Raw genomic sequence first — 72,089 nt, forward strand, 5'->3', positions numbered from 1 at the left:
TTTTCTCATTTCATTGTGTGGAGATCCAAACTCCAAATATTTCAATGGATTCATCACAACTCTCAACTTCTTCTCCTAGGAAATATCCCTCTTTGCATGAGTTGCCTCTAGTGGAGGTTATAATTGAGATCCCCCTCGTGTCCTTGTTTTGAGGACTCAGATATCGTTGTTTCCTGGAAAACTATTCAAAGAAGGAAGAGAGGTCTTTCTAAATCTTTTTCATATTTGCATACATGAATCCACGGTGTGTAGATTTCTTGGTTGGATCAAGTGTTGTAAATATTGTTTCATTATTGTGTGTTTCAACATTGTGTTTTGTTATTTTGTTGTTTGTGAATGGAAATGGGGCTACTATACCAAATTGGTTTTTTCCATCCTATATCTTATGGTACTTGTTATGGTTTCCAATTGGTTGATTCATTATTAAAGCAAAACTTGTTTAATTTTTTATCAACTATGATAATTTATTAAGTGGCCTATGTTGAATATAAATTCAACCATCTATAACAAGGGATCAACCACTCCTAATTCATGTTTGCTCATCTCCTCCATCAATATGTTCACCTATTTAATATTTTTTATTGAGGAGCTAGTTATTAGAATCTATGTTCTCTAAGGGTTGTATTAGAGGTTCCAAATGAAATTGTATTTCTTAAAATCTCTTTGAAATTATAAGAACTTGTGAAACAAAATGGGATAGCATGGAAAAAAATAAAATGACCACTAAATCATTGGCCTACTCACATTGTTGCAAATTTAACAATCCCACTGCCATATTTTTGCTTTTTCCACTTACAATATATGTGGCATTCATCTTCCCTCTATCATAACACTCTTCAACTAATATATGGGAATACACATCAATAATTGGCAATGCCATGAATGAACATCTAGATTAAAAATAATTTTTGCATCACTTTCCCTAACCAATTTTGCCTTTCAACTCGTTCCAATATTATATCTTCACTAAACACATGTCCCCTTGTCTAATAAATGGTGTTACCATATAAAATAGTTTTGCAAAAATGACACAACCAATGCTTGTTGCCCATAGGTTTTTAGCTTGATTCTTGTTCAAAATCATGGCAAATTACAAGAAGCATCTTTTGTACGCTTTTAAAGATAGGATGAAGGGCATGCATAATGATTTTCTGATGTTACAAAATCACTTGTATTTTGAATTTCAATAAAACGAGAACCCTCAACACTCCATGCAACTTCCCTTAGGTTTACTTCTTCACCATCCATATCATTGCCTTCAATATTACTCATTTTACTTTTAAAGATGAAAGATCAAAGAAATTGTTTACAAGTTAATAATTTTGTAAAACTATAATTATCAAAAAGAAAACTAAAAAATATATTAAAATAACTACAAGATTAATGAAAATAAATTAAAATTGATTATTATGATTAAAAAAAAGAACACTCGCAATCTAGAGCTTACCTTGAATCGCTTCCTTATCTTCTAAATAATATGTACCTACTACTATATTCAACAAATGTGCTTATCTTCAAGCTACTACCATTGAGAAGAACAAAAACCTCACCAGCAGTAGACAAAACAATAGAAAAAATTATGTTTTTTTATTTTCAATGTTGAATAATTTAGGTTTGGGTAAGAGCTATGGAAAGGCCTCTGGGAACCAACCCATTCTGCTTTTACGACATCCAACCATCTTTTGTCATAGCATAAACATTCCCTTGCATTCCAAATCCTTTTGAGATGGTTTCACGTTGTTTTGGTAAGTGATGTCCCCTAACTTCTCCCATGTTAAAAACACTAAGTTGGACAAAGATGCCAATTTCAGGGCCAAGCAAGTATCTATGGAACATAAGAATATTTGACATTATCATGCTTCCCAGAAACTTATAAATCAATTTTATGGAACAAAAACCAAACCACTGTTATATCTATAATCGTAGTCGACGAGGAAAAGTATAATTGCAACACTCGTTGGTCATAATACTATAAAAGGTTGACACACATTACATAAAGTGGCTTCCAATCCTAATGAGCATTCAAATAAAATGCTCCAATGAGGTTTCTCTTTTTGCAAGCATAAAGTCACGTTGCAAATGACTCATCAATTACATTGATTTATGTTATTTGTAATTTTTTCAGATTTTTAACACACAGCTTTTAAAATTCCATAAAATAAGTTTGATTGAGTTTGTGGTAGAGATCTTCAAAAGGTCATGGTGCCTTGGTGGTGAAGGGACACACATTACAAAGTTTGATTCATCGACACAACTCCAGCATACATTTGGCAAGATTGTGGTGTTCACACCCCACAATGCTTTAAGGCCAATCATAACCTAGCTCAAGATTTGTCGTGTAGAAGAAAATCCCTTCGTAGTCTTGATGAACAGAGGGAGTATACGAATAGTCTGTCGCAACCAACAAATATCACATAAATAAAAATGAGAAAAGACAGTATGGTAGAACCTGAGCAATCATGTCATAAATCCTAATTGTAGAGTAGTCATAAACAGGAAGATGCAAGTATTTCAAGACCAACAATAGATAAAAGAAAAATATATTTATAATTTTATATATTTTACAATTATAGTAATCTTTAAGGGGTATCCTTCCGAATTTAAGATCTCAAATGGGTCCAGGTTTCTGAACCAAAGTATTACCTATAGCACTCACATAAACCCAGAGCAATTCTCAATAATAAGTTGCCTGCTAAAGGTCGTACAGTTTGCCTTGCTATGTGGGACATTGAATCAACGCAGACTATTATTTGAAGTTGACAAAGAACTCCAGCTATTTCACCAAACATATACCAGAAATCCAGACTGTTGTTAAACACATGGGTAGTTTTACTTGTAACTGTAAACCCACACAAACAGGAAATGGTGTCCATGATGAGCCACTAAAAATTTCATTTGACTTTTCAAACAAAATATAATAAAAAAATTGCATCCATAGAAGCAACAATCTTAGTATCAAATTGTAGATCATGAAGAGAACCACTAGCTCTGCTAGAAAGTTCTTTTAAGTTTTAAAAGATAAACTCATAATAGAATGAATGTCTTCTAGTATATGAAAAACTGCAATAAAATGCACAAATAAGCATTTATAATAAAAAAGAGAACATTAAACCCCACACCTATAGCCATCGGCATTCACAAGTACTATTCAAAATATCCAAGAAAATTTGGGCACCCAAAGCCATCATCAAAAAATCCAATAAGGAGACATAGGAGCAGTCAAGCGTCTTCTATAGAAAAGGCTTGTGCTACGAGCTGAACGTAACATGAAAATGGCCCAACCCGTGTTCATATTAAGAAAAACTGTTCATTTATCTGCCCATTTACCAAACCGGCAAGAGAAACTTTAAGATCAAGTAAATACTAAGTACTGCTTTTAAATTATCACTTTAATTTAATGAGAAATAGGATGAAATTAAATAACATTTTAGAATAAGATTGAAAAGGCAGCTGATTGTGAGAAAATGATATAAGAAAATTAGTACAATGCTCAAATAATACAAGTATTGTAGTAACATGCTAGAAGTTATTTGACACAGATAGTATCCACCTGAATGTGTGTGAGTGTGTGTATTGGGGAGGAGTGGGGAATGCGGAGAGAGAGAAAAGTATATGAAAGAATTTGTTAAGTATAATACGGTCTGAAAACCCCAACCAACTGCCAATCCCCAAAGTGGAACCAGAAAAGAACAAAATTATATTAGAAGGAGAAAGCAAGCCATCATATTCCTTGGAATTTAATTACTACTTGTGATTACCAACATGCAAGAGTTTTGATAAGAGATTGCAAAAAAGACAATGACAACATAAACAAAAAAATGTATTGCAATTGCACTAGATTACAGAAAATAGAGAATCTCCAAAATACAAAGATTTGATATCCCATCATCAGAATGAAATTTCTTCATGTCTTCTGCAAATGCATGTTCTACTGCATCATATATGGAGAAAATTACAATGCACACTAATAATATATATGGACATTTTTAGGATTTATTTAAAAATACCTTAGTGTCTAATGCATCTTGTTGTCTGATTTCATTCCAATTTGTTGATAAGGCTTCAGCACGGTCAGGAAGCACCTCTATTTGTTTCTTTGCCTCTAACACTTTTGTATCTACATTTCAATATCTTGAACCATGGCACAAACTGTCCAAGTTATTTTTTCCATGTTGGAAGTTGTCAATTGCCTCATAGTTCTTCAACTTTCAAATAAGAGCTTCTCTAAGAAGACACCCCAAAAGAAGTGTAGGTGTCTCAAAATGCAACTCAATGTGTCGATCTCTTAGACCTTTAGTAAAACCGATATAATTTGGCCTCCAGAAATGGACAATATGATCTTATTTTTGGTCTGCATTCAATCCATGGAATGTTGAATCACGCGTAAAATGAAATCAACTTTTTTAAAATATCAAATTGTGGGCCAATAACTCATAAATCACCCTAATCATAGAAACGTAGTTTTCACCTACACCTCTAGCTACACATGAAGTAAATAACTCGCGAATGAAAGCATTAAAAGTCAATAATTAATGAATGAAAATATTAAAAGTGACAGAAGGCAATAACCGTGTTATTAAAATGTTGAATTTGCAAATAAGGTGCATCCTAATAACATTGAACATCATCCTAATTTCAACAATCTAATTTTTGAAATTTAAATTAAAAATATAATACAAGTTTTATTTTTTTTTCAAATAGACTTTAATTTCAACTCACCTCATTTACTTAAAGAAAAAGACTATAAAGATTCAATCCATTAAACAAAATACATATAAATCATATTTTAATAGTCTAATTTTAATTCTTGAAATTATAACTATTTTAAATGTCATTGAATTCAACAATAATTAAAATAATATTGTATACAAAAATTAGATACTATTTATATTTTTAAAATTTATGAATTGATTTTATTGAAAGAGGTTATTTTAAAAGTGCACCATAATTGACCATTTTTTAAATAGATGAACTATCCTTGTATAAAGAATATGACAAATTTCCTACCCCATCAAATGGTTCACCACATCAACCAAAAGTATTCTTGTAATATAGGTGAAGTTGCACCATTTGGAAGAGAATTCAATATATTTCATAAGAAATTTAGGTCATATTTAGGCAAGTCTAAAAATAAGTGGATGGAAAAAATGAGTTGGAAATAGAATGTAATGTAAGTCATCATGGATATTCAATATTAAGTGGAAATGAGTATCCACGTTGTCCTAACTTTGTAATTGGATTTTTATTTGTTGTTGATAGTGTTATATTTCACATTTTTTTGTTTTAATAAAAGAAGTTGAGAATTCGCATTGTAGTTAGTCTATATAAAATACAACTTAAGAATTTAGTTCCGAAAAAGTAGTTCGAGAGGTCAGTATGATTGTAATTTTAGAATATTTTTAGTCTTTAATATTCTAAATAGGAAAAGCACTATCATTAATTAAGAAATTAGTTTTTATCAAATATTTAATGTCTATTCTATTTACTTATATTGTATTTATTGATTTTAAATAGATTAATTTAGAGTTATCACTTTTTTTTTATAGAATGTGTTATCAAAGTATTCAAAAATATTTTGGGTGATTTTGGGGTATATCATTATTTCTGTCTCAAAATGTTATTCAAAAAAGTTTTAAAATTTCTAAAATATATTAATTAGATATAGTTTTTATTACAAAAATCTGATCTAGTCAATTTAGTTTTAAAATGTTTTTAGATTTTTAAAATACATTTTGACTAATATGTAGGGGAAGAGCACCAGTAGTTGAGCATGTACCAATTGTTGTGAGGGTTGTTGATACCTTTTGTTCCAAAAATTGACCAAATAAAATCTATTGTTTGAAACAAAAAAAATATCAATTTTTATTAGGAAATGTACCAACAGTTGTTAGGAAATGTACCAATAGTTGTTAAGAAATGTACTAATATTGTAAAAAGTAACCAATCAAGTGATGCCATATCAGCTGCACAACTATTGCGGTCTCTTTTGCACCCCTATTGGTCTCACTTTTTTTTTGGGTTATTTTGGACACCTTGGCAAAAAGCATGCTGATGCGGCATCATATTTGATGATGTGGCCCTGAAACCTTAGTTATAAGCAGGGGACTTGCCAAGTAAGCTGCTGTAAAAAAATCGGAGTGATTTGAAATTTCCAAGTAAGATTTTGAGAAGCATGAAGTTAGGGTGCACAACTACTAGGTCTTTTCCCCTAAATATGTTTCAAACAATTCGATGAAAATGGTAAGTGACTTTAATGCTTGACATAGTCTAGATTTTGACCCCTTTCTCTCCCACAAATAACTTATAAGATCAATAAAATCAAAAGAATAAACTTTTCTAATTTTTAATATTTTTGCTACAATAAATTTAGATTTAGTTGCAAGCTGACTTTATTGAACCGTCAACCTATTCGATCAGCAATACTAATGCAGCGTATTTAATGAACCATTAACTCATCAGAACAGCAATAATAATACAGCGTCTGCACTAAGTGCAGCATCGCTGTCCAAAGCACGGAGGACAGGCTGGTTGGCCGGAAACATTGTTTTCACCATTAAAGGAGAAAGAAGTGAACCACTATTAGCCACGCCATACTCGGAGTTAAAGGCTGCAGATACAGCAGTTGAGTGATAGTTGGGATTATAATTCCTACAGCACACAGATCAGAAGACTTTGACTCCGTCACACACGTTAAGTACAGAGAAAAAATTGACTGACTTTTTGGAGTTTTAGCGCTATTTATACTACATAAACGAGGAACTCATTAAATATAAAAACTTCCAATCTGGAAATGGGAAGGAACGGTCTATTAGCATATATGATCTTCGCTCTTACAGTACTAATTGTAATTTACAAGTGTGATGGGTTGGATGCTGGTAAGAAAGATTCTCTTTCCGTGGGCGCCTCGCTTCTTGGAAATGAGACATTAACTTCAAAGAATGGCACGTTTGAATTGGGATTCTTCAGCCCGAATGGAAGCAACAACTGGTATATTGGCATCTGGTATGCCAAAATACAGGAGAAGATGGTCGTTTGGGTGGCTAATAGGGAGAGTCCGGCGAAAAACAGGCCTGGTGTTTTCAAGCTGTCAAAAGGAGGTCATCTGGGACTGTTTGATGCAGAGGGCACGTCTCTTTGGTCTGTTAACGTATCGAACAAGCCCTCGCGGGCCGTGTTATTAGATTCTGGCAATTTTCTAATGCTGAGCGATAGCAATAAATCTGAGACTGTTTGGCAGAGTTTCGACTATCCTGTAGACACTTGGTTGCCTGGGATGTGGTTCGGTGGACGGCAAAAGCTAGTCAGTTGGAAAAGCTCATTGGATCCCTCTCCTGGGCTTTTCTCCTTTCACTTTGATCCATCTGGAGCTAAACAGTTCGTGCTAACATGGAACAATTCTGTCCGGTATTGGGAGAGCGGAACTTGGGACGGCTCAATTTTCAGTGGAATTCCAGAAATGCCAAACGGAGCCCACTACAGTCTCAGCTTTAAAAATACTAGCTCTGGTTTGTATTTGAATTATAAACTGCTGGATGCGATCTCACGTTTTATCCAAGTTAAATCGGGAGGAATACAAGCATATGCTTCCTTTGATAGCACTAAGTGGAGCATCACGAAGACTCGCCCCAGAGATCAATGCGCTGTATATGGTCTTTGTGGCGCTTATGGAAGCTGCAACTCCAACAATCTTCAGTTCTGCACCTGTGTTGAAGGCTTCACCCCAGCAGACAATCGCGCGTTGGATTCGCAAGAGTGGTGGTCAAGTGGCTGTTTCCGGCAGAAGCCGTTAAACTGCGGTGCCAAAAATGGAAGCACTGACGAATTCATCGACCTTAGTGTGACGTTGCCTGATCATTCAGCTTTTCCATACCCTGCATCCACAAAGAAAGAATGCCAGAAATCCTGCCTCCGCAACTGCTCGTGCACTGGGTTTGCTTTCAATCCAGCTTCGGGAACCTGCCAAATCTGGTCAGGAGATTTGCTAAACATGCAAAAATCTCCACCAAAAAGCGGATGGAATGTCTCCATTCGAGTCGCTGCCTCTTCACTTCCAAAGTTTCATAGACCGTTCTCCACCAAACTGAAAGCCATAATTATTGTGAGTGCTCTCGCTGTTGCTTTTTGTATCTTAGCATTTTTAATATGGTGGAAGTATAGGCTACGATCGATGGAGAGGTATGCGGATTCCTCGAACTCTTTTCTCAGAGTGTTTAGTTACAATGAGTTGAAGATAGCAACAAGGAATTTTAAGTCTAGGTTGGGGAGCGGAGGATTCGGTTCAGTGTTCAAAGGATCTCTCACAGACGGCACGCTTGTGGCCGTAAAGAAATTGGAAGGTTCAAGACAGGGTGATAAGCAATTCCGAGCGGAAATCAGTTCCCTTGGAAACATACGACATGGGAATTTGGTAAGGCTTCGAGGATTTTGTGCAGAAGGATCCAGACGCTTACTGATTTATGATTACATGCCCAACGGCTCTCTAAATTCCCTACTGTTCACTAGTAACTCCGAAAGTAAAGGTAAGACACTCAACTGGAAAACCCGATTCGAGATCGCTTTAGGCACTGCACGAGGTTTAGTCTATCTCCACCAGGAATGCAGAGATTGCATCATTCACGGCGATATTAAGCCCGAGAACGTTCTTTTGGACAGTGATTTTTCACCAAAGTTGGCAGATTTTGGGTTTGCAAAGCTTGTGGGTAGAGATTTCAGCCACGTACTGACCACAACGAGAGGAACGAGAGGTTATTTGGCCCCCGAGTGGATCTCCGGTCTTCCCATCACTACCAAGGTTGATGTTTACAGTTTTGGTATCACGCTCTTGGAAATCATTTCAGGCCGAAGAACTTTGGATTTAAACGTGCAAGATCCAGACAAGTATTACCTTCCTGCGTGGGCTGCAGCTCAAATTTACCAGGGGAAGACTATTAATATTGTGGAGGAAGGTATTGCAGAGGAGGCAGATATTGAAGAAGTGAGAAGACCAGGCATTGTAGGGTTGTTATGCATAGAAAGGGAGGAAGAGATGAGGCCAAGCATGGAACAAGTGGTGCGGATGCTGGAAGGGACAATGGAGCCTCAAACTCCGCAGGTGACGACCTCTGCAGTCAAGGACAAACAAGCAGACCGAAGCGACACCGATAACGATAGGAGTGACAATGTTGTTAGCTAGATTAATCTAAGTGTTGGATAGTGATGCAAGGTGTGCAATTGGAAATATAATTAGTAATATGAAGAATGTAGTTGGAGTTGGGCACATATTCTAAATTATGTTTTAGTGTTTTTGATAAATATTTATAGATGGTGACTTATCATGTTTTAGAAGTTTCTTTGTTTGTAATACAGTGAACTGTTTTATTTTAGAGGCTTCAATCTCTATAAATTACTGTCTTGTATTGTTTATATATATCAAAATGTAACTTCTATATTGAAGTGAATCATGATGTAATAGATATTGAATAAATAAAAGTTTATTGTGTGTTAAATTGAATTTGTGTTTTGTGTTTTGTGTCTAATTTAAATCTACAAAGAGTATAGAGCTGGTCGAGGCCTAACTCCCTTATACGAGGGCCCATAATTATGAGTGTGATCTTCTCAGAATGTGTTGGGTGTGTTTGTACAATCAGATCATGGATTTATCTCATTTAGAGAAGTTATTTGTATGTTTGGAGAATGGAAGATCTTAGCCTCAAAAGAGTAAGGTTGTTGCTGAAATTAATTGTTGCACAAGTGGTTCATGTAAAGAGCTTGTGTGAATAGTTCATATCACAAAATTGTTGGAAGTATGAAGGATGAGAATAAGAAAGTGTGAAGAGTGTCAAGGAAAGGAATGCATTAGCCATGGTTTGGAGCCATGTCATCGATGTGTGCGAGACGTGATTGAAGACAAGGTGTTATGGGATGGCCTCGCCCACATTGGGAATATGGTCTGGGTATGGCAGAGGTCTATGTATGAGGTAGATAGTGTTGCAAGAAATGCAACATGAGATGAAACCCTTTCAGAAAATTAATTGCAACCGACAAAAAGATGGTTGTCAAGTTGAGATTGAAGCCCAAATATGTTTAACATTGGCATAAATTTCTCGATAGTGTGCAATGGTAGCCAACAAGAATAATTGTGTCCAAATGAAGTGTCATGAATTTTCACTTTGTTAGAGAAAATAGGGGAAAACCTTGTGATCTCTCATGAAGGAGAGAGATTGATATGAAAAATGTTACAAAATTTTGTGTAGAGAGGTAATAAACATTCTGCAATACCATTACACTAGTCTGCCTACCAAATCAAGATACCAAACAAACCTCTATGTTAGCCTCCTTTGCATCACTTTCTATAATGGCATTGAGGCCTTACCAAACCTCTACACTACATGAAAAGACCTCACTTGCATATTGAACAATGGCATGATTTGCCAAAAGATCCACCACCGAGTTTTCTTCACAATACACATGTGAGATGGAATAGTCTTTGAGTATGTCTAGATACTAACCAATTCTCTCAATTCATGCTCTTGATTTCTAACTTGGGGTTTCTCTAATAGTAAAGGCATTCACCACAACTAGTGAATCACCTTCTCTATCCACGCAGTTGATCTTCTTTTCTACACATCTTTTGAGGCCTTCATGGAGAGTGGAAAACTTTGCATTATTGTTTGTCCCCTCTTATAGCTTGATTGAACCAGCCCAAACTAAACCTCCCCTGTCATTATGAAGTAGAAAACTATCCCCAAGCAAACTAGGATTGCCCCATTATGCCTTGTTGATATTTAGTTAGTTTGCTAGATGGAGGCCAAACCTCTAGAGTGAATCCCAATGCGATTCGAATTTGGTTTGATAAGATCCCCTTTTTGCTTGATGATATGGGGCCAATGTGCTTCCATTCTATTGTCCTAGGTTGAGATGAGTTTGAATTTCCTTAACAACGCCTTTGTGTTCAAATGTTCACATACACTCACCTTGATTTTGTTCAAAAGAGACTTGAGAAACGTCTCGTTATCATTGAAGATCCTTTGTTTTAGCTCCATCCATAAATTCTAGATAATTTAAAATGGAACTTATGTCTGTAGACCACCCCACAATGCACCTTTGTCAAGTTGGACCAAGCTAAGAAAATGTACACCATATTGTTTTGAAGTGGGTCTTTCAAGTCTACTTTGTTAGAAAATTCTAACCCACTATTGGGTAACCTTGCACTGAAGAAGTAGATGATTAGTGGTTTACTCACATTCTTTGCAAATAACACACCAATTTGGTTCATCTAATCTAATCGAGTGTGAACCAAACATAGGAATAATAATGTTGTTAGCTAGACTAAGGACCTTTGTTGGGGTTGAAATGTGCTAACCAAAGTGGGAGAATTTCCATGGACATCATTGTAAAATAGTATTTTAACTCAAGACAAACTTTAGAAGATAGACACAAATGGCCAAAATTCGAGTGTGTTATTTGTAAAGAATGTGAGGAAACCATTAATCATCTCCTTCTTCAGCGCAAAGTGACCCAATAGTGTTGGTTACATTTTTGTAACAAACTAGACAAGAAAGGTTCACTTCAAAACAATTTGGTGGACATTTTCTTGGCTTGGTCCAACTTGACATTGGTGTATTGTGCGGTTGTCTATGGACATAAGTTCCTAATATGATAATTTGGAGTTTTTGGAAGGAGTTGATGAGGCCTTTATGAAGAGAAGAAGAATTTGCATCATTGTTTGTCCTCTCTTATAGCTTGACTGAACTACCCAAAACTAAATCTCCCCTATCATTTTGAAGTAGAAAATAGTTAGCCCTAGACAAACCAAGATTTCCTCATCGGGCCTTGTCAATATTTAGTTAGAGTCTGCTAGATGGAGGCCAAACCTAGTGAGCCCTAGTGGGAATCGACTTTGGTTTGATAAGATCCCATTTTGACTTGATGAGATGAGTCCAATGTGCTTCCATTATATTATCCCAAGTTGAGATGAGTTTGAATTTCCTTAACAACACCTTTGTGTTCAAATGTTCACATACACTCACCTTGATTTGTTTAAAAAAGACTTAAGAGACATCTCCTTATCATTGAATATTCTTTGATTCTACTCCTCTCATAAATTCCGGATGATCTAAGTGTAAGGAAGCAAAGGTGTGCGGAAACGCTTCCTACGCTAATCTTGAGAGGACGGTTATGCAACTTTCAACTTAAATATTACTAAGATATCAAGAAATGTACAATAAAGCATAAACAAAATAGCAATGAACACATAACACAGTGATTACCATGGGGAAACCCTTCTAGGAGAAAAACCCCACCCTCCAAAACTCGCACAATGTATTATCAAATCAAGTTGATTACAATACACTTGCAATGCAAGTTCTTACAGGAGTGCATCACCACAACTCAAACTCAGAGAGACTCCTTCTAGCATCCAGTCTTGCAAAAAACTCAATTATCAAACTCCTCCCCAAGCCCTCCTTTTATAGTGATTTTACAACCTGGAAACCACTTGTGGTTTAAAAAAACCATGGGCTTAACCACCATGCCACATGGTGCCCATTTTTGACATTTACATTTCCAAAATGGAAAAACAACCAGGTTAAAATAGTAATCCCGTCCATAATTTTTTCCCCTAGCTTAGACCCTCTTAAAAGTCACAAAATGAGTCATTAAGGCTCTAAAAATGGCCCACCTATATTCTACTATGGACAAGACTCATTTTTAACAACTCACTAACCATTTTCCAATGCATAAACATGTGGAAAACTACCTCAAACAAATTCTGGAATTTTCCAGAAAAAGACTGCAAGGTTGAGACACATGTTTCTCAACATTCTCCCACTTGTCGAACACCTTGCAAGAGTCAGGGGATACAAAATATCATGGACTTAATTGCTAGGGGCCGAGAGGCCCATAGACTCTGAACACCATCTGAATTTCTCTATGCTCACGAGCTTAGTTAATGCATCAGCAACATTCACCAAAGTTTCTACCTTTTCCAGCTTCACCTTGCCATCCTCAATCATATCTCTCACAAAATGATATTGTACATCAATGTGCTTGGTCCTGGCATGAAAAGTAGGGTTCTTCGCTAGGCAGATTTTACTCTAACTATCACTGTAAATTGTCACTGCACCCTGTTTGAACTCTATATCTGAACACAATCTCTTTAGCCAGATGACTTCCTTACAGGCATGAGTAGCTGCCATATATTCTGCCTCAGTAGTGGACAAAGCGACCACAACCTATCGCTTGCTCATCCAACTGATTGCACCACCGAATAATGTAAACACATATGCACTGGTGGATCTTCTTCTATCAACATCACTGGCCTAGTCTGAATCCACATAGCCTCGAATATCTAAGGAATGCTCATTTCCTGTTCCATGAAAACATATCAAGTACTCTAAAGTACCCCTCAAGTATCTGAAAACTCTTTTTACTGCATCCCAATGTGCTCTTCCTGGATTAGACATATAATGAGAAAGAACTCCCACTGCTTGGGCAATGTCTAGTCTTTTACAGACCATAACATACATCAAACTTCCAACAACACTCTGATGCGGTACTTGACTCATCTCTTCCATCTCCAATGGGGATGTAGGACACTGTGAACTAGAAAGCTTTGTTCCCATTGTAATAGGAACACTCAATGGTCTTGAATCCTGCATATTGAATCTTTTCAAAATAGTACCAACATACTTGCTCTGGCCTAGCCAAAGCTTTCTGTTTTGTCTATCTCTTACAATCTCCATTCCCAGAATGTGCCTAGCTGCACCAAGATCTTTCATTTCAAACTTTATCGAGAGCTGAGATTTTAACTCTGCAATCAAACCTTTTCCTTTGCCAATAAACAACATGTCATCGACATATAGGGCAATGACCAAGAAATGATCACCATTAGATTTAAAATATATACAGTGATTAGATTTAGATCACACAAATCCCAAACTCAACACATATGTATCAAACTTCTAGTACCACATCCTAGGACTCTGTTTTAAACCATACAAGGATTTCTTCAACTTACAGACCAAATGACTTTTACCTTTCATCACATAGTGCTCTGGCTGTGTCATGTAAATTTCTTCCTCCAAATCTCCATGAAGGAAAGTTGTTTTCACATCCATTTGCTCGATCTCTAGATCATAGGCTGCTACAATAGAAAGTAAAAATCTAATGGATGTCATTTTGGCTACTGGAGAAAAAATCTCACCATAATCTACTCCCTCAACCTAGGAGTAACCTTTTGCAACCAAACGTGCTTTATACTTCTCAATGCTTCCATCTGAACCCATCTTCTTCTTGAACACCCATTTACAACCAACAGGCTTTCGTCCTTCAGGCAATGGTACAAGGTCCCATGTTTCATTCCTCTTAAGAGCTGCCATTTCTTCATCCATGGCTATTTTCCAGGACTCTGAATCATTCATACCAAGAGCCTCTTCTACAAATCTCGGTTCATCAATGTTACTATTCAATGCAAATATGCATCTCCAATCATCAGGAGAATACCCATACCTTTCAGGTGGTTTCCTATGTCTAGTAGACCTTCGAGCAAGATCTGGTTCAGGTTCAGCGTCAAGTTCAGCTTCAGGTACCTCTTCTTCCTCTGATGATTCAAAACTCATATAGCTCTCCTCGACTTCTTGTCTTTCTAAGGGCCTCGATTCAACTTTCTCCAGTGTAGCAGGTAGTTGAATCACATCTTTCTTTTGTTCTATTTGTTCTGGTTGCACTGTAACAGAAGAAGGCTTAGTTTCTCTAAAAATAACACTTCTTGATTAAAATACCTTTTGTTCAATAGGATTCCAAAGCTTGTATCCTTTTACACCATAACTGTATCCGATGAAAATACATTTAACAGCTTTGTTGTCCAATTTTGTTTGCTTCTCCTTTGGCACATGAGCATATGCTTCGCAACCAAACACTCTCAAATGTCTAAGTGAAGGCTTGTGGCCCGACCACTCTTCCATTGGCGTCTTATCAACAAGAGTTGATGTAGGAGACCTGTTTATCAGGTAGCAGGCAGTGGCTACAGCTTTAGCCCAGAACTTTTGTTCTAGTCTAGCTCCACTCAGCATACTCCTAGCCTTCTCCATCAAGGTCCTATTCATTCTTTCTGCAACTCCATTCTGTTGTGGAGAATACAGAGTTGTCTTCTCTCTTTTAATACCACAATCTTTACAAAATGTGTCAAAATCATTGGAGCAAAATTCACCACCATTATCAGTTCTCAAACATTTTATTTTCTTTCCAGTCTGAAACTCAACCATTGCTTTAAATTCTTTGAAACAACTGAAAACTTCAGTTTTACTCCTAAGAAAATAAACCCATGTTCTTCTTCTAAAATCATCAATGAAAGAAACATAATAAACTAATCTACCAATAGAAGGAACATCAACTGGACCAAATACATCCAAATGGATTAGATCCAAAATACATGAAGACTTATGAGAACTTGAGTAAAACTGAATGCGGTTTTGTTTACCATAGATACAATGCTCACAAAAATCAAATTCAAGATTGCAATCATTCAACCCATCAATAAGGTTCTTATTTTTCAAGGTCCGTAGACCCTTCTCACCTATGTGGCCAAGCCTCTGGTGCCATAACATGGTCTTCTTTGTAGGCAACTTTGATTTGGTAGACAGAGCACCCTTGGGTACCCAAAAACCACGACCATCTCTTGAAAGAGACACCCTCTCCTTTTCCAACTGAGTAGTCTTTTTCACAATCTTATCAGAAGTACTATTGCACTCAACTGTGCATGCATCAAGCTGGTACAGTGTACCCATTATGCTTCCTCTTGCTATTACCATAGCACCTCTTACCATTTTCACACCTGCTTCAAAAAACTGTACATGCACACCCGCATCTATTAGTTTGCTAACAGATAACAAATTCCTTGCTAGTCCCGGGATATGCAAGACACCATCAAATCTTCTAATTCTACCATCAGAAAATTTCACATGAATACTTCCACGACCAACAATATCAAGTACTGAGTTATCACCCAAATACACCTTACCACCATCAAAATTTTCATACTTACTAAACCAGTTTCTATTAGGAGTCATGTGGAAAGATGCACCTAACTCTATTAACCATGCATTGTCACCTGCACGAGTGGCCAAGGCTGAGATGAAAGCATCTCCATCTTCCTTCTCGGACTCAGAATCAAAATATTGCTTCTTCTTCTTCTTTTTCTTCTCCTCTTTGCAGTCCTTTCGGAAGTGTCTGGGTTTGCCACAGTTCCAGCAGATTGCCTTGGACTTCACAGGAGATTTTGATCTCCCCTTATTCTTGGACTTAGAATGGCCATGTTGTTTTTCATTCTTGCCTCTTTCTTTTGGTCTTCCTCGAACACTCAAAGCCTCTTTGGCATTCAGAGAGACCTTCCTTCTCAGCTCTTCAGAAAGTAGAGAACCAACAACATCCTCCATCTTCAAGGTAATTGAAGTGCTCCCTATGGCCATAACAAGGCTATCCCATGAGTCTAGCAATGAACATAGCAAGATTTGGCATCTTTCTTCTTCATCCATTGGCACCCCAATAGAGGTCAACTAAGTTACCAACATATTAAAGCTTTCCAGATGCTCAAAAATTCGTCCACCTTCTTCCATTTTCAAAGAATAAAATTTCTTCCTTAAGAAGATCTTGTTCACAAGTGATTTCGCTTGGTAGATCTCACTTAGCTTGTTCCAAAGCTTCTTTGCAGTAGATTCTTTATGGACATTTATCAGAATTGAGTCTGCAAGGCATAATCTTATAAGACCTTTAGCTTTTCTATCCATTACATCATATTGTGTAGCTAAAGTCAGATCTGCGGGCCTATGCTTATTCTCATCAATCGCATCCCATAGATCTCGATCAATCAACAGATCTTCCATCTTCAGCTTCCACATTTCAAAGTTTGTGCCAGAAAACTTCTCTACATCAATCCTCCCTGATATACTTGCCATCTTTACGATCCTGCAATATAGAAATGAAAAACTTTGCACAAGCTCCCACTCAAACCTTGATTAGCTCAAAAAACCCTGTACCCAACAAATAGAACCAAAACTGGCCAGGCTCTAATACCACTTGTAAGGAAGCAAAGGTGTGCGGAAACGCTTCCTATGCTAATCTTGAGAGGACGGTTATGCAACTTTCAACTTAAATATTACTAAGATATCAAGAAATGTACAATAAAGCATAAACAAAATAGCAATGAACACATAACACAGTGATTACCGTGGGAAACCCTTCTAGGAGAAAAACCCCACCCTCCAAAACTCGCACAATGTATTATCAAATCAAGTTGATTACAATACACTTGCAATGCAAGTTCTTACAAGAGCGCATCACCACAACTCAAACTCAGAGAGACTCCTTCTAGCATCCAGTCTTGCAAAAAACTCAATTATCAAACTCCTCCCCAAGCCCTCCTTTTATAGTGATTTTACAACCTGGAAACCACTTGTGGTTTTACAAAACCATGGGCTTAACCACCATGCCACATGGTGCCCATTTTTTGACATTTACATTTCCAAAATGGAAAAACAACCAGGTTAAAATAGTAATCCCGTCCATAATTTTGTCCCCTAGCTTCGACCCTCTTAAAAGTCACAAAATGAGTCATTAAGGCTCTAAAAATGGCCCACCTATATTCTACTATGGACAAGACTCATTTTTAACAACTCACTAACCATTTTCTAATGCATAAACATGTGGAAAACTACCTCAAACAAATTCTGGAATTTTCCAGAAAAAGACTGCAAGGTTGAGACACATGTTTCTCAACACTAAGATGGAACTTATGTACATTGACCACCCCACAATGCACCTTTGTCAAGTTGAGGCCAAGATAAGAAAATGCTCACCTGATTGTTTTGGAGGGTAGCTTTATAGTCTTGTTTATTACAAAAATGTAATTAACATGGTTGGGTTACCTTGCACTCAAGAAGAAAAGGATATGTGATTTCCTCACATTCTTTGTAGAAAACACACCAATTTGGGCTAGCTATACCTATCTTTTGAACTCTATCTTGAGTTATAATTCTATTATTCAATGGTGTCCATGCAAACACTCCTATTTTTGGTAGCGTTCATTTGAACCACAACAAATGTCCTTTGGCCACATCCCCCTTTCCTTATTTGATCTAGAAATTGTGTATCCTAATCTATCTGAGTATGAACCAGACTTAGAAATGACAATGTTATTAGCTAGCCTAATGTAAGTCGGGGTTGGACACAAGATAATCTTAAATAAATGTAATAACGATGAAAATATAATTAATTAATATGTTTGTTTTGACAGTGAGTTGGTTATTTAATATTAAAAGTTAATTTAGTTAATGATTTTTTAATTTTTTATTATTAATTAGTTTAAAAAATTAAGCATTGATTAAATTTATATTAAAATTTTAAGAAAAGATTGGATGTTTTAATTAAATTTTTTTTATGGTTAAAGAATTTTTTGTCAAGTATTAAATTTATTATTATAGTTAAAAATATATTTACCTTGGATCCATCTGGGACAAAGCAAAGGGTCAGCCTTAAACCACACACACTATGCAACATATTAAGTCTAGAGAATGTTAGTCAACTCATTATGTTTAACACTTTTAAGAGTAGAAGTGTAAGCTTAGTATGTATGATTTAAACTATTCCCAAAAGAATTTGTACTAACATGAAACAATTCTTTTCAAAATTGAAAGAGTGCAACTTGAACTAACAAAATTTTAAATGGAATTCTAAAAATGCCAAATGGAACCCACTACAATCTCAGCTACGAAAATACTAGCTTTGGATTGTATTTCAACTATAAACTATTAGGTGTCATCCCACGTTTTGTACAAATTAAGTCTGGAGGAATACAACCATATGATTCTTATGATGGCACCAAATGAACCATGACTTGAAATCAGCCTAGAGATTAATGCGACATATATGGTTTCTATGGCACTTATGGAAGCTACAACTTCAACAATCTTCAGTTCTACAGATGCATGGAAGGCTTCACCATGGCAGACAATTGTGCTTGGGATTCGGAAGAGTGGTGGTCCAGTGGTTGTGTTCGACAGAGCCCGTTAAACCGTGGTGCCAAAAATGGCAGCATCAACAGATTCATCGACTTAAGTGCAACGTTGCCTAATGATTCAGCATTGTCATACCCCGCACTGACAAAGAAAGATTACCAGAAAGCCTGCCTGTGAAACTACTTGTGCAATGTGTTTACTTTCAGTTCTTCTTCAGGACCCTGTCAAATCTGGTCCAGAGATATGCTAAACAAGCATCACCCTTTGTCCAATAGAAGATAGACTATCTCCATTAAATACTAATAAATAGGTAAATATAACTAGTATAAATGTATTAATATATTTATTTTTAAAATAGCAAATTTGTATTATTTTTATGAATTATTTTGTTATACTAAATGCATTTATTTATGAGAAGGAACAAATGTTAAAATCAATGGTTGAAAATGTCCAACAACAATAAAAGATGGTGGAAATAAATTCAATTGTTGAATAATATTTCCAATATTTGTTATAAAAAAATATTCTTTTAAAAAAACATGATCAATACAAGAAATATGGATAACTCTATATTATTTAATTGTCATTTTCTGTAACTATAATCAAAGATAGACAAAGACATAATATTTCATTATTTATATTATACTAACATACCTTAGATATTCAAAATATAATTGTCAATTGTATAACATTGGAGTATGTGTGCATGATTTGTAAATAAATTTTATTTTATTTTTTTATTTCATTTAGTAGCATTAAATGACTTTTTGAAAGTATAGTTCATTATTCAATAGTATACTTTATTTCAATTGCTAAAAAGATTTTTAAAATTAATTTTTGTTATTGAATATATATATATATATATATATATATATATATATATATATATATATATATATATATATATATATAAAACATTATAAGAAACTTAATAGCATAAATTTAGCTCAAATTGACAAGGAAAGAGGAAGAGAGAGGCAACTAAAAGATAGGGAAAATAAAGAATTAGACAAATATAGAAAGAGTGGGGAGTAGGAGAAAAAGAGGAAGATACATGCAAAGAGGAGACATTAGAGAAGCATAGATAGAGATAGAGAGAGGAAGGGAGATAAGGGTAGAGAAGATTAAAAAGAGAGAATTAGTAAAAGAAAAGAGAAAATAACTTGCAATCAATTATTTTGTGCTAACAACTTAGAGAGAAATAAATACATATAGTTAGATTAAGTGAGAGAGATGTACATATATAGAGACATAGAGATGTAGAGAGAGATAGAAGATGAAGAGAGATAAGAAATACAAATGGAGAGGGTTAAATACATGAAAGAATTTTAATTAGTCATTTTTTGAAGAAAAATAAATGATGAGAGATAAGAATGTGCACACACACACACACACACACACACACAAAGAGATAGATAGATATGTGAAGGAAAATATTTATAGAGAAAAGATGGATTAAATTTAAATTAATCATTTTACATCAATAATTGAAATATAAGTGATAGATTTATATGTAGATCTAGAGAAAGATAAATTTATATAGAGAGACTTAGATAGATATGGAGGGAGAAAAATAACAATTTCTCCATATAAAGGAGAAGCAACGAGAGACATGTGACTTGCACCTACCTTTTAGTCCTATGTTAGTTGTAATCTTGTGCATGCACAACAGCAAACTCTTCAAAATTTAATATGTTTTTAAGTGTTACTTTTTAGACAGTTTTTATTTGTAGTCGTTCAATTTTCTACATTTTTCTTGATAAATGTTAGAATATTTGGTCCTAAGAGTTACATAGGATGGGATATGAAGGGGACCCAAAGTGTCCTTTTTTATTTTCAAATGTTATTCAAGATGACGAGGTTGTCACATCTAGTCATCAAAAAGCTCTTAATTTTCTTATGCAAGTTGTGCATGGCAATAAATTTAATGATAAGGTTGATAAATTTCCTAATGGTTCTTTACAAAATATTGAGGCTCATATTGTTTTTGTTATTGGTCTCATGGTTATAGGTTTGACAACATTGTTTATTTATTAGAGCATTATTTGATTTAAAAATTTATCAATTTTAAAGCCACAATACATGTACTTAAAAATTGAGCACAACATACTTGGTATTCAAATGGGGATGGGGAGGTTATTTTAGTAGAATTTATTTTATAATTATTCCAAAAATAATTATTATCTAATTTAAAATTAGACTCAAAATATTAAATTTTTATAATCAATTTGGCTTGCTCATTAAACCTTGTTATGTGAGGTTTGAATTAGTTGAAGAGATCTTATATAAGATTTGGACTAGGTTCATCTTTTGATGAAACTTTAGAAACCTAATATTTGTAAAATATATTGAGGCTATCCTTGGGAGATCTTTGGGCCCTTCTCATCACATGCCAAAGAGAAAGGTAAATTTTATACTCATATATATCTAATAATTGATCATAATAATCCTTTTCCAAATTCTTTAGAGATTAGATGAGGAACTATGCATTGGATTTAATAGTTAGATTATGAGGATCTTACTTTCATAAGTCATGTATGTCTAGCCTATGTAGGCATATTTAGAGAAATTTGTCAAATAAAACAAAGATGTCATTCACTCACTTCTAGAAATGTTTATGGCTAAAAAATAATGCATAAAGAAAAATCCCTAAATCATGTAGAACTACCTACCTTAAATGGCTTAGTTGTGGTGAAGCCTCATAATAAAAGAAGGAATGAAATATATTAAAAAATCTTTACAAAGGATCATTGTAATAATATATTTCATATTTAGAGACATTTGAGGATATTTGTTCTACTTCTATTGAAAAGAATCTCACTAATATAGATTTGGCACTCCCTCCCTAATCCTACCACAACAAGCTCAAAATTTTGTTTGATATGTAAGTTTTAACAAGCGAAGAGACTTCTCTTCCTCTTAGATAGGTTGATGGATCAATTGGAAATCATGGAATTGGTTTAAATAATATTGTTCTAGTTTCGACATTTGTTCCATTTGAAAGATCTACAAAATGTGTTGTGCTATGTACTATTTTAAAGATATCGGTGCTAAGGATGAAGGTAGCGATATTATTAAAAAGAAAATAATATTGTATTAATATTCCAACAAAAAAGTTGAAAGAATTGGTATGGGTAATGTCCCCAATGGAAGGGGAAAGGTAATCGAGTGAAATTGAAGATGATAGGGGAAACACTAGTGAAATTTGAGATCATTAAAATATTTTTATTTCTTAATAATGATGGTTCTATTGTCATCCCCATGACTTAGAGGTCAATTATTTTTGAGTTAGGCTTTAATATTAAGATGCGCTCAAGAAAAAAAATATCCTTATGAACTTAAAGATGTCGTAACAACTAATTTTCATAATTAATATATTTATTTTCTTGTATTTGTGTTTAAAAAATTGTAATTTTTTATCTATAATTACATTTTAATATATAATTTCAAAAAAAATAAGTCGTACTTTATATTGATACAAAATAAGTACAATGTATGCCCTTCCCACAAACAAGCTAAGACAACAAATTTATAATGTTGAGTTTTCAGCAAGACACTTTGAGAAATTCCTATGCTGGTGACAACTATTTTTTTCATGGTCGATCTAAGAAACATATTATGTTTTCCAAAAGAGTATTTCCTCCTCTTTACCTCTATCCATTTTGTCTCAGTTTGAGAAGAGGTCAAAGTATTTGGTTCAACTTCTACTAGGGGGTTCTTCTCCCCCAAAACACTCGGCCCAACTTGCCCAACTTGAATATCTCCCTTGGAGCTGAAGCCATCAAACTTTGGCAAGCCCAAAGCAATTGGAAAAAATTCTAAAATCATAGAAGAATCGCCTCCCGGAGAATTGTGACTCTGCTCTGTAGATGTTGTTGCCTTTAAAATATGGGATGGGGCAGCCACTGAACTTGCCATCACTTTGCCTACAAAATGTGCTTCTATCTCTTGCGAAGGAACGTTATCCTGGGAGGAATCAAATTCCTTTCCCATATTCTTTGAAGGAGAATTTATTGAATAACTGTGTGGAAGGGCATTCTTCCACCATGATTGATGCTCAACATTGTTTCTAGGTCTAGAATAATTATGAGTCATATGTCCAGTTGCAAAGCACTTCGACGATGGAATGATAAACCTTCATAGTCCAACGGTTGTGATCAGTTGTGATCATCATTCTTAAAGGTAATCTCTACAGGGATATCTTTTGAAATGTCCAAACATACCAAAATGTGAGCCAATGTAGTGTAGAAGAAATTGGAAGTATTTTGTATCAACAGCAAAAAAAATTACCAAAAGTATTGTCAATGGCTTTAAAGCATTCCTCAGACCAATTCTATAATGGAAGATTTGGAAGGTGGACTCAAACTGACTTCACCAAAAAGGATTCAAATTGAGGATTGAATTCAAGATACCAAGGTTTGAGTAGAAGACGACTCTTCCCAGCACCACCAATCCTGGAGGCTAGCATCCCAATCCTGTTTGCAATCAAATATATAACAATGAAAAACCCGTTAGAACAAGGATGAACTTCCACATTACCTCTAAGCATAGATTTCCAAGCAAATGTGATCGAGTTGTGTAGATCTAAAAGTTTTTGCCAAATCTAATTGAATTGGATAATCAATCCGTTGGAAATGTAAAACTTCTCCCCATCATAGATATACTTCTTTAAATGCTCATAAGAAATCAGGACTGGAGAGGTTGCAATCCACCTAAGAGGGATTGTTTTAGCAGATCTTGTGAGCATCTGTGATTCAGAGATCGATCTATTCCGTTTTGGTTGGGCATCCCACACAGCATTCGCAGCCCCGTTGCACAAACCCTATTTGGTGACGACATCCCTAAAAGAGGGACACAGTGAAGCATTTGAGCCCTACTTACTCACCATCTCGTCAGTTGAGCATTAAAAATTTCCAAATAAAAATATAACCATTGAAAGTATGGGGCTCTTGTAAAACCCTTTATGTTATCCTCATTAAAAAAATAACCATTAAAAATATCTTAACCATTCATTTCTTAAACAAATGTAATTCAACTAATAAATAATATAATCCATAAAACTTGTATTTATTGTATTTAATAATAGTTCTTTCCTCTCCCACTAATAAGTCCACCTCGTCATCCAAAAAATTTTCTCCCATTTCCTTGAAATTTACAAGTAAAATAAATCATATGTCATGACAATACATTTATGTATTGTTCTGGCCATGTCTTTCGTTTCAATTAAATCTTTCATCTTATAACATTGAAGAAAATGATAATTTATAAGGAGTTTAAAATTTATAATTCAATTTCAAATCTATAATTTAACTTTTGGAGGAAGGTGATAAATTAAAATGAACATTGTGAATATGAATAAGTCCAAGGAAAAAATAAAATAAAAAATTATAGTCTTTGCAAGATGGACTTAAAGAATATCAATATGACTAACCTCAAAAAATTTAATAATATAAAAATGACATAAATTAATTAATAATATTTAAATAAATAAAAAATATTTTTTATTAAAAAACATCTCTTTTTTATGTATATGCGTATATGCATTTCAAATCAAATTACTAATGTTAAAATATATATAATTAATAGTATATCATATTTTCTAAACTAGAACATTGAAAATAATATTCAATTTAGAAATTTCCTTAGAGTAATATATTATTTAAAATTTATCAACATTTTGATAAGATTAAGAACTCTAAGAAATAATCTAAAATAATCCACTTTGAATGTCCACAACTCTCTTTGCAAAATACAAACTAATAATAGACTATATAATTGTAAACTAAAATTTTACCATACTTGGGAACCAACATTAATTGATATTTTTGCATATATGAGTATTTTTAATCTAATATTTTTTATGAATCGATGCATATATATCATCAATATATAGTTATATATTTTGAATTAGGACATTGAAAATAATATTCAATCATAATTTTCCTTGAAAGTAATATTTTATTCAAAAGTTATGGACATTTTGATAAGATTGTTCACCCTAAGAAATATATATATATTTTTTTTAAATTCATATCAAATCTCCACAACCCTCTTGCAAAATACACACTAACAATAGACTATAAACCTATACAATAATATTTAACCATACTTGAGAATCAACATTAATTAATATTTTTGCAATTGAAAAATTCATGGGATCATAATGCATGTATTAAATATTTACAATCACCTGACAAAATTTTATAGCAAACTAGTTATTATTATAAAATACTATTGTGGGTAAGGTTTCTAGTGATTAATAATCATTATACTTATGCAATAGCATGTATGTATCATTGTTGTTACATCAAAAAACTTGATACAACTACAATCCTAGATCTTAGTTTGGAGTTGATGAACTCAATGCAATTGATATAACTTTGAAATATTTTCTTAATATATCTCTCACATCTTTGAAATATTTTCTTAATATATCTCTCACATCTTTGGCCTTATTAACCTTGTTAAGAGAAATAAAATAAATATTATAGATTAATGAGAAACAAAAAGTAATTTTGAATAACAATCATATGCAAAGTACACTTAAATGGTAAGCGTTCCCATTAAATTTAAAGTATGCATAATACATTAAAAAAAATACTTTAAAGGTAAAAATGTGATTGAAAATGTGCGATTAACTAGATAAGATGAAATATGGGTTCATTTAGACGGTTTTATATTATTCGGTGTAAATCTAGAGCATATTTATATTATAAAACATAAATTCTACTAGATGTGGTGTATCTAATTAGGTATATCTAAACCTTTTTTAATTATAAAACATAAATTTATATATCTTATTATGTAATAACCCACTTAACTTAACCCAAAATTTTCAATTGATTTTTATTTTATTGGTTACTTATCCTCACTTGTATTTGATTCAACACATACTCAAAAGAAATCCCATATGGATTTGCTTGACTTCCTAAGGCTTTAGGCCGAATTGCGAGATGAAACTCAAGCTTGTTTATGTAATTATTTTTATACTCCTAAGGACCTCGACCTTGGTGCACTCCTAGTAGGGGAGTGTAGTCTTTAGAGAGTGACTCAGGACCCGGATGGTCTCGATGAGTCTCAAGTCTCTGGCAAGATCATTTCCTATTCTTATGAATAGATGCCTACTTCATTTGGGTAGATGCCTATCTTGGATTGGATAGATTGAACCTCATGTCCCGTATGGACAAATGCCTAATCCGTATGGTTAGATGCCTAGTCCCGTATGTATAGATGCCTAACCCGTATGGCTACATGCCTAGCCCGTATGGTTAGATGCCTAACTTGTATGGTTAGACACCCATCCCGGTTGAATGAATGCCTATCCTATTTGGATAGATGTTGAAATGAATCTAGACCTTTTTTATTATAAAACACAAATTCTACTAAATGGGATATCTAATTATTAGATACTGCTAGACCACTTTCATTATAAAACATAAATTCTACTAGATAGAATGTATTTAGATATATCTGGATCATAATTTTTTTTAATGAAACACAAGCTCCACTCAATAAAGTCAGTCTATATCTAAACCATAATTTTATAATAAAACATAATTCTACTGGATAAAATATATATAATGAGCGTATGTGTAAACCACTATAAAAATAGATGTGGTAATCTACGCACTGAAAATGTAGGCCACGTTATTATAAATTCTACTAGATAATATATATATAATGAGCGTATGTGTAAACCACTATAAAAGTAGATCTGGTAATCTACGCACTGAAAATGTAGGCCAGGCTATTATTATAAAACAGTTTTGTGTTTTAACACACTTGACCCAGGCACAGGCGTCATGAACAATACTTTGACCCCGGGCATTAAGAGCAGAAGATATATTCTGAGTTTAAGCGCTGTATATGAAAACTAACAATACGGAAATGGGGAAGAACGGCCTTCCAGCATATACGATGTTCGCTCTTACTCTGTTAATCATAATTTGCAACTGTGACGGGTTATCTACTGGTAGGGGAGATTCTCTTTCCTTGGGCGCCTCGCTGATTGAAAATCAGACAATAATTTCAAAGAATGGCACGTTTAGATTGGGATTTTTCAGTCCAAATGGGAGCAATAACTGGTATATTGGCATCTGGTATGCCAAGAGACCAGAGCAGGTCATTGTTTGGGTGGCTAATAGGGAGAATCCGGCGAAGAACAAGCCTGGCGTTTTGAAGTTATCAAAAAAGGGTAATCTGGGCCTGTTTGATGCAGAGGGCACGTCTCTTTGGTCTGTCAATGTATCGAACAAGGTCTCAAGGGCTGTGCTCTTAGATTCTGGTAATTTTATAATGCTGAGAAATGACAAAAAACCTGAGACTGTTTGGCAGAGTTTCGACTATCCTGTAGATATCTGGTTGCCCGAGATGAAGTTCGGTGGACAGCAAAAGCTAATCGCTTGGAAAAACTCAAAGGATCCCGCTCCTGGCCTTTTCTCCCTTCACTTGGATTCATCTGAAAAACAATTCGTGCTAACATGGAACAATTCTATCCGGTATTGGAAGAGTGGAACTTGGGACGGCCATTTTTTCAGTGCAGTTCCGGAATTGGTAAACGGAGACTTGTACAATCTCAGGCTTGAAAGTACCAGCTCTGGTTTGTATATCAGTTATGAATTGGTGGACAAGATCTCATGTTTTCTCCAGGTTAAGTCCGGAGTGATACAACCAATTGCTTTGTATGATGGGTTTGAACCGATCATGGTGGGTAGTCGCCCAAGAGATCAATGTGATGTATATGGTCTTTGTGGCGCTTATGGAAGATGTAACTCCAACAACATTCAGTTCTGCAGCTGCGTGGAAGGCTTCTCGCCGGCAGATAATCACACCTGGGACTCAAAAGACTGGTGGTCTAGTGGCTGTGTTCGGCAGAGCCCATTAAACTGCAGTACCAAAAAAGGCAGCACTGACGAATTTATCGACTCTGGTGCAACGTTGCCTGATGATTCAGCTTTGTCATACCCTGCACCCACAAAGGAGGATTGCCAGAAAGCCTGCCTCCGTAACTGCTCGTGCACTGCATTTGCTTTCAATTCTCCTTCAGGCACCTGTCAAATCTGGTCCGGAGATTTGCTAAACATGCAAAACCGTCCATCAGACAGCAGACCTACTGTCTCCATTCGAGCAGCTGCCTCTGCACTTCCAAAGTTTCATAAATCACCGTCCTCCTCCAAACAGAAAATCATAATTATTGTGAGTGCTCTCGCCCTTGCTTTGAGTATCTTTTTATTCTTAATGTGGCAAAGGTATCGGCTACGACCACCAAATGAGATACGTGAGGATTCCTCAGACTCTTGTCTTAGAATGTTTAGTTACATGGAGTTGAAGATTGCAACAAGGAATTTCAGGTCCAAGTTAGGAAGGGGAGGATTCGGCTCAGTGTTCAAAGGATCTCTAACAGATGGTACGCTTGTGGCCGTGAAGCAATTGGAAGGTTCAAGACCACATGAGAAACAGTTCCGAGCTGAAATCAGTTCTCTTGGCAACATACAACATGCTAATTTGATTAGACTTCGAGGGTTTTGTGCAGAAGGTTCCAGAAGGTTACTGGTTTATGATTACATGCCCAATGGCTCTCTAAATTCCCCACTGTTCACCAGTAATTGCAAAAGTGAACGGAAGATACTCGACTGGAAGACACGATTCCAAATCGCTTTAGGCACTGCACGAGGTTTAGTTTATCTCCACGAGGAGTGTAGAGATCGCATCATTCATGGCGATATAAAGCCCGAGAACATTCTTCTGGATAGTAATTTTTCACCCAAATTAGCAGATTTTGGGTTTTCAAAGCTTGTGGGTAGAGATTTCAGCAACGTACTGACCACAACAAGAGGAACGATAGGGTATTTAGCTCCAGAGTGGATCTCCGGTCTTCCCATCACTCCCAAGGTTGATGTTTACAGTTTTGGTATTACACTCTTGGAAATCATTTCTGGGAGAAGAAGTCTAGATTTAAGTGTGCAAGATTCAAGTAAGTATTACTTTCCCGCGTGGGCTGCTACTCAAATTTGCCAGGGGAAGATGATTAATATTGTGGACGAAAGTATTGCGGCGGAGGCAGATGTTGAAGAGGTGAGAAGAGCAAGTGTTGTAGGGTTGTTATGCATAGAAAGGGAGGAGGAGATGAGGCCAAGCATGAAACAAGTGGTGCGGATGCTAGAAGGGAAGATGGACCCTCAAATTCCACCGATGTTCAGTTCTGCTGTCGAGGAAAAACAAGCGGACCGAACGGAGACTGATAGAGATAGCAATGACAATTTTGTCAAATAATGTAAACGGGTAATACATTTTAAAATGTAGGAAAATGCACAAAAGCTACGATGTATTTTGTTGTGGGTCGTCTTATATGATTTTATTCAATAAGAGTTAGTGGGGTTTGAATTTTAATAAATAAAATCTTATCATATTTCAAAATTATATATAAATAAATAAATGAGTGGTTTTATATGATTCTTTTTCTAGTGGTATTTGAATTTTAATAAATAGAATATTATGATATCTCAAAATTATATATAAATAAATAAGTGGGCTGACTTTTTTCAGAGGGAGTTAATGGTGTTTGAATTTTAATAAATGGAATTTTATTATATATAAATAAATGGGTGGGTGGGCATATGAATTTTTTAATGGAAGTTGGTAGTCTTGTTTAAGGAATCTTTTATTTCAATTAAATAATTTTTCTCTTACTTCAAATAAATAATTTTTGAAACCCTTCTATAAGATCATAATTTAACACTAAATACAAATAAAAATTACATTTATATATTTAAGTTAAAAAATCTTTTTAAAATATTAAATTTGAATCAATTTAATGATATCAAATTTCTACAATCCATGATGATAATTGCGAAATTATTTTTGGATTTAATTGTGTCAATTTTTTTTGCATCAATGTTTCAGATCACACTTCATGATCCATCATCAGGATGATACTACAAGAGAGCATAAGGAAGATGTCAAGTGTTAAAATCAATGGTTGAAAATGTCTAACAACAATACAAGATGGTGAAAAGAAGTTTGATTGTTGAGTACCATCCCCAATTTTTATTATCAAGAAAACTTCTTAAAAATAAAATTCTCAATACAAGAAACATGGAGAACTCTATATTATTTTAAAATATATTTTCATAGATATAATCAAAGATAGAAGAAGATATAATATTTCATTAGTTTATATCATGCTAACTTGTCGTAGATTTTAAAATTTAATTTTCAATTATGTAACATTAGAGTATGTATGCTTGAACTGTGAATGGATTTTTATTTTTTTATTTTATTTTATTTACTAATATTATACAATCTTTTCAAAATGTAGAATTATTATACAGTATATGATATAAGAATTACTAAATAGATTTTTTAATTATTATTTATTATAAAATTTGTATTTATATGAACTCCTATATATTTAAGATATATAATTTATTTATCACATTTATATTATAACTATTTTATTACTATACGTCATATTCAATGTAATATATGTTTTTTTTATTACGAAAAAATTAGGTTTTGAAGGGACCCAAAACCCTTTAGCAGAGAACTGCATCAAAAAGTTGCATTAAGATATGTCAATTCCACCATAGCCCAAAGAAACCCAAAAACCAGCACCAAGCCAAAAACAAGGAAAGAGAGAAAAAGGTAGAAACTAGTACAAGTTTTCAGGGGCCTCAGCAACCTCAGTTTCCAACTGAGTCATATTTAATACAATATTCTTCAGCTTCTGGATATCCTAATTAGCACTTTTCTTCTTTAGATTAGCGCTAGCTCTCTTGCAAGCTCCCATTGTATCCTCTATATTTTTATCCAATGCCTCCACGTCCATTATAGATCCTTCCTAATGGATGGCTTCTAGTTTTCCAACCATGGTATTTAAACTAGCATCCAAGTCCTTAACCACTTTCTGACTGAAGCTAACCGAAGATATTAGATTTTCACTAATTTGCTGGTATTTATTCTCCATCTTACTCAGTCTATCTTCAAAGTATTTCTTGATTTTTTCCTCCAACTGAGAAATCATGTAGTCATAGTCTTTCTTCATATCACTAACTGTTCCCATAGTCTTCTGCATTAAATCCATAATTGTCTTTCTCTAATCAACTGTCCATTGTTTTATAGCTTGATAATGATCTTGTTTATTGTTAATTGCCCAGATTCCCACATTGATATCTTTAATTTCATGAAAGGCCCATTTAAACATCTTGAAATTGTCAACAGCTGCATCACTGGCTAAGGACAAAACATTGTTAGAATTCTCCCTTTCCATGTAGAGGAAAGGAGAATTAGAATTGAGCTCCTTTGGGAAGGGGGGTCTATCACTTCAGTTCGGGGCCTGGACAGATTTATCCAGAAGTGACTGGTGAGAAGGATGAGAATCAAAATTTGAAGTGGAAATAGGGGATGTTCTACCACATTTGGCTTGGTAGCCACTCTTTGATGAATACCCAAAATCAGAATCAGAGTCTTCCATATCAATGTTATAGTCTTCTTCATCCAGAAAGACTAACATGGTCCCCTTCCTTAGAATTTCTAAAAGCCTCAAGAACCCTAGTTGAGGGAGAGGGTAGGGTTTTGATATGTTGATAAATGAGGACAAGGGAATTCTTTTTCTATGGTCCTTATACTAGCATTAATGGATGCCATCAAGAAGGGAAAATAAATTTTCTAGATATAAATATAATATAATATATTTTTTAAATATATAATTGTGTACATTTTAACATATTATTTTTCACATTATAAATAGAATTAATTTCCATGGATGGAGAGGGAGAGGGGAAGTGAGAAACAACTAAAAGAGATAGGTAAAATAGAGAATAAAAGAAATATAGAAAGAGTACAAGTAGGAGGAAAACAGAAGGATGGAGAGAGGGGGAGTTAGAGAAGCATAGTGGGAGACAAGAGAGAGTTAGAAAGAGGGAGGGAGACAAAGTGAGAAGAATAGAAGGATAGAATTAGTAAATGAAAAGAGAAACTAATTTCATCAATCATTTTGTGCTGACAATCATAGAGAAATAAGTATATAGAGATAGAAAAATTGAGATAGAGTGATAAAGAAATAGAGATAGTTGTAAGAGAGATGAGAATATAAAGGGAAAGAGAGAGTCAAAGATGTGAAAGGATTTAAATTAGTTGTTTTGTATCAAATATATAAAGACATATGTGTGTGTGTGTCTATGTATGTATATGTATATATACATAAATATAAATATATATATCTATGTATATATACATGTGTGTGTGTGTGTGTATTTAGAGAGAGAGAGAGAGAGAGAGAGAGAGAGAGAGAGAGAGAGAGAGAGAGAGAGAGAGAGAGAGAGAGAGAGAGAGAGAGAGAGAGAAATCAAAGAGAAAGAGTTGTGGAGAAGAGATAGAATAAATTTACTAAACCATTTTTGTCATTAATCCAAATATAAGAGATAGTTTTATATATAGATCTATAAAAAGATAAATATATAGAGAGATAATGTATGATAAAGAGGGAGTGATAAAAATAAGAATTGCATCATATAGAAGAGAGGCAATGATAGAATTATGACTTTTAGTCCTGTGGCACTTTCATGCTTGTGCATGCAATACCAAAAATTTTAAAATATTTAATATGCTTTTAGGTGTTATATTTTTAAACAAAGTTTTATTTGTAGTGGTTTAGTTTTTCTAAATTTTCCTACCTACTTTAACTTGTAGTTTCATGTAGTAGTATATGAAGGCAATCCATGAGGTCCTTTACATTTTATTTTCAAGATGTTATTCAAGCTCATGAAGCTATGACATATACTCATAAAAACGCTCTCTGTTTTTTATGCAAGTTGTGCATAGAGATAAAATTTATTATGGGGTTGATAATCTTCCGTAATATCTTTTTACAATTTAGGATGAGCCTCTTATTGTTCCTTTTTATTAATCTGAAGGTTATAGCTAACAATATTCTTTATTTATCAAAGCATTCTTTGATTTAAAACTTATTAATTTTAAAGCCACATTGTATTTTCTTAAAACTTGGGCATCTTATGCTTGGTATTTAGAGGGGGAAATGAAAGTTAGTATCATTGAAAATTATCTTTTTCTTTCTATTTTTTCATAATTACTTACTATAATTTAAATTTATAACAGGGAAATTATTTTTATAATCAAGTTGGCTTGCTCATTAAACCTTGACATTTGGGATTTAATTCAATTGAATAAATCCTATATAAGATTTGGTCTATGTAGTGTCTCCTTTTGGGACATACCAAATTTCAACCCAAAAATAACAAATCCCATAATTCAATTTATTTATAATATTATTCTTTCACTAAATTACACAATAGCAACTAAATCTAGGAAAATAATTAACTAACATCAAAAATGACAATGAAGATTCCTATTTGTAAATATGCACACTAGAAATTATTCCTAATAACCAACCATGTTAGGAACTTGAGAGGAAAGAACAATAGGGTGTTGAATTACTATCCTCCATAGCTAATCTCGAGAGCATAGAACAACTAACTAATTCAATCTAACCCCTTCACCCACAAGCAATCCAACTCAATGGATAGTCTACTTTATTGAGGGAACCCATACTCCTGCATCACCCTATTATGTTTTCCAATTCCTATTAAAATAGTATCCTAAATGGATTGAATCCAAATCTTAACATATTTCCATCAGCCAATCATAGTAGTAATTTAATAGGAAGGCCTGGTAGGATGCTTGGAGACTATCCTCACAATTAATCCCAAGAAGACATAACGATCAACCAAGTCAATTCAACCCCTTGGCCCAGAAATTAACTATCTTAGGGTGGGCTACTTAATTGAAGGAACCAGTATTATTGCATCTCACTAATCCAAGATATGTTTGCAATCACTTTATTAAATGTGTAGAAATGGTTGCCTTCTTTTTTTGAATTCAACTCAAAACCCAGATTTCTTATTTCATCAATTTTGATGCTTGCACTTCTTATTTAATCTTCACCTATCTTTCACTTCTTAAACCTATCTTATTATTTTTCAAATTTTCATATTGTAGCATACATGGAAAAACCCTAATCACACAAACGTGCTTGCATATGAATGATATATTTTTTCTCCACAATGGTTGAATGAAGAGTATGCAGCCTTGAAGATCTCTAAAAATGCTTGATGAACACTTAATGCATGTCTTAGGTCGAATGTAGATGAATACTTATGATACTTGAATGAAATTAGGTTGATCAAATATCTTTTTATATGAGATCCTAGGTCAATTTACCAATTAGGCCAACCTCCAAGGGTCATATAGAGCCACCAATTTCATTTCTTGCTAGAGATAGGTCCAAAGAGGAGGATACCCCTCTAGAGAGTCATTTGGTAGGTGTATAAGACATCACAACTAGAGTTAAGGAACTAAATGGAACCAAATAGGAGATAAGGGGGAGACACTCTAAATTAGGGGCACAAACATGTGTAAATTGTCTTTGTGACAATTTACAATGTCGTTTCATACAACATATGTAATTACATTCAAGAAGTAAAGCATCATTATCAGTCATTACAGATCTGAGGTATATCTTTCGATTGTTTATTTTAATATTTGTAATATTTCATTCAAGGTTGATTTCTAACTGGGGTTTGACTTAGGTAGACCCCTATTCCCAACCTATTTACCCTTTTTTTTTGTAGGAAGCAAGTTTGGAGCTGCAATCTTTGAGATTAGCTTTATTTACATAAACGAACAGGTTCCCCTTTGGACGATGAAAAGTATGGAGGAACAGTGTGACAGGAACACTGGTCCCAACATTTTAGGATATACTTTTTGGAACAAGTCTCAATACTCTTAAATTCCTCAGATCTAGGTTTGTGGCTCGATCCAATGATTATAGCTCACTGGTCATGTGTTTTTACTTTAATTTTGATAAATTTTGTTACTACTTATCAAATTGCCATTAGTTTTATGTCAAAGTTATACTATATACTCTAGTCGGTTATCTATTACCGAGATATTCAGTTGGTATGCACAGTCTAGTCGGTTACAAAAGAAAGCAGTCACAGAACGCAGTATACACCGAGTTGTCTACCGAGTATCTTTACATGTCTACCGAGCAGCAAAGATGACACACTGAGTTGATATACACCAAGTAAAACATGTTACCAGATTCATTGATCCTGGACATGCATATGAAAACATGTTACAAGATCGAGGCACATCTAACCGTTATCACATTGGAAATTGCACTTAAAGATTGTGTATGATTTTGATGTCATTTAACCAATGAAATAATTTGCATGGTTATTCATTCAATAAATTGTGTTTGTAAGATCGAAGCAATGAAAGGATCACCATCATAAGAGATCTATTTATATAGCATGAGTTAAGAGTTAAAGAGGTGTGTGCATGAGTGTAAGAAGACTATTACAGAGACACAGAGGTCACCGAGAAGGTTTTTAGAGAACAGTCGAAGAACAGAGTAAACAGAAGGGTTTACCGATTTACTATATGGGTTACCGAGGTATTCTATAAGCAAGGTAATCTTATTCTGAGCACATAGAATCTGCTATAACATTCTAGATGTAAAGTTGTAGATATTTGTAATAATTTTATTGTAATATTTTGAAGTTGTAAGAGAAACCTTTAACAGGGTAAAAGACTCTAATCAAGTCTATAAATTGTAAAGCCTCTAACCAGGTGCAGCATTTAGATGAAGTGTTGTAAAATCCTTTAGCAAGGTAGATCTAACAGATCTTGATACTCCTAACAGGGTAAGCTATCAGAAATAGCTAAACATGTAGCTCTAGCCGGGCACTCTTTATTATTACAATAGTGAAGTTGTGGGTGCCATCCCCACCATAGTTTTTCTCTCTAACCAAGAGTTTATGCATAACCAAAATATATGTGTTATGGAGTGAATCATGTATGATTGTTATCTATTTGTTTTAGCTTTATATTATGTTTTTGCACTATTCGGTTTATGCATAACAGTAAAGTTATTATTGAAGAAAAAAAATTTGGAGTACTAATTCACCCCTCCCCTCTCAGTACATTAGCTTTCCATATTGGGCCTAACAATTGGTATCAAAGCTTGAATCTTGGAAAAGGGTTTAACTACCTAAATAGAAAGATCTTATCAATGGAAGGCTATAAACAATCTTGGAGGATTGTGTATCTGCAAGAAGAGCCGGATCATGCTAATCATGTGATTGCAGACATGCAAAGGCAAATGCAAAAATCTCTGAAAGTGAGAAGAAGATTATCTAATGATTTGCAAGACTCTCAAGAGTTAGTGGAACAAATTGAGAAATCATCTGAGAATAGCATATCTGAAGAAACTGAAGAAATGATTGGAGCATTAAAAGAAAAGAACAAAGCACTAGCTGATCAACTGAAAGCAATGAAAAGAGAACATGAACATTTCAGCACACAGATGACTGAAAATCTTGATGCATTGAGGACAGCTGAGGATAAAGCAAGAGATCTACAGAGAGAGAAACAACAACTTGAAGTCTTAATATCTGATAAGAATGATGAAATCACAAGGTTGACTGGAATTCAACAAAATCTGTCAGATCAACTAGGTTATGCACATCATGAAGAAATTCTAAAGAATGATGAGAATCAAGCATTGAAACTTGAAGTATCAAAGTTAACCGATGAACTTGAAATAGAGAAGAAATCCAAAGAAACACAGAAGAAGAGTTATGAAGCATCAAACATGTTGGATGAGCAACTGAATACAAGACGACCCAACAAAGATGCAAGACTCAGTTACAAAGGAAAAGTCTCTACTGAGAAAGGAATTCATACTACTGAGAGAGGAGAATCATCAAAGCAAGCTGTAAACAAGAATAACATCAAAAGAAAGAAGCCTATTTGCAACTACTATGGAAATCAAGGTCACACTACCAACATATGCCAAATCAAAAAAGGTAAGCAACTGAGTGTCACTAAGTCCAATGGTTATTGTTACAATTGTAATAAATATGGTCACACATCTAATCAATATAGGAAAAAGTCTATTAACAGTTATCAGAAGGCAAAATTCAAAGGGTTTTGTAAAAACTGCAATAAATATGGACATAGTACCGAGAAGTGTTGGCTTAAGCAAAAGAACTATATGTGGTATGGACACCAAGAAAATGCTAGAGGTTACCGAACTCACACAGATCCTTATTGACAACATTCTGTAGTACCATGGGATTAAAATACAAGGATATGGTGTGAATGTTGTGGAAGATATGGACATATAAGTGCCAACTATTTTATAAGGTTTGGGATGTACAACCGAAGATCATGGAGAAATCCTGGTATGGCATGTTTTCATTATCATAAAGTTGGACACGTAGCTGGAGATTGCAGAGATCAACCTAGAAAAGACACTGAAGAAATAAAAGAAAAATTAAAGATGATTTGGAAAAGGAAGGAAATTATGTCAAATGAAGAAAGCACCTTACCTACTGAGTTAGGTGCACCTATTCCAAATTAATTGGTAAAGGTATGAAGGGAATGCATTCTCTGAAGGTTAAAATCTTAACAACTCCTATTCTATTATGTACTTAATTCAAAATCTGCATAATTAAGATGTATTAGTAAGTTTGAAATTCTATCAAAGTCTTTTGAAGCACTTTACAGGAAGTGTGTCAAGTTGGTGAATACAGGAAACCTGTCTAGTTGGTGAATGAAGGAAGTTTGGTTACTCAACTTCAAAGCGGAAAAAGGAGAGTAAATCAGTTAAAGAGGAACCGAGTGCATTTAATGTTTTGACCTAACTCACATGGAGCCCGAAGGTATTTTGTGTACTTAAAAGAATTTTCGCAGTCATTTTCACTTACCAAGTTCTTGAGAAAGGAGAGCAAGTGAATCTAAGGCGATCAAACCTCCTACAAAGCAAATTCAAGGTATTTACATCAATCTCAACACATCGTTAAGTTGGTTTACCAATCTTATCTAGTTGCCATTATCCACTAAGTATAAAGCGTCTGTCGTTTGAAATCTTGAAACCCTAAGGACTCTTTGCTAGTTTTTATCTGAAATCCACAATGGCACCCAAGATCCAAGATCCCATAGTTGTCAAGAATGTAGAAAAGCCCTCACTAAAATACTCTTTGACTCCCAAAGTCACTTCTAAACTGGATGACAAAACCACCTTTTCACTCATCCCGGATAGAGTGTTACTAGTCGAGGATGTGAGATTCTTCATGTTGAAATCAAAGACACCTATGATGAGTTGTGTACCGACGGTAAATTGAACAGCAAGTATGAGCACATCAAAATCAAAGGATTAACTAAAGCCCTAACCTATCCCCGTGTGTTCAAACCCCAGTGGGTCAAGTTTGTTCTGAGCAGAGTTCACGATGATTTCATGTGGCTAGAAGAGAAACCATTTAAGATTACTAAGGAAATCATTCATCTGATTACTAGTTACCCTATCTATGATCATGCCCGAGCCTAGAAGATGATATCACAGAAGGAATTGATCAGTGTAACCGGAGTAGAATTTGATTGCAGAGGATTGAAACTAAACAATGTCACAGATGAAGAATTAAAATTTGTCATTAGAGTAATGGGCTACTGTTTCTTCCAATCGGCAAAGGAAAATAGTGTTCCCTATGCAGTAGTAGACCTAGCATACAAAATTGTGAAAAAGGGAATGAAAATTGATCTATGTGAGGTATTGCTAAAGAACCTATTTGAAAATCTGAACACCATCAGGAAGCCGAAGAAGAACAACTCGGCTAATACTCTAAAGTTTGGATCATTACTGGTATGCATGTTTTTCTATTTTGAAAAATTCTTTCCATCAGTCGGTAAAGTTGTTTGGGAACTACACCGACCAATCACCCATCAGATAAATGACTTCATCAAGAAGTTAGGTGATAATTTCAATGATATTATGGTTGATTACTTCCAAGAGGAAATGCATAACAGATATAGGATTCCACCCTAGCTAGTAGAGAAATACAAAAATGATATATGTTTTGAAGTTGACACCGATTACTGTTATGTGAATGTTGTGGAACCAAGGACTCAATCTTTGTCACCAATGGGTTACGAGATTGATTTTGACATAACAAAATAGCAAATTGATGCATTTCTTACATTGCCTAGACATGCTACCGAGCTGAGGTATGGTACCTATGAGGAAGTAAAGGAAAAGGTAAAGATGAACATTGTAGTACCCAAAGCTACAAGAAAGGAAACAAAAATGATAAAGGCATTGTCAGAGAAATTCAGAGAAGACTCTTCCTCTACACCTGTCAAAGGCACCATTTCCATTACCGAAGAGGAATCTGAAGCCCAAGAGGCAGCTATAACACTGAGCACTGAATTGCCTAAGGGAAAAGTATTGAAGAGAAAGAAATAAGACACATCAAAGGCCTCACTGACTCCACCTCCAATAAAGCGACCTAACACAAGAGCATCTGCAACCTCACCGAGTAAGAAAACAAAAAGTGTTACTACTTCCAAGGTAATAAAGACATACAAGAAATCTACTCGGAGACTCATTTTGGCAAAAGAGTCTAGTGATACCTGTATATGGTGAAAATGGATAACAATAATAACAATATTGAAAGGCTAAATGAATTCAACCACAAAACCCTAGCCTAACAATCAACAAAGATCCACCATAACATATGAAGATTACCTAAGACAATGCAAATCACATGAAATCACAAAGATTATACCATCACATGTCCAATAGGGTTTTGATCTCCATTCTTCCTATCTCCATTGATCTTGCTTGATATATTTGCTCTCAGATTTTATGTGCACAAGAGCTCAACAAAGAACAGAATGTGGTTGCAAGTAGGATCGTAGTGTAGTCAATTGATCAAGTAGTTAGGATGCATAGAACGATTAGGATGATTGATTAGGGTTTGATAATGAAGGAAGCATCTCCTTATATAGAAGACACTATATGAAATGGAGGGATAAGATTGAGAGGTGTAAAAGGAGGTCGGCTATGATTAGAGGGTAGGTAAAAGAAATAATAAAATAATGAGAGGGGTAGGTAGTGTATGAATTAAGAGATAAATGACATGTGTCATGAGTAGAAAAGGCTAATGAATTAATTAAATAAATAAAGATTTATTTAATTAATAGAAGAAGTAGGATAATTAAATAAATAAGATATTTATTTAATTTAGGGAAAGGATAATTTAAATAAATAAATGTATTTATTTAAATGAGAAATAAGGCTAGAAGAGGATAAATGAATTAATTAAATAAATAAGGATTTATTTAATTAATAGAAGAATTAGGCTTAGATAATTAAATAAATAAAATATTTATTTAATTAGACTGGACAATTTTAGGTGTCTACAATACCGAATCAGAGGATGCAAGCAAATTCTAGATTGTCAAGAGCAAGAAGGTAAATATACATAGTGTTGAAAACTTATGTGCTAATCTGAAAGAATATGATGGATTTGGAGGATTTAGATATGTCAAGTATGAAACCAGGAACAATGATGAAAAGAGACAAATTGAAGAAGTTGTCATTTGCACACTTCTAAAGTTCCGGTTAGCTCCATTGGAACTAGCTAAGTCACTTCCAAATGAACGCTATTTGCATATTGATAATAGGTGGAAGTATGCAATGGACTTGGAGAAACAGATCAGAGAGAGAAGTCTAGTTCATCTCTTTCTTGACATGTCAATAGCTGAAATACAGGAACATCTAACAACCTACAACTCAAAGTTTCTTGTCAAACATAGAGCCTTAAAATTGATGAATGGGCTATATATTGAAGTGGAAAATGAGACAAAAGCAAAGTGGCAGGAAATCTTCAAAATCAAGGATGTCAATGAGCAAGCTACAGTTGAAATCCTTGATGTCACCGAGCACGATCCTGATGTCACCGAGCAAGGTCCTGATGCTACCGAACAAGACCCTGCTGACACCATTCAAATAGATGAAGATGTCATGGTTTCAAAGGCACTGGAATAGGAAATGATAGAAGTCACTGCATATGCAAAACTTGTATCTAGTGAATCAGTCTTGGAACAAGTTCAGCCTTATCCACCGGTCAAGCAACCTATCTCAACTGAAACTCCTCAGGATACAGATCAAGGCACTGAAGGTCACAAGTCTACAACAAGAGAAGGTACTACTCAAGAATAGACATCTAAAGCACCTTCTAACACTGAGACTGTTGCAATTGAGACACCAAGTACCGAGACATCGAAGGACTCTACAGAGGCTAAAGGAACCGATCAAAGTGTTGCCTCTACCGAGCAACCTACCGAGGGTCATCAAGCCTCACAAGCCCTTGTCTTAGTTCCATCGGTGAAAGGTAAAGAAAAAAAATGAAAAAGCATAGTTTTAAAGTTGATTTGTCAAAATCAATAGTGTTGCCTAATGTAGACATATCAAAATTGAAAGGGCAAGCACTCATTGATTTCGGTGAACTGTGCAAAGCAAAGGCCGAACAAGAAAAGCAAATGACCATTCAAAAGAAAAATAAAGTACTTCAAAAGGTAAAAGCACTCCTAATAGATATGCTACCTGTAAAGCGGAAAATCGCGATCGAACCCTAGTTGCTCTCCCCTCTTCCAACTCCGAGGAGAGAGAAGGGAGATTCACTAGGGTTGATGGTTTTCACTTAGGGGAGAGACTTTACATTCAAAAGAGGGGTTGAAACCCACAAGATCCAATCCCACGCAATGCAAGATTGGATGCTAAATGCGTTTCAAGGGTTAAGAAAGCAAGGCTACCCTCTTTTGTAAAGAATGTGCATAGAAGAATTAAGCTAGGAATGCATAGAAAGTGAGAAAGATTCTCTTATAGACTGAGTTAGGGATATAGGATGAAGCTGCGGACCTGGAATTAGTAGTAAAATGTCGATACGGCGCTGTCCTACAAATTTGAGCAAAAGTTGTTGGGACAATGGCGCCCGACGCCACGGTCCTCCGAAAAATCCGTGAAACGAAGGGGGATCTGTTCGTCTCTGCACAAGGATTCCAGATCTTCAATTTCAGCCGCGTACCTGCAACCTACACACAGAAAAGCGAAGACGATTGGGGGGTTAGGGATTAGGGGTTTGCCTTTAGGTCAAACCCCGGTTTTGGAATTAACCAAGAAATGAGCAAGTGCTGTAAATGTAAATGACTGTAAAACAAGTACTAATACCTTGTTCTAAGGATGTTTATATCCTTATGTGCGAAGGTATAGATATTGTATGTTGTATGTTGTAGCAAGTAGTATGTGATCTCCTCTTCAATGGTTGAATCCTTGACTTGAATGCAACACTTAGCCTTGAATGGAGACTTGGAATGAATGCTTGAATGTTTGAATGCTTGAATGCTTGAGTATAGTTTCCACGCTTTGTACACATATCCTCTTCATGCCAAATGAGAGAGAAAAATGTAGTTTATATACTTGTCAATTAGGGCTGCTAGACTGATTTTCCCGACCTTAGGCCGACCAAGAAAGTTTAATTTCCAATTTGCAAACAAAAAGACCCGAGACCCCTTAGGAGACCGGGCCCAAAATAGGACCCAGGGACCACGGCACTGGGCGCTCTGGTCCCACCTCCCGGGACAGCAGGGTGCAAGGAGGTTCAGGCTAGGGTGCTTGAAAAATGCAATTTTCAGCGTCATAATCAGGTTTCGGGGTCTCCATTCAGGTTGCGTGTTGCGTCGCCATCGTGAAGACCGAAATGCAGTCAAAATTGCAAGTGTCACAATTTTAGGACGCTACATTTAGCCCCCACTTTAGCGGGAGTATGTATGCTCATACTTCCGGTAAAGTACAAGGAAACAATATTGAAAGACTTTCACCACGTCAAGGAGGCAAGATACACCAAGCCCCCAGTGGACTAAGGATCTTACGACTTCGATTGACAAAGTAAAAGGGAAGATCACGAGGGAGAACCATGACTGTCAGTAGTAAGGTTCCCTCACTATGAGTCATGCAAGAAAGATATCAAAAATTTTCAAGGCAAAGCTAAATTTGCCAAGAAATTTTCAAGTATCTTGAAAAGATATGAACGGGATGTATGCCCCCCTACGTTAAAGCGATCGCACATGCCTCACCGGGGGTGATTGCTTTAAGGTAGTGATACATATAAGAAATGAGAAAGGAAAGGAGCACGTTATCGCAAGGATTTAGCCCCCAAGTGTGAGATAAACCCAAGGATAATAGACACAAAACACAAAGCACAAGGTGACTTCGCTTTCCTCAGGGTTAGTATGCTGTATGATAAGTCATGTATGTCATATGTATGTATGCATAATTGTTATTCATTCCCCAATCAAGGAAGGTCTCCTAGAAGAAGGGAACACATGTGTCTTTTGAGTCAACATGAGAGAGATCGAGAGATCTCAATGCTTTGCATCGTCCTCAAGTAGACAACACCAAGGACAACAAATAGAAGAATGAGAATAACACATAGAAGAAGTAACACAAGAGAGGAGGAGAGAATCTGCTATGCTAATGTAACTAGTCTAGCACGTCATCTACCCCCCGATCTTACTGATCAATGTTTCGGGAAGGCAGGGAACACGCCAGAGGAGGAACATTCAACACAGCAGATGGAGCTATCACAAGATCCAAACAATGGCTATGTTCATGTTCCGAGCCACGTTGTTCTTGTCTAGGAGCTAGGATAAGTGCTTTAGAAAATTCATTAGATAAATGGTTATCAATATCAACAAGTTCATATTCACTATCAGAAGCAAGAGAAGTAACATTTTCATCATGCATAACATTTTCATCTATATCATCATCAAGATTTATAAAAATAGGATTTTTAACTCGCATAGGATCAAGACCATCATGCATCTTATGTTTAGGAGATTTAGGCTCAATTTTCGGCCGAGGAGAAAATGGAATAATGCTTGTTGAAGGTGTTTTTGGAGATTGCAAAGTTTGAGCTCTAAGACGACGCTTTCGTCGGCGTTCACGTGCAGAACGATTTCGTCTAGTCTTAGTAGGAAGTGAAGAAGATTGAGGAGGAGGAATGTTCTCATCCCTATCACTTGGGTGTTTAGGTTGTGGTCTCTTAGGTTGAATAATAGGAGAAGAAGAAGGTCTCTTCTCTCTATAGAAGGAAGGAGGAGGGACTGCTCCATACAAAGGAGGAATATTTGGTTTAGGAAGGAGACCAAGTCCATCATGATGAGGAGGGATAGGTCTACTTTTAGAAGGTTTATTAGGCATAGACATAGTCACATCCATAGGAATGGGTTGGGAATCTTCTTGAGGAAAGACATTAGTTTTATCTTTCAAAGGAAGAACTTCCTTCTCAAGAATGATAGGAATATCAAGTTTAGGTGTTCTAGGTTCACTTAGAGATAGGATCATATCTGTTTTCCACTTTTGATAAGATTTGAAAAGATGATCACTTCGCGGAGGAAGAGATTGGAATTGTTTAGGCCAAAAGTAATCAATAGGAATGCTAGAAGTTCTTTCAGCTGGTTTAAAGAGACTATGATTAACAGTAACAACTTCACCATTATGGGGAAATTTCAAACACTTATGAATAGGAGAAGCAATAGCTTTCATGGAAGATAGCCAAGGATAGCCAAGCTTCACACGAAATTGTTCGGAAGATGGAATAATAGCAAAGTTCACATCAAGGTATTTGTTATGGACCTCAATAGGTAATGTAATAGAACCAATTGCAGGAGAAGAAAATGCATCAAACAGTTTCACAATCACATCTGTTTTGTCATATATCACTTGATTCAATTGCAAAGTAAAAAGAAATTCTTCAGTAATAACATTAACCATGCACGAAGGATCAATAAGCACTCCACGACAAGGTGTATTCTTGACTTTTGCAACTATGTATAAAGGACCATCAGGTGCCCTAATGGTTTCACTGGAATCAAATGTGATGGAAGGTTCTTTAGGGATTTCTTGCTGCTCTACAAAGTTAATCACATTCGGAGTCATAGACACAAGACCAGCAGATGAGAGAGAGGAATCATTAGCCTCAATCGCATTAGAGGTATGAGAAGGTAATGGATCAATGAAAATCTGAAGATTTTGGTTAGGAGGAGCTACAGATGTGTTGCCTTTATCATTCACTCTAGAAACAGAGATAGTATTATTATCAATCAAATCTTGAATTTTACCCTTTAAAGAAAAACATTTTTCAGTATCATGCCCAGGTTGACGATGAAATTGACAAAAAGATTTGTTATCAAAATAAGGTGAAGTAATCTTTGCAGGATCAATTTGTCTTATAGGAGGAAGAGTAAGCACATTTTGTTCCAATAACTTATTCATAATACTATGCAATGATTCATTCAAACGAGTATACTTTCTTTCTTTCTTGAAAAACTTAGAAATAGGAGGCACACCTGATGCTGCATTCACATTGTTGTTGATGATATTTTCATTGAATTTGATGGAATCTCTGTTCGGTTTAAACTTTCCAAATGGTTGTTGACTGCTATCACCCTTATCACTCTGAGCCATAGGATGTGATTGTTCCATTTGACTCACAGTCAGTTGATAATTGTGAAGAGTTGCACACAACTGTTGGAAAGAAGTAAACTCAGAAAATAGAAGTTTGTCTCGAATATCTTTTTGTAAATTAGAAATAAAGATTCTTTGAATATCATTGTCAGGCACTGGAAAAGAAATTTGAGCATACAAATGCTTATATCTACCAATGAAATCAATCACTTTTTCTTTAACACCTTGTTTACAATGCATTAAATCAATCAAAGTAACTTTAGGACTTATATTGTTTTGAAATTGTTGAATGAAAGCATTTGCAAGTTGTTCGAAAGAAGTAATAGAATAAGAAGGCAACGAGCAATACCATTGTAGGGCTTTGTCTCTTAATGTTCTAGTAAACAGTTTTGCAAGCAACCTTTGGTCATAAGCAAAATCAGTACATATTGTTTGAAAGGTCTTAACATGTGTTAGAGGATCTCCTTTACCATTATAAAGTTCCAAATGCGGAATTTCAACATGTTTAGGGGGAATAGCTCGAACAATATCAAGAGAAAGTGGGCTCACAACATCAAATGTGGGCACACTAAACTTAGATTGATTCATAGAGGCAATTTGTTGCTGTAAAGAAGAGACAGTTTGTGCAAGATTGTTAATGGTCGCTTCAGTCGAAGAATTCATATTAGATGTGTTAGATTGTGATGGAGGTGTTATGTTATTGAAAGAAGGTAAAGAGTAAGGTGGTGGGACTCTATGATAATTAGTCATAGGAGATGATTGAACAGGAGGAACACTACAAGGAGGAATGGAATGGTTGAATGAATTGCCCCCTTGCGTCATGTTCATTTGTGAAGATGTAATAGGAACACTCATTGAAGGAATGTATGAAGAAGTTGGATTGAATGAAGGAAGAGGGTTAATTGAAGAAGAGGGATTGCCCCCATGACTGGTGATCATAGGAGGAATGTCTTGTATTGAAGTAGTCATTATGTTTGATGTAAAGGTAGGTATGCTAGCAATAGAAGTCATCAAAGGAATAGAATGATTGACTTGAGTAGGAGGTTGTGTATAACCTAAAGATTCGGCACAACTCTTTATAGGCATCACGTTCGAATTCACAATGTGTGAAATACCACGCAAAATATCAATTCCATTCTTATCACTTTGAAGCATACGTTTTAGACCCTCAATTAAAGGAAGAGCTTGACTATCAGGATACTCATGAGACATCCATTGGTGAAAATCGTCAAATTGGTTATCCAATTTCGAAAGTTGTTCCTCAGAAACCTCATGGAGAGCTTCTTCATCATTAGGAGGATTAGAGGAATTACCCATGTCCTCGTTAAAAAGGCTATTCAAATTAGGTTCCATCTCCTCGGTAATTACACCTTGGAAAGACTTAATTCTACGGCTTCATCTAACGGGAATAGTGTAAGTAGGGCTTATTGTTGTAAAACTCATGCACTAGAAAGAGAGAGAAGATTTTGAATTTAGAGGTAGAAATTTTCAGTAAAATCAACCAATCTTCTGGATTTAAGCTGTAAAATGCAATCACGACAGTCTCCCGAAATTTCGGAAAAAATGTTCGGGACCGTGGCGCTCGGAGTGCAACACGGTCCTTGCAACTTTTTTCAAAATTTGCAGGGATGAAAGGTATGATGATTTTAGAGCCAATCTGAAAAAATTGAGTGATTTTACGATCTGTAGATAGGCCAAATTAAAGTTGCAATCTCGAAATTGAACCCTACCAAGATTGTCGAAAAATGCAAAAATTTGAATTTTGAAAAAGAGAGGGAAACTGAAATTTTGAATGTTATGATTTTAGAGGGAATGCCAAAAGCAATGCAAGTTTTGAAATTCAAAAATTGACTCAATTTCACTCAAAATTCAATTTTGAAAGCGGAAATCAAAGTTGTTGTAATTAAGCACTTAATTTCAAAAGTCACAAATATTAAGAATTTGAATAAAGCACTGAAATTTCGAATGAATGCAAACACACTTTTCAGATTTAGGACAGTAAGAACACAATTTTGACACAAAATTTCAATTTCAATGTTTTTTGAATGTTTAAAAGCCTTAATCCAAGCAATCACAAGACCAACTTTGACTGTAATTTTGAAGGTGTTAAAATTGATAAAATCAACCAAAATTCTGGATTTTAGTAGGAAAATACAGTAAGATCTCGCTCCCGAAATTTCGGAAAAAATGTCAGGGATGATGGCGCTCGGAGTGCACACGGTCCTCGCAACTTTTTTCCAAATTTTCAGGGATGAAAGATATTGTGATTTTATTGCAGAATCCAAAGTTACAGCTGATTTGGAGATGTTTTGATCAGTGAAATTGTCGGACAAAGGTTGAATCAAGAGGGTTTCAAAAATTAGGGTTTTGACACTTAACCACTTAATTTTCAAAATTAAAGCACAAATATGAATTGATAATTTGTAATAGAAGGGCAGAACTGAAACAAGCATCAACATTTAGACATTTCACAAGCTTAATTACTAAAAAGAAAATTTAGGGTTTTTATGCAATTAACCTCTAAAATTTTGCAAAAGATCAAACATGGAAATGTAATCAAGGAATCCAATTTTCAATCTAACTATGAATAATCAGAAAGGATGTTCACGTCGGGTTCACCAAAATGTAAAGCAGAAAATCGCGATCGAACCCTAGTTGCTCTCCCCTCTTCCAACTCCGAGGAGAGAGAAGGGAGATTCACTGGGGTTGATGGTTTTCACTTAGGGGAGAGACTTTACATTCAAAAGAGGGGTTGAAACCCACAAGATCCAATCCCACGCAATGCAAGATTGGATGCTAAATGCATTTCAAGGGTTAAGAAAGCAAGGCTACCCTCTTTTGTAAAGAATGTGCATAGAAGAATTAAGCTAGGAATGCATAGAAAGTGAGAAAGATTCGCTTATAGACTGAGTTAGGGATATAGGATGAAGCTGCGGACCTAGAATTAGCAGTAAAATGTCGATACGGCGCTGTCCTGCAAATTTGAGCAAAAGTTATCGGGACGATGGCACCCGACGCCACGGTCCTCCAAAAAATCCGCGAAACGAAGGGGGATCTGTTCGTCTCTGCACAAGGATTCCAGATCTTCAATTTCAGCCACGTACCTGCAACCTACACACAGAAAAGTGAAGACGATTGGGGGGTTAGGGATTAGGGGTTTGCCTTTAGGTCAAACCCCGGTTTTGGAATTAACCAAGAAATGAGCAAGTGTTGTAAATGTAAATGACTGTAAAACAAGTACTAATACCTTGTTCTAAGGATGTTTGTATCCTTATGTGCGAAGGTATAGATATTGTATGTTGTATGTTGTAGCAAGTAGTATGTGATCTCCTCTTCAATGGTTGAATCCTTGACTTGAATGCAACACTTAGCCTTGAATGGAGACTTGGAATGAATGCTTGAATGTTTGAATGCTTGAGTATAGTTTCCACGCTTTGTACACATATCCTCTTCATGCCAAATGAGAGAGAAAAATGTAGTTTATATACTTGTCAATTAGGGTTGATAGACTGATTTTCCTGACCTTAGGCCGACCAGGAAAGTTTAATTTCCAATTTGCAAACAAAAAGACCCGAGACCCCTTAGGAGACCGGGCCCAAAATAGGACCCAGGGACCAGGGCGCTGGGCGCCATGGTCCTGGGGACCAGGGTGCTGGGCGCCATGGTCCTGGGGACCAGGGCGCTAGGCGCTCTGGTCCCACCTCCCAGGACAGCAGGGTGCAAGGAGGTTCAGGCCAAGGTGCTTGAAAAATGCAGTTTTCAGCGTCATAATTAGGTTTCGGGGTCTCCATTCAGGTTGCGTGTTGCGTCACCATCGTGAAGACCGAAATGCAGTCGAAATTGCAAGTGTCGCAATTTTAGGACGCTACACTACCTGAAGCTACAGTATCCATTGATGTAGCCATCCACATTCAACTGGATGAACTCCTAACAAAGATAGAGACATCTGGAGTATATGCATCAGAGTATTTGAGCAAGCTAAAAGACAAAGAGCTCACTGCAAAAATGATAGAAGAGGTACAAAAAGCTATAGCTATTGGCAAAGTTAAACTTGTCAAATTTATTGCTGAGTTGACTCCTCAACTCAAGCACATTCTTTATTTATTTCAGAAACTCTGCACATTTTCTTTATTCATTAAAGATATTAAGAATAAAATAGAGGCAATTGAGAAAGAGATCACCAATCTCTCAAATAAGTTGACCACCGAGCCAAATTCAGTTCAGAATTTTTATACAAGGTTACAACAACTCATGGCTCAACAATTGGACCTAAGAAATGAAGAACACAAAATCAGGATGGACACAATGACCCTTCAGACATTATTCCTTCCACATCTTTCATCGGTCCAAGAACAGATCAACCGAGCCACATACTTATCTACTACTCAAGAGGGAAGCACTCTAGATGGCTTAATATCATTATTGGCTGATATTCAAGCATAGAATTCTTTAATGGACAGTGTAAAGGATGCACTCTTTGTCTCTCTCACCGAAGCCCGGACCAAGTACAAATCCATTTTTGATCAGTTACCACCCCCGAATGGTAATTAAGTTTTTGATGTTTGTCAAAAAGGTGGAGTAATATAATACAGTCTTGGGGGAGTAATACAGAGTGATATAGTATTGAGAGAATGATATAGTATTCAGAGTATAGTATACAGGGGGAGTACACTGAGCAGTAAACAAAACACTAAGCAAAGCACACAGAACAGATCACCGAGCATGCAAAATCAGAGTTTTGTACAGTATATTGATAAGGGGAGTATATCTGATATATTATATTATTGACTATTGTATATACTATTAGTATAGTCAAATTTTGCAAGTATATAGATTTTTGAGTTATAACTTTGAAAGTAGTTTTTGTCAAACATCTCAACTAATGTCAAAAGGGGAGATTGTTACTACTTATCAGATTGCCATTAGTTTTATGTCAAAGTTATACTATATACTCTAGTAGGTTATCTATTACCGAGATATTCAGTCGGTATGCACAATCTAGTCGGTTACAGAAGAAAGCAATCACAAAACGTAGTATACACCGAGCTGTCTACCGAGTATCTTTACATGTCTACCGAGCAGCAAAGATGACACACTGAGTTGATATACACTGAGTGAAACATGTTACTAGATTCATTGAACCTGGACATGCATATGAAAACGTGTTACAAGATCGAGGCACATCTAACCGTTATCACATTAGAAATTGCACTTAAAGATTGTGTATGATTTTGATGTCATTTAACCAATGAAATAATTTGCATGGTTATTCATTCAATAAATCATGTTTGTAAGATCAAAGCAATGAAAGGATCACCGTCATAAGAGATCTATTTATACAGCATGAGTTAAGAGTTAAAGAGGTGTGTGCATGAGTGTAAGAAGACTATTACAAAGACACAGAGGTCACCGAGAAGGTTTTCAGAGAACAGTCGAAGAACAGAGTAAACAGAAGGGTTTACCGAGTTACTATATGGGTTACCGAGGTATGCTATAAGCAAGGTAATCTTATTCTGAGCACATAGAATTTTCTATAACATTCCAGATGTAAAGTTGTAGATATTTGTAATAATTTTATTATAATATTTTGAAGTTGTAAGAGAAACCTTTAACAGGGTAAAAGACTCTAATCAAGTCTATAAATTATAAAGCCTCTAACCAGGTGCAACATTTAGATGAAGTGTTGTAAAATCCTTTAGCAAGGTAGATCTAACAGATCTTGATACTCCTAACAGGGTAAGCTATCAGAAATAGCTAAACATGTAGCTCTAATCGTGCACTCTTTATTATTGCAGTAGTGAAGTTGTGGGTACTATCCCCATCGCAGTTTTTCTCTCTAACCAAGAGTTTCTATGTAACCAAAATATATGTGTTATGGAGTGAATCATGTATGATTGTTATCTATTTGTTTTAGCTTTATATTATGTTTTTGCACTATTCAGTTTATGCATAACAGAAAAGTTATTATTGAAGAAATTTTTTGGAGTACTGAATCACCCCTCCCCTCTCAGTACATTAGCTTTCCATATTGGGCCTAACAAATTTACCCTAATTTCAACATTTCAACTTAAAAAGACGATATCAAGTCATAATCTAGTGAAATTCATTAGAATTATCAACCCTATCCTTTCTCATTTGGGGCTAGATCTGTTAGGTTCACCCCTCTTTTAATGTAGTAGTCTCTAAGCCTAAAATTAGCAGTTTTTACCTTAATTGGGTGAAATCCCTAATTTTTCACCATTACATTTTGGTGAGCCCAACTCCTTACACCTTTATTTTTTATTTATTTTCTCATATTGAGTTTTTATTCAATTTAAAATTCAAAATTAAATTCACAAGTTTAATTTCTAATGGAATTTCAAAAATTTAGAGGTTAAATCAACAAAAGCCGTAATTTTTAATTCTAAAATTGACCTAGTGAATTCTCTAACTTGGATTAATTGTTTCAAATCTGATTTGTAAACATTTTGATTTCCAATTTTGTATCATAGATCTTATTTTAATCAAATTACATAAATTTAGAGTTTTAATTCACAAAAAACCTAATTTATTTTGGTTAATTGGATTTGTGGGTTGCATAATTCGTCACTTTGATTTTTAGATCTAATTTTAAATATTCAAAATGGCACTTAAAGGATATTATTTATTTTATATTCAACATCATGTGCTAGATAATGGTTTCTTTCACTTCACATTACTTCTTTTCCTTCATAGCACTTTGGCATATTACATTTTTAGAATTTCCAAATTTCTTCCTTTCAATCAATTAAATATCAAAGATTTTATCCATAATGCATCTTGTTTTATGGTCATATTTTTAGGAAAATATATTACATATATAGATCACCTAAAAGCTTTTGTAGATCTCAATCCTATAGATGTTAATGGAAAACCTAATACTTGTACCTCTCCTAGGGTATCTAATGTGAGTGAAGAAAGAGCTAACACTCCTATGAATGATCTCTCTAATGGATATAAATAATTGAAGATAAACATGGCCCCATCTACTTCTCATACACACCCTAGCATAAGGGGGGGGAATCAAAATATTGGTATTTCTATCTCTCTTGATCTGCCTTATTCTCCTAGAGCCTATCTTAATCATCAAAAAATTTGTAGACAAGATGATTTTATGTATTTCATTCATGATCTATCTCCCAACATAACATTAAGTAAATATGAGGCCTTAGGTGATAATGATCTTCCTTCCCAATCTAACAAACAGGATATGCTTGATGGTGGAAAGGAAACTCTCCCTACACAAGATATTCCTTCTTCATCTACTTTTACCTTTGCTCCTTCTAAATATACTTACACTGTAAATTTTAAAGAGATCCGTTATAAAGTTCCTCCTCCTTCTCAATTAAGAACTTCTTATAGGAGTGTCTATAACATTGTATCAAAACAAGGTTTTATAGGAAAAGGACTTGGGAAATTGGAACAAGGAATTAGAGTCCCTTTAAACCCTCCTACACAAGTTAATAAAAAAGGTACTCTAGGATATTATCATGAATCCCCTATGGATGATCTTCTTATAATTTATAATTTTAAGGATTATCTTGCAAGACATAAGACTTACTGTCCATCTAAGGGTGCCTCTTCTTCAAATACTCCTTTTTGTTCATATCGTCAAACTTGTGACCATCATGCCAATGATTATATGGATTTTTAAAAAAGTATGCAAGATCTAGTTGATAATAGAACTATTAAAATCATATATGTCAATCCTTCCTCTTCCAACAACCCTTGTCTTACAACTCAAAAGACTAAATCTACACCTATTGATGATTGAGACAAATTAGCAACTAGAATCTGTTGGAGAATGAAGTATGATAAGAATTGTTCTTTTTCTTTCATAAAATTTATCAAAGAAGGCATTGAACATTTCCTTTTTCATCATTGTTGTTCTCATTCTATTGGAAAGTGTAAAGCATTTTAATAATTTGTTCAATAAAAATATGATCTTTCTCTCATACCTCATACAACTAATCTTTTTCTTTTTCTTAGTGAAAAGGTAATTCCTTAGTACTCCATTCACCCTTCATTATGATCCTCACCCTATGACACAAGTCGTTAACTTAATTGGGGGCTCTTTATCATAAGATGTGATTGTTTTTCAATATCAAACATCTTGGTGTAGCAACATGGTTCATTCTTGCCTCTATACTTGGGGGAAAAGATGTCACTATTCCCTTTAGGGGTTGAATTGTTCATGTTTTGATATCCTTTCTTGCATGGAATGGTATGTCTTTTATGATTAATCTTTCTCTTTAATAGACTGTGTGATCTTTTATTCTAATTTTATCTCTTTCCCTTTGAAGATTACCTCTTATTTAGAGTTCCATTTTACATATATTAATGTCTTTTTCTTGCATAGAATATTCCTTCATGTGTGTATATTGTGCATTTTCTTATATCTAGTGTCTCCTTAGAGATCATGTAAATCTTCTCATTGTCCCTACATTTGGGGGGCATTGATCTCCCTTATCCTTTATAAGGATCCACTTTTCCTTTGTTTAGTGGTATTTACTTATGATTTGATGTCATTCCTTGTGTAAAGATATTTTTTTCTCAAGGATTCTCTCTTCTGCAAGAGTTCTATGTCCTTGGTTACAGCCTCTTTTTCACTTGGAAATGTATATCTATTATAAACTTATCCTTCACATTGGGTCAAAAGTGTGTCATCCTTCATCAATAATCCCTTTCACCTAGTAATAATAGGAAGGTATGCATTCATGTTCTCCTTCCCTTATTTTGGTAGAAGACGCTATGTTTGTTCAATAAACTCCTCCTAGAGGTAGATGTCTTTTGCACACAGATCTCTTCTCCTCCAAGTATCCTCTTTACACTTGTTGCAAGATATCTCTTTTTCAACTATCATATCCTTGCTTGAAGAGTATTCCCTTTTTATCTTGGCTTTATGACATTGTTTCCTAAAGGATATCTCCTTAGTATTGAAAGTGGGTATCCTTCCTTCTAGCTTCCTTAAGATATCAACATAGGGCTATGTCGATATCTTAAGGGGGGGCATACATATTGCCTTCTTTGCAGCATATTGTACCATATCTTTGCATGTCTTAAACAGGGTGTTCAAACTCAAAACTAGAGAAAATGAACTCTTATACAAGATGCTTATGCTGGAAACCAGACGTGGAATTGACATATGTCTTAGATGGGGTGCAAATTACTAAAGTTAGAGAAAATTAACTCTTACACAAGATGTCCTTGAAACCAGACATGTATCAGTTTTTAATGGGGTTATACATTCTCAAAACCTAAGAAAACAAACTCTTATATGATTTGTTCCCAAAACTAGACCATTTTCCCCTTAGCATTTGCATTTGCGTTATATTTATTAAACAAGTTGAAGCAAACTCAAAAATAGAGAAAACAAACTCTTATATGAGGTACAATATACTTGAAATAGGACATCACTTGTACAGACACGCGAGGATGATTGGAACTAGAAAGACACGGCTAGACTATTCCTACTCTCCTCCCTAACATGGATTACCAAGAAAAACACATATAGAGTGTCTATCCATGCTTCATATTTCTTTCTTCTCACGAACTCATATTTTTGCTATTTGTAGTTCATGGATGATCCATGCTCTTTATCTTTTATGTGATCACTTTTGTTCTTGAGATGGAATTTTTCAAGAATGATATTAGTGATTGAGACATTTTTATATTGAGGTCTCTTCAGCTAGTTGAATTGAGAGTCTTGTTTTTGGTCTTTACCTTTTGTGTTGTGTATCTTTTTCTTTTTCTTTGTTTGCCTTTTTGTTTTTGTTTTGTCTTATGTGACCTTGCATTCATTTGAGTGAGTTAAGATCCTAAGATTGGGGGCTTGGTTCCTCAAAATTAGTGGTCTTATACTCCTTGTGATTATGCCCCTAGTTTCTCCTTTCTCCTATCTCCTACATCTCTCTTTCATCTACTTTACCACCAGTATTTGCATAGACTCATACTCCCATTAAAATGGGGGCTAAATGTAGTATCATAAATTGTCACCAGACCAATTCACACCTCATGTTTGGTCCCCAAATTTAGCACATCTCTCTCCCCATCTCCTATCTGGATCCATTCAATGCCTTAACTCTATTTTTGATGCCATATACACAAACCAAATGACTCTCTGGAGAGTTATCCTCATCTCTAGGCCTAAATTTTGGTCCCTGATTGAGTAGAACGCACCATAGTCCCCCACAATAGGGCTCAAATTTCAAGAGAAGGATGGGACCTCTCTCTCCAGTGGGAAAGGAAATTGGTGGATCTATATGACCATTGAAGGTCAGCCTAATCAATAAATTGACCTAATTATCTCATATAAAAATACATCTGATCAACTTAATTTCATCCAAGCATTATAAGTATTCATCTACATTCGACCTAAGGCATCTGTGAACTATTCATCAAGCATTTTTCAGATATCTTCAAGGACACATACTATTCATTCAACCATTGTGGAGAAAAATTACATCATTCATATGCAAGCATCTGCATGTGATTAGGGTTTTGTCATGTTCATGCCATTTCATACAACTTATGTGATTACATTCAAGAAGAAAAGCATCATTATCAGTCATTGCAAATTTGAGGTATTTCTTTCCATTGTTCATTTCAGTATTTGTAATATTTCGTTCAAGGTTAATTCCTAAACCAAAGTTTGAATAAGTCAAAACCCTATTTCCCCCTTTTTTTATGTGTAGGAACTAGGTATAGAGCTATGATCTTTGGGATTAGCTTCATTTACAATAATAAATAGGTTCCCCTTTGGATGGTGAAAAGTGCAAAGGACCATTGTGACAAGCATACTAGTCTCAACATTTCAGGAGCTCCTTCTGGGAATAGGTATAAATAATCTTGCATTCCTCAGATCCAGGTTTGTGGCTCGATTCGATGATTGTAGCTCACTATTCATGTTTCAATTTCGACACATTTACCCTAATTTCAACATTTCAACAATTCGACTCAAAAAGAGGGCATCAAATCCTAATTCAATAAATCTAATCAAAATTATCAACCCTATCATTGCTAATTTGAGGTTGGATCTATTTGGTTCACCCCTCTTTTAATGTAGTGGTCCCTAAGCCTGAAATTAGCGATTTTTACCTTAATTGGGTGAAAGCCCTAATTTTTTACCATTACATATTGGTGAACCTAACTCCTTTCACCTTTATTTCTAATTTATGTTCTCAAATCTGAGTGTTTATACAATTTAAAATTTAAAATTACATTCACAAGTTTAATTTCCAATGGAATTTAAAAAATTTAGAGGTTAAATCAACAAAAACTCTAATTTTTAATTCTAAAGTTGAGCTAGTGAGTTGTCTAATTTAGATTAAAATTTTCAAATCTTATTTGTGAACATTTTAATTTTTTTTTTTGCATCATCGATCTTAATTTAATCAAATTACATAAATTTAGAGGTTTAATTCACAAAAACCCTAATTTATTTTGGTTAATTGGATTTGTGGGTTGTATAATTCATCACTTTGATTTTCAGATCTGATTTTAAATATTCATAATGGTACTTAATAGATCTAATTTATGTTCTATTTCATATATGATTGTATTGTTTTTTTCTTATATTTGTCATAATCATGTGTCGGATAATGGTTTCATATTTATCATAATCGTGTGTCGGATAATGGTTTCTTTCACTTCACATTGTTTCTTTTCATTCATAGCATTTTGGCATATTGTAATTTTAGAATTTATAAATTGCTTCCTTTCAATCAATTAAATCTAAAAGATTTTATTCATAATGCATGTTGTTTTATGGTGACATTTTAGGAAAATGCATGACGTATATAGATCATCTTCTTCATCTTTTGATAAAAATATAGAGACCTGATAATTGTAAATTCTATTAAGGTTGTCCTTGGGAAACCTTTGGGCCCTTCTCATCACATGATAGAAAAAAGAGAAATATAATTTTATGCTCAATATGTATAGAAGTTGATCTTAATAATCCTTTGCCACATTCTATATAAAGATTAAATTCAAACTATGAATTGAATTCAATAGATATACTATGAGGTTCTTCCTTTTATAACTCATGTACATGTCTTGTGTATAGACATATTCACAAAATAATATCAAATATGAAAACATATATGTCATCTACCCCCTTCCAAAGGATCTTGTAATTAAAAATAGTATAAAAGGAGAAATCTATAACTCATGTAAATGTGCTCGACTTAAAGGGGTTTATTCTAGTGAAGTATCATAATTAAAAAAAGGATTAAAATACATTTAAAAAAAGCCTTTTATCAAATGGTCATTCTAATAAAGATTTCATATCTCATACTTTTGAGGATCTTTATTTTACTTTAATTAAAAAAATCTTGCTAACAATTATTTGGTACCCCCTAATTATAACCTACTCCTACTACGTCAAAAAGTATTTGTTGTATAATTAGTAACAAGGGAAGGGTCCCCTATTTCTCTTAGTTAGGTTGATGGATGAATTGGACATCGTGGAAGCTTTTAAATATTATAGTTCTAGTTTTTATTACTGTTTCATTTTAAAACTCTACAAGTTGTATGATGTTATATTATTTTCAAGATCTATAGGTTCTAAGCATGGAACTAAGGATATTATCAAAAATAAAAATTATTCTCCATTGAGTCCCCAACAAAAAAATTAAGAGAATTTGTATGGATAATATCTCCAACTTGGAGTGAAAAAGTGAATGAGATAAAGTGAAGATGATAGGGGAAACACTAGTTGAATTTGGGATCATCCAAACTTTTCTAATTCTCAATAATTATAGTTCTGGTATGGAATACTATTGGTTTGGGAAACACTTCCAATCAAAAGTATGCTCAAGATATTATGAAGATTTATAAGATCGATCTTATTTTCATTTAGGAAACTAAACTCTTTATGAAATAAATGAGCTAAAAATGAAATGTGGTATAAAATTTCACAAAAAATAGTACAAATTTTGATGAAATATTTTCTCTTGTTGTTAAAATGACTTTAATCAGAACTATTCTAAGTCTTGTGGTTATAGAAGACTTGCATCTCAAACAATTATATGTAAGGAAATATTTTCTCCGTTGAGATTTGGAGGAAGAAATTTGCATGCAACAACCACAAGGACATAGTATGCATCTTAAAGAAGATCTTGTATGGCCTAAAGTAAGCACCCTTATAACAATATTTAAAATTTGATAGTTTTATGGTTGAATAAGATTACAACAAATTTATTTTTTATCATTGTGTTTATTTTGAGAGATTGGATAATGGTAGTTATATTATCCTATTATTATATGTTGATGGCATTATTGTTATTGGATCTAATATGTAATGTATAAATGAGCTTAAGAAAAAATTATCAAAGTCATTTTCTATGAAGGTTTTGGACCATATAGGAAAATAAATCTTTGATGTGAGAATAACAAGATATACAAAAAAACACACATTAATATTTTCTTAAAGTGAGAATATAGTGAAGGTGTTGGAAATATTTAAAATGCAAAATGCAAAACCAACTAGTACACCTTTGCCTAGTCATTTTAAATTGACTAAGGAGATGTTTCCCAAGACACGAGAGTATATGGATTAAATGTCCAAGTCTTCATTCTCTTTAGTATTTGGCACATTAATACATGTAATTGTGTCTACAAGGCTAGATATTCCACATGTAGTGGGAGTTGTGAGCAAGTATATGAACAATCCTAGAAAAAGATATTGGAATGCAATAAAGTGGATACTCAAGTATTTTAGATGTGCTAATACTCAAGAATTATATTTTGGAGGTTCCAACTCTAATCTACAAGGATTTTTTTATTCAATTTTGGAATGTAATAGTGATAGTAGGAGGAGCACAATTTGTTTACTGTAGTTGGACCAATAGTTAGTTGGATTTTATAGTTGCAAAAGGTTTTTTAACTTTCAACAATAGAGACAGAGTATGTTGTTGCTACAGAGTCTAGTAAAAAGACATTTTGGTTACAAAGTTTTATGGAAGAATTGGCCAAGCAACAAGAGAATAGAAAGTTGTGCAATGATAGGCAATGTCTCATTCGTCTTTGAAATAACAAATCTCTTCATTTTTTATACTTAACATATACAACTAAGGTACCATTTCATACAATTGATTATAAGAGATGGAGTGTTGAAGCTAGAAAAGATACACAATAGACCAAATCCTTCAAATATGTTAAAAAACTTGTAATAAGTCTAGAGAAACCAATTTATTGCTCAATTTGTGTTTGGCCTTCAAGCATGGTAATGGAACTGAGAACAAGCCAAGTCTACCTATGTCAATCAAGTGGGAACTACAAGTGTAATAGTGTTAATCTTGGAGACAACTGAGAACAAGCCAAGTCTACCTATGTCAATCAAGTGGGAACTACAAGTGTAATAGTGTTAATCTTAGATTAGTCTCCAAGTAGGATAATATTTGGTGTGGATCCTGCTCAGTCTCTAAGTGGGAGATTGTTAGTATGACTTGAGTGTTAAGGGTGTCAAGCCTGAGAAGATTGCCACAAAGCTATCTTCAGGTTAGGTAGCTAAGTATCAATGATTAAGGTGGGTAAGACCTTCACTTTTAGCTCTTAAAGATCAAGGGGGTTTTTCTTAAGATGTTAGAATGATGATAAATCGATTAATGAATCCTTCAATGAAAATAATATCTAGAGAGCAATGCATCCCAATATTAGTATCACAATATATCTATGTGCTAGTTTGGAGATATAAAACTAAGCATCTAATTAATATATGTCACACCATATTATCGTATAATAATCTATTTTATGATAACTCCTTATGATGTTATTTATATTCAAACATGGAAGAAAAACACACCAAACTAATAGAACTAAAAGATGTTTAATTTGATTAAGTTTTTTAGTGTGTTGAGGACTGTAACAAACTACCAGCTAAAGAGGAATAAGTAACAAACTAGTGCCTATAACTAGTTGGAAATAGAGTCTCCAAAATCACACAAAATTTATAACAAATGAAACCAAGGTGATTCCCTAGTCAAGATATTGCAAAAGACTATGTTATTCTAAACATACTACCTATTTGGGCTCTACATATACCCTCAAAAAAAGAAATAGATGATATAAAAATGGAAAAATTTTGATTTTACTCAAAGAGCTAAGGAAACATATTTATATAAAAAGGAGAGAGAAATTATCACTTAATAACTATACAACTAACTGATAACATCTAACAATGTAGTATTCCAACATTCCCTCATTATTACATTGCTCTTGTAAATGTATCTCTGAAAACTCGAATTTCAAATTTTTAGATCTTTCCTTTAAGAATTGAATCTTGAATCAAGTGGAAATCCACTAAGATGCCTCATGACACTCATAAAGGTGTGTCTCTGAGCTAAATTTTTGAGTTCTCCTTTCCCATGAACTCTAGAATCACAAACATCAAATTTCGCAACCATCCTATTACATCCCTCTTTCATGGATAATTTAATTTTGCTAATTTGCATATTAAAGATATGATGATGATTATGTGAATCTTTCTAAGAACATCAGTTTAATAAATCTATGGGATGAATAAATATTAATTTGACCAATTAATGCTTTGTTATATGGATATTTTGAATGGTAAAAGATTGTGTCTAACTACCTTTGTATGTCTAAGTGGATGTAGTAAATTCTATATCACCCTCTGAGAAGGGACATAAAGTATCATCAAGGAGATGAGCACAAACATGGGAAAAGGTCAAAACTACCATCATTGCCAATATTCTTGAGGTAAGTAACCTATTAGGGTTTTTCTTGTTTCCTAGAGTTGTTAAGATTGAGTCGATGTTAAGTTGTTAATATTTCAAGACCTTGTTCAGCCAGATGGTCAGATCAAGATCATCTTCCCTATGTTAATAATCTTTAATATTAAATTTATATATTTTGACTTGGACTTATAATTTTAATTGATATATTAAAGGAAATCCATCTTGGGAGTATCTTAGTACTTAACCAATTTTATTTTTTATTATTAATAATGTATATAATGTTGGAAAAATAGGTGTTATACACCTTACATAAAAAAAAAAATTATGAATATTGCACGATTTTTTAAATAAAAATTAAAAACCATGAAATAAGGAATATTGGAGAAAAACAAAAAATTAAATTTTTGAGCATGTGAGAAAAATATTTGGAGTTCATATTTGAAAATGTAGCCTAATAGGTGGAATTTTTTCATAGAGCATAACTCATGCATATGGTGTTGAGTTTATAACCTCTTATAGTTATTAGAAAGGTGACTCAAAGCACTACACAATGATATGATTAGTTTTTCAAGATTTTTTTGTTTAAGTAGTGAAATGTTAGTTGGAAGTGGCATAAATTGAACATACAAAGTCGAACTTTAGACTTTGAATAGTCGATGGAAAGCTCATGGAGACCACTACACAGTGGGTCATGCTTGAAGCAAGTTTGACAAGATTCATTTGTTGGTATATTGATCTTCTATGTGTATGGGTTCTTTCGCTATAGTGACACTGATTTTATGACATGTTTGTTGGATATTGCTAAAGAGTTTGCTAGAACATTGTTTTGTCATTGATGTCAACATATTCCTCTATGTGTTTAAGTGTTGCAGTCATATTATATAAGTTGGTTTAGTTAGTGTGTTTCAGTTGAGTTGCTACAGATCAAAGGGTTTTGAGATAAGTATTTCTAGTTGATTCAAAAGAAGTTTTAGTGGTTTGCATGATGATTTGATCGAGTTGTATGGTTCGGTATTGGGATTGGTTTTTTCAATTGTTTGTATTATTTTGTATTCTAGATTTTTCTCTGCATTGCTTCAGGATTGCAATATCTTTGTTTGTGGTTTTGGCAGAGTATTTTGGACACTCTTGTGTGTCCTCAATTCAAATGGTTTGCGATTTGGATGTTCGCAAGCATATATTTTAGTCTAACAGTCAATTGGGTTAGTGGTCTTGAGGTTCGGTATCTTGATGATAAAGAGTCTAGTAAGTGGTGATGTTGTGGATGTTTCTAGATCATGTTCTATTTGTATTTGTGGTCCGCATTGACTGTCGTGCGTGTTATTGATGTTTTTGGTTTGACGGTGTTCTTCGTGTTATACAGCATTCATGTTGATTGTGAAGTGTTGTGCAAGTTTGAAGCATAATTCTTGGTGGTTCATGTTTGTAGTGGCGATTTAGGTCCAAACTATGTCTTAGTCGACATTGTTTTTTCTACATATTTTTATTGTAGCGTCTGTGGTCATATTTTGTAATTTGCATTATGGGTTGAGCCGACCTTGAAATATAGGTTGATGGTTTGTATAAAATGATGTAATTTTTTGTTGCAAATGTATCTATAGAATCTGTGAGTGTGTGAAAAGTGAAAATAAATCTTTGATCTTTCAGCATCAAAAGAGAAGTGCAAAAGAAATATTGCAAAGTAGTATATGAGCTTAATAAAAATTATAACTAGGCATTAGGAGATGATATTCTATTAGTTCACGATCTTCTAAATATAATCTAAATCTTTTGTAAGACAGCGAGTCTTCCCCAGGGTTGTAGCCCTTGTTGTTATTATGTTTTGAGCAGTGAGCTCTAAGAAGTGTACTTGAATGCATGTGCATTCCACATTGTAATATTTCGCATACTTCTAGCAGGGTATCATCTTATTGTGGGGAGGTTCCCACCATGGTTTTTCCCTTAACTGGGATTTCCACTTCAAAAATCTCGGTGTTGTGTGTGTTACTAATGTGGTGTTGATTTTTTCTTTAACTGTTAATTACCATATATGAATTTAATTTTAATTTGTATAAAGTCTTTGTGCAAATTGATTTACACCCCCCCCCCTCTTAGTTTGGTGCACTATTGCCAACAATTGGTATCAGAGCTAGATTCTTTGAAAGAAGATTGACCGCTTGAGGTGATCTGAGATGGCAACCTACACTTACAAGAAGGATAGTTTGAGGTTTGATGGAACGAACTACTCTCTGTGGAAAAACTAGATGGAGTGTCACTTAAGAATCATTTGTGAAGACTATTGGAAGATAACAAAAAATGTGTAAAATGTTCCTCGGAATGGTCCTTCATCTTCGGATGAGATTAAAGAAGTTGAATTCAATATCAAGGTGAAGGAAGATTTGTTGAGTATCTTGACTAACTCTAAGATGACTAATGTGATGGATCTATAGACAGCTCATGAGATCTGGAAGAAGCTAGAGACTTTGTATGAAGATGATAGTCATGTGAAAGTTGCTAAGTTGCAGAGCCTTAAGGGAAAGTATGAGATATTAAAAAATGGAGAAGATGAGAACATTACATCCTTTATGCAGAAAGTGAATGAGCTTGTCCTGAATATCAAATGTGTCAGTGGAGTGTTAGATGAATCTGAGATTGTAGCTAAGGTATTGAGATCATTATCTCTTGCCTACAAACATATAGTTGTTATAGAGTTGATCTGGATGGTGACTAATGTGACTAGAGATATGTTGATTGGTAAGATTGTTGCCCTTGTGTTGAGCGAATTTAGTGAATCCCTTCCTAAGTCTGAGTCTGCATTCAAAGATACTATTTTCAAGAAGCAAAGATATGATCCGAGAGAAAATTCTACAGAAGTGTCCAGATATGAAAAGGAGATGAGAGAACTTGAAGAAGAAGAAAAATAACTTTAGGAACTTCAAGCGCTTACTACTAGAAGATTGCCTAAAGGTGTTAGTAAGTATGAAGGTAAGTTGCCTCTTAAATGATTTTCATGTAACAAGATAGGACATTTTACCCCAAGGTGTCTAGAAAGAGTTTCTAAGAAGACATTTAATCCATATAAGCCTAAATATTAGAAGAAGTGTTATTATGTTGTTGATGAAGGTGTGACAAATGATGAGTCTGATAAGGGAAATTTAGGAGATGAATTGGTTTTCATTTCTATCAAGGAAGATGATTCGGTTGCTACTGATTCTACTAGCTACATTAATGAGGAGAAAATGTTGACTGCTAAAATTGAAGAGAAAGATGAATAGCTTATTGACAGCGGCTTCTCTCATCATAAGAGGGGTGATAAGAGTAACTTTGTGAGTATGGAAAAGTATGATGGTGGTGTAGTAATATTTGGTGATGACAAAGCTAGTATAATCTATTTTAGAGGTTCTATTTCTCTTGATGGTAAGAATAATAGTGATGATGTCTTATATGTTAAAGATCTCAAGCATAATCTTTTGAGTGTTGGACAAATGGTTGACAAGGGATATGATCTACAATTCAAGAATGACAAGTGTAAAATCCTAAGTGGCTCCGAAATTGAGATTGCAGCAGGGACAAAGACTAAAGGTAATATCTTTTACTTGAATGTCGGTGGTAAAAGTTTCTTGATTGCTTAGGTTGATGAAAGTTGGTTATGGCATAGGAGGATGTGTCATGTGAATTTTGATTGCATGGTTAAGATAAGTTCCACTAAAGTAGTGAGAGATCTTCCTAAGTTGGAAAATCCTTCTAATATGGTATGTAAGGAATGTTAGTTAGGGAAGTAGACAAGAGTTACTTTCAAAATAAAAAAGTACAATTCTAATGGATTATTGGATCTTGTGGATACTGATTTGTGTGGTACTTCTAGAGTGAGAAGTTTGCAAGGAGATAGGTATTTCATGTTGTTGTTGATGGCTATTCAAGGATGATGTGGGTTACTTTATTAAAGGAGAAATCTGAAGCATTGGATAAGTTCATGATTTTCATAGTTATGGTTGAAATTAAGAATAGACTGAAGCTAAAGTTTCTATGATTTGATAGAGGTGGTGAGTTCACTTCTGATGAGTTTAATGCATTTTGTGAAGAACATGGAGTAAAGAGATAGTTATCTTCTCCTAGAACCCCTCAACGAAATGGTGTTGTGGAAAGAAAGAATGGAACGATTCAAGAAGTTGCTAGGAATATGATGATTGAAGTAAATGTTTTGTGTATCTATTGGAGAGAAGTTGTGAATGTTGTTGTATATACTCTTAATAGATTGAACATAAAAGGTAATACCGATAAGACTCCTAATGAGTTATGGTTTCATCATGATCCTACTATTAGATATTTTAGAATTTTTGGAAGTAAATGCTATATCACAAGAGTTGAATATCTAGGAAAATTTCATTCTAGATGTTATGAAGGAATTTTTCTTAGTTGTTCTACTAAGAGTAAGTTCTACCGATGTTATAATAAAAGATTGAGAAAAATTGTTGAGAATGCTAATGTGAAGGTTGATGAAAGTAATATGAGACAAACTAAAACTTATAGATATGACTTAGATGATCGGGATGTCAGTTCAGATAAAGGAAAGCAAGTGTGGACCTAGACTAAAAATTAGATTGATCTGAAAAAGACTGTGAATGAAGGAGAAGTTACAAGTGCTAGTGAATGAAGACAGAGTTCAAGAGTACGATAATCAAAAAAATCCTAAGACTCATAGGTATGTAAGACTAAATCATTTATAAAATCATATCATAGGTGATAAGAATAAAGGTGTGATAACTAGAAGAGAATAATTGTTGAAGAATATTGCTTGATTTCTAAAATTCAACCTCAAAATATTGATGAAGCTTTCAAAGATGAAAATTGGGTTAAAGCAATGGAAGAAGAGTTAAATCGGATTGAAAAGAACAATGTATAGATTCTTGTGCCTAGACCTGAGGATAAAAATATAATTGGGACTAAATGGGTATTCCATAATAAACTTAATGAACAAGGTGAAGTTGTTATAAATAATGCTAGACTTGTTTGCAAAGGCTATTTTCAGATGGAAGGAATTTATTTTGAGGAGACTTTTGCTCTGGTAGCTGGAATTGAAGCTGTTAGATTATTTCTTGCTTATGCTTCTTACAAAGATTTCAAAGTGTATTAGATGGATGTCAAGACACCCTTTCTTAATGGTGAGCTGGAAGAGGAAGTTTACATTGAGAAACCAAATGGATTTCAGTTGACAAATCAGAAAGATATGGTATGTAGACTGAAGAAAGCATTATATGGACTACAACAAGCCCCCAAAGCTTGGTATGCTAGATTAGATAACTATTTGATGAAGCTTGAATTCAATAAAGGTATTGTTGATAGTAATTTGTATTCCAAGATTGATCATGATAATATTATGATTGTTGAAATATTTGTTGATGACATTATTTTTTGTGGAGATGATAGTTTGTGCAAGAAGTTTGTTTATGATATGCAGAATGAATTTGAAATGTCTATGATAGGTGAGATGAAATTCTTCTTGGGATTAAAAATTACAGAGTCAGGTAAAGGTATATTGATATCTTAATCTAAGTATGTGAAGGAATTGTTGAATAAATTTGGATTAGATGATGCTAAGCCTGTTGGGACTCCTATGGTGATTGGATGTAAATTGACAAAGGATGATGACTCTTCGAAAGTAAATCAGACTAGATACAGATCTATGATTGGTGGACTGCTCTACTTGACTCAGACTAGACCAGATATTATGAATGTTGTTTGTCTTGTTGCTAGAATTCAAGTCGATCCTAGAGAATCTCATGTTATTGCTGCGAAGAGAATTTCCAAATATTTAAAAGAAATTATTGATTTTGGTTTGTGGTATCCTAAAGCTGATGACTATACTTTGAGTTCTTTTACAGATGTTGATTGGGAAGGTGATGTTGATGACTAGAAGAGTACTAGTGGTGGTGCATTTTTCTTGGGAAAGAGATTGGTTTCATTGGCAAGTAAGAATCAGAATTATATATATTTGTCTATTGCATAAGCTAAATACAAATATGCTATTAGGAATTGTACACAGGTAATATGGATGAAGCAGATGTTGAAGGATATTGGAGTTGTTTATGATGTTCCTACTGCTATATACTATGATAATTATAGTGATATCAATATTTATAAGAATCCAGTGTTGCATTCCAAGACTAAGCATGTTGGCATTTTTAGTTTGTTAAAATTTTACATATAGATTGCATTAATGATATGTTTCCATTGATGTCAATTGAACCAGTAATGGTATTCATGTTATTCTTGATATTGTTGTTTTTGATATTGGCTAGTAACTGGTAGGAAGATCTTTGTGGAAGATGTTGTAAACCGGTATGTTAAGTTTATGAGTTGAACCGGTAAACCGGTGTAAAGGGTTAAACCTTTCTATGTAATGTAACTGGTAAACCCTATCAGTTGTTAAACCCTAACTGATCAAGTTTGTTGGTTTATTATCTGATGAGTGGTAATAATGGAGACACATGTGATCATTATATGAGGATAAGTTCATATTGTTTTGGCGTGTTTGTTTGTTGTCTAGGGAAGGAGAAAAGTGGATTGCATCTAATGCATAGTGCATGATGAGTTACAAATTCCGATGAAGCGGTGATCATGGAGCAGTTACAAATGACTGCCTAGAGGCATTGGTAAATATAGAGGTAAGCTACCTTTAAAATGTTTTGCATGGAACAAGATTGGTCATATAGTAGCTAATTGCCCTAATAGTGAAAATGAATATAAGAGAGACAAATTTAAGAAGTATAAGGGTAAGGCAAGAGAGATTGTCTTGTAGCTATTGACAGTGGTATTACTGATGAAGAATCTAATGATGATGCTAGTGAAGATATTGTGTTTGTATCTATTAAGGAAGAAATATCAGATCAGAAGGCACTAGTATCCAAGATGGATAACTCTAATGATTGGATCATTGATAGTGGTTGTTCACATCACATGACTAGTGATTAGAGAAAATTTCTTTCCCTAAAGGAATTTGATGGCGGTGTTGTCAGATTTGGTAATGACTCACCATGTATGGTTAAAGGCAAGGGAGTTATTTCTCTTAATGGGAAGAGCAGTGCTGACGAAGTCTATTGAGTTGAAGGCCTAAAGAACAATCTTTTGAGTGTGGCACAACTTAATGTCAGAGGATACCCACTAGAGTTTAGAAATGGTATGTGTAAAATCTTTGACAACAAAGGTGAATTGATTGCAACCGGGAAACAAACTAGAGGTAATCTATTTCATCTTAATCCTAAAGTTCACAATTATTTGATTGCAAAGATAGATGATAGATGGCTTTGGCATAGGATTTGTTGTTATATAAATTTTGATAATATTGTTAAAGTGAGCAAGTCTAAGATAGTAAGAGGTCTGCCTCAGCTAGACAAACCGGTTAATGCTCTTTGTAAAGAATGTCAGTTAGGAAAGATAACTTCTTCAACTTTCAAGAGCAAGTCCTTCTCAGCAGAGCACTTTTTAGATTTGGTTCATACAGATCTATGTGGACCAATAAGAACAAGAAGCATTCAAGGTGATAGATATTTCAAGGCATTTAGGGCCTTAGCTAAGAAAGAGAGTGGCAAAAAGATAAAATGTCTAAGAACAAATCAAGGCGGTGAATTTACTTCTGAGGAATTCACTAAGTATTGTGATCAAAATGGTATCAAGTGGTATCTTTCTGCACCAAGGACACCATAGTAGAATGGTATAGCAGAGAGAAACAATTGGTTAGTGGTTGAAGCTACTAGGACTATGTTGATACAAGGAGGTGTAGCGAAAATATTTTGGAAAGAAGTTGTAAGTACCGTTGTCTACACAATGAACTAAGTTCTGGTGAAAAGAGGTAAGGACAAGACCCCTTATGAATACTGGTATGGGAGATCACCTGATGTTAGCTATTTTAAGATATTTGGAAGAAAATGTTTTATTAAAAGAGGTGATTACATAAGCAAGTTTGAATCTCAGAGTGATGAAGGCATATTTCTTGGCTATTCCACCAAGAGTAAGGCCTATAAATGCTTCAACAACCGCACACAGAGAATTTTTGAGAGTGCTAATGTTCATGTAGATGAATGTCCTGAAGTCTCTAAAGGAACTAGTTCAAAGAAAAAGGATGAAGATCCTTGCATTTTGGTTTTGGAACCTGAAACTGTTAAATCAAAAACTGGTAAAGAAAATTTTAATGTACTTGTTCAACCAGAACAAATAAATTCAAAAGAAGATGATAATGAAGAAGCTAAACCTGAAGAGAATGATCATGTTATTCCTAGGTATGTGAGACTAAATCACACTCCTGAACAGATTATTGGGGTTAAGGATGTTGGAGTACTAACTAGAAGGAGAATAAGAGAGAACTCTTGCATGATCTCCACCTTTGAACCTAGAAGTGCTAAGGAGGCATTTGGTGATGATCATTGGGTTAAAGCTATGGAGGAGGAATTGGATCAAATTGAGAAGAACAACACTTGGACCCTGGTACCCCAACCGGTAAACAAGAATGTTATAGTGGTGCAGGAGAACCCTTCAAAGGGATCCCACCATCTGATTTTGTTGTGTTCTTTCTTCTTTAAGAAGCCATTATAAATATAATAAGAGTCATGTGCTCATTGGTCCTAGTTTAGGTCCTAGTTTAGGTCCTAGGTTCATAAGTCTAGGTTGAGTTTTCTTATGGAGTAGAGGGTTTGTGTGCCTTTGATGTGTTTAGGGTCCTTCTTAGCATGGTGGTGTCCATAGGATAGCCCAATGTGGGCCTAGGATTCAAGAAAAGCAACATTGAGAAAGTTGCTCAAAAGTTGCAAAAGTTGCATGACAACTTTTCAAAGTTGTCAAGCAACTTTTCCACCTAGTAGGTCAAAATCCTTAGTTTAGCATGGACAACCCTAATATGGGCATATAGATTGAGGAAAGGGCACTACATGTAGTTGCAAACCCTAAGATGATGGGTTGGATGTTAGTTTTGTACGACCCAAGGAAAGTGACTTGACTGTGACTGTAATTTTGTTGCCAGTCAGCACTAATGGAGCAATGAAGGATTGACAATGGATTGATCTTCAAGAAAAACTATGTTGAGAGTCTTACATGGTGTATTTGCCTTCATTTTGAGCATTTAGATTAGGTTTTGTTTTGTAGGTGTTGTGTGTTTGTAAATATTTTGTAAACTTTCTTCTCACTGTCCAGTTTTGGACTAGTTTGTGTCAATGGGTTGTTAACTCCTTTCCCCATTGTGGAATCACCATGAAACTATGGGGAATAGGAGTACAGACCCTGTAAATTACTTCAAAACAAGTAGGGCCCTTGAAGATGCAGGGAAGCCAACCAAAGACCCACTCCTAGGCAAGACTAGACAGTGTTCGACTAGGAAGGGTTAAAGTTGCAGAGGTCCAGGAGAGCAAGGAAGGTCAGATTAGGATGCACCCTTTGGAGGAGTTGTAGAGGGGTGTGTTGAGCACCATTGGTGAGAAGGAGGATCTTCCACCAATCCAAACAAGGTGGTAGAAACATCAAACCAACACTGTGACCCTGGCAGGCCTAAAAACACTCTTTAAAACCCTTAAAATCCTCAAAATTCACCTAGGGCAGTGTACGGACTCTTGGAGGCCCAAAACTAGAAAAATCCTTGAGCCCTTGCCAAATGAATAGTAGTTCTTTTGGGAAGTCACAAGCATATGCATCATCTGCAAGAGGGAGCCCTAAAAGTCCGAATTGGAGGCCTAATTGGGCACATTCCTTATAGCCCTATTTTGTAGGAAAAAGACAAAATAGTGAAATCGGTAAGGGGTTGGAAGATTGAAACCTCTTGGGGGCACATGAATGGATGGAAAACCATGACTAAGACCTATCCTATCCTTGCTAGGACCTAAGAAGGTGTGGAACAAGCCAAACCCTTATTAGCCTAAGTAAGGGTTCTTTGAATCTCATGAGTCGGTGAAACCTTAGGAGAAGTAATTCAAGTTGTTGGTGGGTGGATTGGGCAAGGTCAGGGGATTCCACAAGTAGGGGAAGTCCTAGAGACCCTAGGGTGTGGTTAGAACACCTAGTGATCCAAGGAAAGGATCTAAGAGCATAGACTAGGCTAGTCTATCCCATACCCTATCCCATCATATAGGTACTAAATGAGTGTTCAAAAACAAGTTAAATGAAGATGGTGTTGTAGTTATCAACAAGGCAAGATTAGTCTGCAAAGGTTATGCGCAACGAGAAGAATAAGATTATAGAAAAAATTTTGCACCAGTAGCAAGACTCGAAGGTGTCAAAACTTTACTTGCATTTGCAACTCGTAAGAAGTTCAAGGTATACCAGGTGGATGTTAAGTCTACACTTTTGAATGGGATATTGGAAGAAGAGGTTTATATATAGCAACCTGATGGTTATGCATTGATAGATAAGGAAGACATGGTATGCAAATTGCATAAAGCTTTGTATGGATTAAAGCAGGCACCCAGAGCATGGTATGAATGGCTTCATACACATCTGATGAAGATAGGCTTTGCTAGAACCAATGATAACAACAACATTTATCTCAAGTCTGAAGGATATGAAATACTAGTCAGTGAAGTATTTGTTGATGACATTATATTTGGAGGTAATGATGACATGAGAAATATTTTTTTAGATGAAATGAAGACTGATTTTGAGATGTCATTAGTAGGGGAAATAACAAATTTCATAGGCTTACAGATACAGCAAATGAAGAATGGTATTTTCATTATTCAATCTAAGTATGTGAAAGAGGTTTTGAAGACTTTTGGTATGAGTGACTGTAAACCAGTTGGAACTCCAATGGTTATAGGTTGTAAGTTGTCCAAGGAAGATCCATCTAAGTCTATAGATGAAAAGGAATATAGGTCAATGATTGGCAAATTACACTATGTTGTTCACAGTCGACCAGATATTGCCCATGCAATTGGTGTAGTTGATAGATTTTAGAAGAATCCAAAGGAAGCACATCTGATGGCAACCAAGAGAACTTTTAGATATCTAAAAGGTACTGTTAACTATGGGTTATGG

At 34.7% G+C, this 72,089-nt stretch overlaps 2 protein-coding genes across 2 annotated transcripts; both read left to right on the forward strand.

Annotated features, from left to right (window-relative positions):
- Positions 1-6,768: 6,768 nt before the first annotated feature.
- Positions 6,769-9,372, forward strand: LOC131042156 (G-type lectin S-receptor-like serine/threonine-protein kinase At2g19130). The gene has a single exon (XM_057975483.2). The coding sequence runs from the start codon at positions 6,791-6,793 to the stop codon at positions 9,170-9,172; it is 2,382 nt and encodes a 793-aa protein (XP_057831466.2). The 5' UTR covers positions 6,769-6,790; the 3' UTR covers positions 9,173-9,372.
- A 17,504-nt stretch (positions 9,373-26,876) lies between these two features.
- Positions 26,877-29,261, forward strand: LOC131042162 (G-type lectin S-receptor-like serine/threonine-protein kinase At2g19130). Its single transcript, XM_057975497.2, has one exon. It carries the CDS (start codon positions 26,877-26,879, stop codon positions 29,259-29,261), a length of 2,385 nt encoding a protein of 794 aa, XP_057831480.2.
- The last annotated feature ends 42,828 nt before the right edge of the window (positions 29,262-72,089 follow it).

The sequence above is a fragment of the Cryptomeria japonica genome, chromosome 5 (assembly GCF_030272615.1).
Source record: "Cryptomeria japonica chromosome 5, Sugi_1.0, whole genome shotgun sequence".
Lineage (NCBI taxonomy): Eukaryota > Viridiplantae > Streptophyta > Pinopsida > Cupressales > Cupressaceae > Cryptomeria > Cryptomeria japonica.

Coding starts and splice junctions, on each gene's coding strand:
- LOC131042162 (XM_057975497.2), top strand. CDS start 26,877: ATGGGGAAGAACGGCCTTCCAGCATATACGATGTTCGCTCTTACTCTG.
- LOC131042156 (XM_057975483.2), top strand. CDS start 6,791: ATGGGAAGGAACGGTCTATTAGCATATATGATCTTCGCTCTTACAGTA.